The sequence below is a fragment of the Furipterus horrens genome, unplaced genomic scaffold, assembly GCF_987537825.1.
Source record: "Furipterus horrens unplaced genomic scaffold, mFurHor1.1.pri manual_scaffold_11, whole genome shotgun sequence".
NCBI classification, from domain to species: Eukaryota; Metazoa; Chordata; class Mammalia; order Chiroptera; family Furipteridae; genus Furipterus; species Furipterus horrens.
In genome coordinates this window covers 38,677,510-38,749,598 of record NW_028327181.1, presented here as the reverse complement: position 1 = coordinate 38,749,598, position 72,089 = coordinate 38,677,510, and positions in this window count along the sequence as shown.

The window sequence follows — 72,089 nt, the reverse complement described above, 5'->3', positions numbered from 1 at the left end:
TTCTAACAGAATGTGGACTCAGATTTTGTTCAAAAATTATTCAGCCTGTTTTCTAACAGAATGTGGATTCAGATCAATAATTACTAACTCAGTCTGTGTTCTAACAGAATGTGGGTTCAGATCAAAAATTACTAACTCAGTCTGTGTTCTAACAGAATATGAACTGAGATTTTGTTCAAAAATTACTCAGTCTGTGTTCTAACAGAATATGGACTAAGTCTATGTTTAAAGAATACTCACTCAGCTCAGTGTTCTAACATAACACTCACTTAGCCTGTGTTCTAACAGAATGTGGTTTCACATCAAAAATTACTAACTCAGTCTGTGTTATAACAGAATGTGGACTCAGATTTTGTTCAAAAATTACTCAGTCTGTGTTCTAACAGAATTTGGACGCAGTCTCTGTTTAAAAAATACTCACTCACCTCAGTGTTCTAACAGAACACTCACGTAGCCTGTGTTCTAACAGAACACTAACTCAGCCTGTTTTCTAACAAAATGTGGATTCAGATCAAAAATTACTAACGCAGTCTGTGTTCTAACAGAATATGGACTTAGATTTTGTTCAAAAATTACTCAGTCTGTGTTCTAACAGAATATGGACTCAGTCTATGTTTAAAGAATACTCACTCAGCCAGTATTTTACCAGAGTATGTACTCAGCCTGTGTTCTAACAGAATACTCACACAGCCTGTGTTCTAACAGAATATGGACTCAGTCTATATTTAAAGAATACTCACTCACCTCAGTATTCTAACAGAACACTCACGTAGCCTGTGTTCTAACAGAACACTAACTCAGCCTGTTTTCTAACAAAATGTGGATTCAGATCAAAAATTACTAACGCAGTCTGTGTTCTAACAGAATATGGACTTAGATTTTGTTCAAAAATTACTCAGTCTGTGTTCTAACAGAATATGGACTCAGTCTATGTTTAAAGAATACTCACTCAGCCAGTATTTTACCAGAGTATGTACTCAGCCTGTGTTCTAACAGAATACTCACACAGCCTGTGTTCTAACAGAATATGGACTCAGTCTATATTTAAAGAATACTCACTCACCTCAGTATTCTAACAGAACACTCACGTAGCCTGTGTTCTAACAGAACACTAACTCAGCCTACTTTCTAACAGAATGTGGATTCAGATCAAATATTACTAACGCAGTCTGTGTTCTAACAGAATATGGACTCAGTCTATGTTTAAAGAATACTCACTCAGCCAATATTTTACCAGAGTATGGACTCGGCCTGTGTTCTAACAGAATACTCACACAGCCTGTGTTCTAACAGAATATGGACTCAGTCTATATTTAAAGAATACTCACTCACCTCAGTATTCCTACAGAACACTCACGTAGCCAGTGTTCTAACAGAATACTAACTCAGCCTGTGTTCTAACAGAATGTGGATTCAGATCAAATATTACTAACTCAGTCAGTGTTCTAACAGAATGTGGACTCAGATATTGTTCAAAATTTACTCAGTCTGTGTTCTAACAGAATATGGACTAGTCTATGTTTAAAGAATACTCACTCAGCTCAGTGTTCTAACATAACACTCACTTAGCCTGTGTTATAACACAATGTGGTTTCAGATCAAAAATTACTAACTCAGTCTGTGTTCTAACAGAATGTGGACTCAGATTTTGTTCAGAAATTACTCAGTCTGTGTTCTAACAGAATATGGACTCAGTCTATGTTTAAAGAATACTCACTCAGCCAGTGTTCTACCAGAATATGGATTCAGACTATTTTCAAGAATACTCACTCAGCCTGTGTTCTAGCAGAACGCTCACTTATCCTGTGTTCTAACAGAATGTGGACTCAGATATTGTTCAAAAATTACTAACTCAGTCTGTGTTCTAACAGAATTTGGACGCAGTCTCTGTTTAAAAAATACTCACTCACCTCAGTGTTCTAACAGAACACTCACGTAGCCTGTGTTCTAACAGAACACTAACTCAGCCTGTTTTCTAACAAAATGTGGATTCAGATCAAAAATTACTAACGCAGTCTGTGTTCTAACAGAATATGGACTTAGATTTTGTTCAAAAATTACTCAGTCTGTGTTCCAACAGAATATGGACTCAGTCTATGTTTAAAGAATACTCACTCAGCCAGTATTTTACCAGAGTATGGACTCAGCCTGTGTTCTAACAGAATACTCACACAGCCTGTGTTCTAACAGAATATGTACTCAGTCTATATTTAAAGAATACTCACTCACCTCAGTATTCTAACAGAACACTCACGTAGCCAGTGTTCTAACAGAATACTAACTCAGCCTGTGTTCTAACAGAATGTGGACTCAGATTTTGTTCAAAAATTACTCATTCTGTTTCTAACAGAATATGGTCTCAGTCTATGTTTAAAGAATACTCACTCAGCCAGTATTTTACCAGAGTATGGACTCAGCCTGTGTTCTAACAGAATACTCACACAGCCTGTGTTCTAACAGTACATGGACTCAGTCTATATTTAAAGAATACTCACTCACCTCAGTATTCTAACAGAACACTAAGTCAGCCTGTTTTCTAAGAGAATGTGGATTCCGATCAAAAATTACTAACGCAGTCTGTGTTCTAACAGAATATGGACTTAGATTTTGTTCAAAAATTACTCAGCCTGTGTTCTAACAGAATATGGACTGTGTCTATATTTAAAGAATACTCACTCACCTCAGTATTCCAACAGAACACTCACGTAGCCAGTGTTCTAACAGAATACTAACTCAGCCTGTGTTCTAACAGAATGTGGATTCAGATCAAATATTACTAACCCAGTCTGTGTTCTAACAGAATATGGACTTAGATTTTGTTCAAAAATTACTCAGTCTGTGTTTTAACAGAATATGGACTCAGTCTATGTTTAAAGAATACTCACTCAGCCAATATTTTACCAGAGTATGGACTCAGCCTGTGTTCTAACAGAATACTCACACAGTCTGTGTTCTAACAGAATATGGACTCAGTCTATATTTAAAGAATACTGACTCACCTCAGTATTCCAACAGAACCCTCACGTAGCCAGTGTTCTAACAGAATACTAACTCAGCCTGTGTTCTAACAGAATGTGGATTCAGATCAAATATTACTAACTCAGTCTGTGTTCTAACAGAATGTGGACGCAGATATTGTTCAAAAATTACTAACTCAGTCTATGTTCTAACAGAATTTGGACGCAGTCTATGTTTAAAAAATACTCACTCACCTCAGTGTTCTAACAGAACACTCACGTAGCCTGTGTTCTAACAGAATACTCACACAGCCTGTGTTCTAACAGAATATGGACTCAGTCTATATTTAAAGAATACTCACTCGCCTCAGTATTCTAACAGAACACTCACGTAGCCAGTGTTCTAACAGAATACTAACTCAGCCTGTGTTCTAACAGAATGTGGATTCAGATCAAATATTACTAACTCAGTCTGTGTTCTAACAGAATGTGGACTCAGATTTTGTTCAAAAATTACTCAGTCTGTGTTCTAACAGAATATGGACTAAGTCTATGTTTAAAGAATACTTACTCAGCTCAGTGTTCTAACATAACACTCACTTAGCCTGTGTTCTAACAGAATGTGGTTTCAGATCAAAAATTACTAACTCAGTCTGTGTTCTAACAGAATATGAACTCAGATTTTGTTCAAAAATTACTCAGTCTGTGTTCTAACAGAATATGGACTCAGTCTATGTTTAAAGAATACACACTCAGCCAGTGTTCTACCAGAATATGGATTCAGACCATTTTCAAGAATACTCACTCAGCCTGTGTTCAGGCAGAACGCTCACTTAGCCTGTGTTCTAACAGAATGTGGACTCAGATATTGTTCAAAAATTACTAACTCAGTCTGTGTTCTAACAGAATTTGGACGCAGTCTATGTTTAAAAAATAATCACTCACCTCAGTGTTCTAACAGAACACTCACGTAGCCTGTGTTCTAACACAATACTCACACAGCCTGTGTTCTAACAGAATATGGACTCAGTCTATATTTAAAGAATACTCACTCACCTCAGTATTCTAACAGAACACTCACGTAGCCTGTGTTCTAACAGAACACTAACTCACCCTGTTTTCTAACAAAATGTGGATTCAGATCAAAAATTACTAACGCAGTCTGTGTTCTAACAGAATATGGACTTAGATTTTGTTCAAAAATTACTCAGTCTGTGTTTTAACAGAATATGGACTCAGTCTATGTTTAAAGAATACTCACTCAGCCAATATTTTACCAGAGTATAGACTCAGCCTGTGTTCTAACAGAATACTCACACAGCCTGTGTTCTAACAGAATATGGACTCAGTCTATATTTAAAGAATACTCACTCACCTCAGTATTCCAACAGAACACTCACGTAGCCAGTGTTCTAACAGAATACTAACTCAGCCTGTGTTCTAACAGAATGTGGATTCAGATCAAATATTACTAACCCAGTCTGTGTTCTAACAGAATGTGGACTCAGATTTTGTTCAAAAATTATTCAGCCTGTTTTCTAACAGAATGTGGATTCAGATCAATAATTACTAACTCAGTCTGTGTTCTAACAGAATGTGGGTTCAGATCAAAAATTACTAACTCAGTCTGTGTTCTAACAGAATATGAACTGAGATTTTGTTCAAAAATTACTCAGTCTGTGTTCTAACAGAATATGGACTAAGTCTATGTTTAAAGAATACTCACTCAGCTCAGTGTTCTAACATAACACTCACTTAGCCTGTGTTCTAACAGAATGTGGTTTCACATCAAAAATTACTAACTCAGTCTGTGTTATAACAGAATGTGGACTCAGATTTTGTTCAAAAATTACTCAGTCTGTGTTCTAACAGAATTTGGACGCAGTCTCTGTTTAAAAAATACTCACTCACCTCAGTGTTCTAACAGAACACTCACGTAGCCTGTGTTCTAACAGAACACTAACTCAGCCTGTTTTCTAACAAAATGTGGATTCAGATCAAAAATTACTAACGCAGTCTGTGTTCTAACAGAATATGGACTTAGATTTTGTTCAAAAATTACTCAGTCTGTGTTCTAACAGAATATGGACTCAGTCTATGTTTAAAGAATACTCACTCAGCCAGTATTTTACCAGAGTATGTACTCAGCCTGTGTTCTAACAGAATACTCACACAGCCTGTGTTCTAACAGAATATGTACTCAGTCTATATTTAAAGAATACTCACTCACCTCAGTATTCTAACAGAACACTCACGTAGCCAGTGTTCTAACAGAATACTAACTCAGCCTGTGTTCTAACAGAATGTGGATTCAGATCCAAAATTACTAACTCAGTCTGTGTTCTAACAGAATGTGGACTCAGATTTTGTTCAAAAATTACTCAGTCTGTTTCTAACAGAATATGGTCTCAGTCTATGTTTAAAGAATACTCACTCAGCCAGTATTTTACCAGAGTATGGACTCAGCCTGTGTTCTAACACAATACTCACACAGCCTGTGTTCTAACAGAATATGGACTCAGTCTATATTTAAGGAATACTCACTCACCTCAGTATTCTAACAGAACACTCACGTGGCCTGTGTTCTAACAGAACACTAACTCAAACTGTTTTCTAACAGAATGTGGATTCAGATCAAAAATTACTAACGCAGTCTGTGTTCTAACATAATATGGACTTAGATTTTGTTCAAAAATTACTCAGTCTGTGTTCTAACAGAATATGGACTAAGTCTATGTTTAAAGAATACTCACTCAGCCAATATTTTACCAGAGTATGGACTCAGCCTGTGTTCTAACAGAATACTCACACAGCCTGTGTTCTAACGGAATATGTACTCAGTCTATATTTAAAGAATACTCACTCACCGCAGTATTCCTACAGAACACTCACGTAGCCATTGTTCTAACAGAATACTAACTCAGCCTGTGTTCTAACAGAATGTGGATTCAGATCAAATATTACTAACTCAGTCTGTGTTCTAACAGAATGTGGACTCAGATTTTGTTCAAAAATTACTCAGTCTGTGTTCTAACAGAATATGGACTAAGTCTATGTTTAAAGAATACTCACTCAGCTCAGTGTTCTAACATAACACTCACTTAGCCTGTGTTCTAACAGAATGTGGTTTCAGATCAAAAATTACTAACTCAGTCTGTGTTCTAACAGAATATGAACTCAGAATTTGTTCAAAAATTACTCAGTCTGTGTTCTAACAGAATATGGACTCAGTCTATGTTTAAAGAATACTCACTCAGCCAGTGTTCTACCAGAATATTGATTCAGACTATTTTCAAGAATACTCACTCAGCCTGTGTTCTAGCAGAACGCTCACTTAGCCTGTGTTCTAACAGAATGTGGACTCAGATATTGTTCAAAAATTACTAACTCAGTCTATGTTCTAACAGAATTTGGACGCAGTCTATGTTTAAAAAATACTCACTCACCTCAGTGTTCTAACAGAACACTCACGTAGCCTGTGTTCTAACAGAATACTCACACAGCCTGTGTTCTAACAGAATATGGACTCAGTCTATATTTAAAGAATACTCACTCGCCTCAGTATTCTAACAGAACACTCACGTAGCCAGTGTTCTAACAGAATACTAACTCAGCCTGTGTTCTAACAGAATGTGGATTCAGATCAAATATTACTAACTCAGTCTGTGTTCTAACAGAATGTGGACTCAGATTTTGTTCAAAAATTACTCAGTCTGTGTTCTAACAGAATATGGACTAAGTCTATGTTTAAAGAATACTTACTCAGCTCAGTGTTCTAACATAACACTCACTTAGCCTGTGTTCTAACAGAATGTGGTTTCAGATCAAAAATTACTAACTCAGTCTGTGTTCTAACAGAATATGAACTCAGATTTTGTTCAAAAATTACTCAGTCTGTGTTCTAACAGAATATGGACTCAGTCTATGTTTAAAGAATACACACTCAGCCAGTGTTCTACCAGAATATGGATTCAGACCATTTTCAAGAATACTCACTCAGCCTGTGTTCAGGCAGAACGCTCACTTAGCCTGTGTTCTAACAGAATGTGGACTCAGATATTGTTCAAAAATTACTAACTCAGTCTGTGTTCTAACAGAATTTGGACGCAGTCTATGTTTAAAAAATAATCACTCACCTCAGTGTTCTAACAGAACACTCACGTAGCCTGTGTTCTAACACAATACTCACACAGCCTGTGTTCTAACAGAATATGGACTCAGTCTATATTTAAAGAATACTCACTCACCTCAGTATTCTAACAGAACACTCACGTAGCCTGTGTTCTAACAGAACACTAACTCACCCTGTTTTCTAACAAAATGTGGATTCAGATCAAAAATTACTAACGCAGTCTGTGTTCTAACAGAATATGGACTTAGATTTTGTTCAAAAATTACTCAGTCTGTGTTTTAACAGAATATGGACTCAGTCTATGTTTAAAGAATACTCACTCAGCCAATATTTTACCAGAGTATAGACTCAGCCTGTGTTCTAACAGAATACTCACACAGCCTGTGTTCTAACAGAATATGGACTCAGTCTATATTTAAAGAATACTGACTCACCTCAGTATTCCAACAGAACCCTCACGTAGCCAGTGTTCTAACAGAATACTAACTCAGCCTGTGTTCTAACAGAATGTGGATTCAGATCAAATATTACTAACTCAGTCTGTGTTCTAACAGAATGTGGACGCAGATTTTGTTCAAAAATTATTCAGCCTGTGTTCTAACAGAATGTGGATTCAGATCAAAAATTACTAACTCAGTCTGTGTTCTAACAGAATGTGGACTCAGATTTTGTTCAAAAATTACTCATTCTGTTTCTAACAGAATATGGTCTCAGTCTATGTTTAAAGAATACTCACTCAGCCAGTATTTAACCAGATAATGGACTCAGCCTGTGTTCTAACAGAATACTCACACAGCCTGTGTTCTAACAGTATATGGACTCAGTCTATATTTAAAGAATACTCACTCACCTCAGTATTCTAACAGAACACTCACGTAGCCTGTGTTCTAACAGAACACTAACTCAGCCTGTTTTCTAACAGAATGTGGATTCAGATCAAAAATTACTAACGCAGTCTGTGTTCTAACAGAATATGGACTTAGATTTTGTTCAAAAATTACTCAGTCTGTGTTCTAACAGAATATGGACTCAGTCTATGTTTAAAGAATACTCACTCAGCCAATATTTTACCAGAGTATGGACTCAGCCTGTGTTCTAACAGAATACTCACACAGCCTGTGTTCTAACAGAATATGGACTCAGTCTATATTTAAAGAATACTCACTCACCTCAGTATTCCAACAGAACACTCACGTAGCCAGTGTTCTAACAGAATACTAACTCAGCCTGTGTTCTAACAGAATGTGGATTCAGATCAAATATTACTAACCCAGTCTGTGTTCTAACAGAATGTGGACTCAGATTTTGTTCAAAAATTATTCAGCCTGTTTTCTAACAGAATGTTGATTCAGATCAATAATTACTAACTCAGTCTGTGTTCTAACAGAATGTGGGTTCAGATCAAAAATTACTAACTCAGTCTGTGTTCTAACAGAATATGGACTAAGTCTATGTTTAAAGAATACTCACTCAGCTCAGTGTTCTAACATAACACTCACTTAGCCTGTGTTCTAACAGAATGTGGGTTCAGATCAAAAATTACTAACTCAGTCTGTGTTCTAACAGAATGTGGACTCAGATTTTGTTCAAAAATTACTCAGTCTGTGTTCTAACAGAATATGGACTCAGTCTATGTTTAAAGAATACTCACTCAGCCAGTGTTCTACCAGAATATGGATTCAGACTATTTTCAAGAATACTCACTCAGCCTGTGTTCTAGCAGAACGCTCACTTAGCCTGTGTTCTAACAGAATGTGGACTCAGATATTGTTCAAAAATTACTAACTCAGTCTGTGTTCTAACAGAATTTGGACGCAGTCTATGTTTAAAAAATACTCACTCACCTCAGTGTTCTAACAGAACACTCACGTAGCCTGTGTTCTAACAGAATACTCACACAGCCTGTGTTCTAACAGAATATGGACTCAGTCTATATTTAAAGAATACTCACTCGCCTCAGTATTCTAACAGAACACTCACGTAGCCTGTGTTCTAACAGAACACTAACTCAGCCTGTTTTCTAACAGAATGTGGATTCAGGTCAAAAATTACTAACGCAGTCTGTGTTCTAACAGAATATGGACTTAGATTTTGTTCAAAAATTACTCAGTCTGTGTTCTAACAGAATATGGACTAAGTCTATGTTTAAAGAATACTCACTCAGCCAATATTTTACCAGAGTATGGACTCAGCCTGTGTTCTAACAGAATACTCACACAGCCTGTGTTGTAACAGTATATGGACTCAGTATATATTTAAAGAATACTCACTCACCTCAGTATTCCTACAGAACACTCACGTAGCCAGTGTTCTAACAGAATACTAACTCAGCCTGTGTTCTAACAGAATGTGGATTCAGATCAAATATTACTAACTCAGTCTGTGTTCTAACAGAATGTGGACTCAGATTTTGTTCAAAAATTACTCAGTCTGTGTTCTAACAGAATATGGACTAAGTCTATGTTTAAAGAATACTCACTCAGCTCAGTGTTCTAACATAACACTCACTTAGCCTGTGTTCTAACAGAATGTGGTTTCAGATCAAAAATTACTAACTCAGTCTGTGTTCTAACAGAATATGAACTCAGATTTTGTTCAAAAATTACTCAGTCTGTGTTCTAACAGAATATGGACTCAGTCTATGTTTAAAGAATACACACTCAGCCAGTGTTCTACCAGAATATGGATTCAGACCATTTTCAAGAATACTCACTCAGCCTGTGTTCTAGCAGAACGCTCACTTAGCCTGTGTTCTAACAGAATGTGGACTCAGATATTGTTCAAAAATTACTAACTCAGTCTGTGTTCTAACAGAATTTGGACGCAGTCTATGTTTAAAAAATACTCACTCACCTCAGTGTTCTAACAGAACACTCACGTAGCCTGTGTTCTAACAGAATACTCACACAGCCTGTGTTCTAACAGAATATGGACTCAGTCTATATTTAAAGAATACTCACTCACCTCAGTATTCTAACAGAACACTCACGTAGCCTGTGTTCTAACAGAACACTAACTCAGCCTGTTTTCTAACAAAATGTGGATTCAGATCAAAAATTACTAACGCAGTCTGTGTTCTAACAGAATATGGACTTAGATTTTGTTCAAAAATTACTCAGTCTGTGTTTTAACAGAATATGGACTCAGTCTATGTTTAAAGAATACTCACTCAACCAATATTTTACCAGAGTATAAACTCAGCCTGTGTTCTAACAGAATACTCACACAGCCTGTGTTCTAACAGAATAAGGACTCAGTCTATATTTAAAGAATACTGACTCACCTCAGTATTCCAACAGAACCCTCACGTAGCCAGTGTTCTAACAGAATACTAACTCAGCCTGTGTTCTAACAGAATGTGGATTCAGATCAAATATTACTAACTCAGTCTGTGTTCTAACAGAATGTGGACGCAGATTTTGTTCAAAAATTATTCAGCCTGTGTTCTAACAGAATGTGGATTCAGATCAAAAATTACTAACTCAGTCTGTGTTCTAACAGAATGTGGACTCAGATTTTGTTCAAAAATTACTCATTCTGTTTCTAACAGAATATGGTCTCAGTCTATGTTTAAAGAATACTCACTCAGCCAGTATTTTACCAGAGTATGGACTAAGCCTGTGTTCTAACAGAATACTCACACAGCCTGTGTTCTAACAGTATATGGACTCAGTCTATATTTAAAGAATACTCACTCACCTCAGTATTCTAACAGAACACTCACGTAGCCTGTGTTCTAACAGAACACTAACTCAGCCTGTTTTCTAACAGAATGTGGATTCAGATCAAAAATTACTAACGCAGTCTGTGTTCTAACAGAATATGGACTTAGATTTTGTTCAAAAATTACTCAGTCTGTGTTCTAACAGAATATGGACTCAGTCTATGTTTAAAGAATACTCACTCAGCCAATATTTTACCAGAGTATGGACTCAGCCTGTGTTCTAACAGAATACTCACACAGCCTGTGTTCTAACAGAATATGGACTCAGTCTATATTTAAAGAATACTCACTCGCCTGAGTATTCTAACAGAACACTCACGTAGCCTGTGTTCTAACAGAACACTAACTCAGCCTGTTTTCTAACAGAATGTGGATTCAGGTCAAAAATTACTAACGCAGTCTGTGTTCTAACAGAATATGGACTTAGATTTTGTTCAAAAATTACTCAGTCTGTGTTCTAACAGAATATGGACTAAGTCTATGTTTAAAGAATACTCACTCAGCCAATATTTTAACAGAGTATGGACTCCGCCTGTGTTCTAACAGAATACTCACACAGCCTGTGTTGTAACAGAATATGGACTCAGTATATATTTAAAGAATACTCACTCACCTCAGTATTCCTACAGAACACTCACGTAGCCAGTGTTCTAACACAATACTAACTCAGCCTGTGTTCTAACAGAATGTGGATTCAGATCAAATATTACTAACTCAGTCTGTGTTCTAACAGAATGTGGACTCAGATTTTGTTCAAAAATTACTCAGTCTGTGTTCTAACAGAATATGGACTAAGTCTATGTTTAAAGAATACTCACTCAGCTCAGTGTTCTAACATAACACTCACTTAGCCTGTGTTCTAACAGAATATGGTTTCAGATCAAAAATTACTAACTCAGTCTGTGTTCTAACAGAATATGAACTCAGATTTTGTTCAAAAATTACTCAGTCTGTGTTCTAAAAGAATATGGACTCAGTCTATGTTTAAAGAATACACACTCAGCCAGTGTTCTACCAGAATATGGATTCAGACCATTTTCAAGAATACTCACTCAGCCTGTGTTCTAGCAGAACGCTCACTTAGCCTGTGTTCTAACAGAATGTGGACTCAGATATTGTTCAAAAATTACTAACTCAGTCTGTGTTCTAACAGAATTTGGACGCAGTCTATGTTTAAAAAATACTCACTCACCTCAGTGTTCTAACAGAACACTCACGTAGCCTGTGTTCTAACAGAATACTCAAACAGCCTGTGTTCTAACAGAATATGGACTCAGTCTATATTTAAAGAATACTCACTCACCTCAGTATTCTAACAGAACACTCACGTAGCCAGTGTTCTAACAGAATACTAACTCAGCCTGTGTTCTAACAGAATGTGGATTCAGAACAAAAATTACTAACTCAGTCTGTGTTCTAACAAAATGTGGACTCAGATTTTGTTCAAAAATTACTCAGTCTGTTTCTAACAGAATATGGACTCAGTCTATGTTTAAAGAATACTCACTCAGCCAGTATTTTACCAGAGTATGGACTCAGCCTGTGTTCTAACAGAATACTCACACAGCCTGTGTTCTAACAGAATATGGACTCAGTCTATATTTAAAGAATACTCACTCACCTCAGTATTCCAACAGAACACTCACGTAGCCAGTGTTCTAACAGAATACTAACTCAGCCTGTGTTCTAACAGAATGTGGATTCAGATCAAATATTACTAACCCAGTCTGTGTTCTAACAGAATGTGGACTCAGATTTTGTTCAAAAATTATTCAGCCTGTTTTCTAACAGAATGTGGATTCAGATCAATAATTACTAACTCAGTCTGTGTTCTAACAGAATGTGGGTTCAGATCAAAAATTACTAACTCAGTCTGTGTTCTAACAGAATATGAACTGAGATTTTGTTCAAAAATTACTCAGTCTGTGTTCTAACAGAATATGGACTAAGTCTATGTTTAAAGAATACTCACTCAGCTCAGTGTTCTAACATAACACTCACTTAGCCTGTGTTCTAACAGAATGTGGTTTCAGATCAAAAATTACTAACTCAGTCTGTGTTCTAACAGAATGTGGACTCAGATTTTGTTCAAAAATTACTCAGTCTGTGTTCTAACAGAATATGGACTCAGTCTATGTTTAAAGAATACTCACTCAGCCAGTGTTCTACCAGAATATGGATTCAGACTATTTTCAAGAATACTCACTCAGCCTGTGTTCTAGCAGAACGCTCACTTAGCCTGTGTTCTAACAGAATGTGGACTCAGATATTGTTCAAAAATTACTAACTCAGTCTGTGTTCTAACAGAATTTGGACGCAGTCTCTGTTTAAAAAATACTCACTCACCTCAGTGTTCTAACAGAACACTCACGTAGCCTGTGTTCTAACAGAACACTAACTCAGCCTGTTTTCTAACAAAATGTGGATTCAGATCAAAAATTACTAACTCAGTCTGTGTTCTAACAGAATTTGGACGCAGTCTATGTTTAAAAAATACTCACTCACCTCAGTGTTCTAACAGAACACTCACGTAGCCTGTGTTCTAACAGAATACTCACACAGCCTGTGTTCTAACAGAATATGGACTCAGTCTATATTTAAAGAATACTCACTCACCTCAGTATTCTAACAGAACACTCACGTAGCCTGTGTTCTAACAGAACACTAACTCAGCCTGTTTTCTAACAAAATGTGGATTCAGATCAAAAATTACTAACGCAGTCTGTGTTCTAACAGAATATGGACTTAGATTTTGTTCAAAAATTACTCAGTCTGTGTTTTAACAGAATATGGACTCAGTCTATGTTTAAAGAATACTCACTCAACCAATATTTTACCAGAGTATGGACTCAGCCTGTGTTCTAACAGAATACTCACACAGCCTGTGTTCTAACAGAATAAGGACTCAGTCTATATTTAAAGAATACTGACTCACCTCAGTATTCCAACAGAACCCTCACGTAGCCAGTGTTCTAACAGAATACTAACTCAGCCTGTGTTCTAACAGAATGTGGATTCAGATCAAATATTACTAACTCAGTCTGTGTTCTAACAGAATGTGGACGCAGATTTTGTTCAAAAATTATTCAGCCTGTGTTCTAACAGAATGTGGATTCAGATCAAAAATTACTAACTCAGTCTGTGTTCTAACAGAATGTGGACTCAGATTTTGTTCAAAAATTACTCATTCTGTTTCTAACAGAATATGGTCTCAGTCTATGTTTAAAGAATACTCACTCAGCCAGTATTTTACCAGAGTATGGACTCAGCCTGTGTTCTAACAGAATACTCACACAGCCTGTGTTCTAACAGTATATGGACTCAGTCTATATTTAAAGAATACTCACTCACCTCAGTATTCTAACAGAACACTCACGTAGCCTGTGTTCTAACAGAACACTAACTCAGCCTGTTTTCTAACAGAATGTGGATTCAGATCAAAAATTACTAACGCAGTCTGTGTTCTAACAGAATATGGACTTAGATTTTGTTCAAAAATTACTCAGTCTGTGTTCTAACAGAATATGGACTCAGTCTATGTTTAAAGAATACTCACTCAGCCAATATTTTACCAGAGTATGGACTCAGCCTGTGTTCTAACAGAATACTCACACAGCCTGTGTTCTAACAGAATATGGACTCAGTCTATATTTAAAGAATACTCACTCGCCTCAGTATTCTAACAGAACACTCACGTAGCCTGTGTTCTAACAGAACACTAACTCAGCCTGTTTTCTAACAGAATGTGGATTCAGGTCAAAAATTACTAACGCAGTCTGTGTTCTAACAGAATATGGACTTAGATTTTGTTCAAAAATTACTCAGTCTGTGTTCTAACAGAATATGGACTAAGTCTATGTTTAAAGAATACTCACTCAGCCAATATTTTAACAGAGTATGGACTCCGCCTGTGTTCTAACAGAATACTCACACAGCCTGTGTTGTAACAGAATATGGACTCAGTATATATTTAAAGAATACTCACTCACCTCAGTATTCCTACAGAACACTCACGTAGCCAGTGTTCTAACACAATACTAACTCAGCCTGTGTTCTAACAGAATGTGGATTCAGATCAAATATTACTAACTCAGTCTGTGTTCTAACAGAATGTGGACTCAGATTTTGTTCAAAAATTACTCAGTCTGTGTTCTAACAGAATATGGACTAAGTCTATGTTTAAAGAATACTCACTCAGCTCAGTGTTCTAACATAACACTCACTTAGCCTGTGTTCTAACAGAATATGGTTTCAGATCAAAAATTACTAACTCAGTCTGTGTTCTAACAGAATATGAACTCAGATTTTGTTCAAAAATTACTCAGTCTGTGTTCTAAAAGAATATGGACTCATTCTATGTTTAAAGAATACACACTCAGCCAGTGTTCTACCAGAATATGGATTCAGACCATTTTCAAGAATACTCACTCAGCCTGTGTTCTAGCAGAACGCTCACTTAGCCTGTGTTCTAACAGAATGTGGACTCAGATATTGTTCAAAAATTACTAACTCAGTCTGTGTTCTAACAGAATTTGGACGCAGTCTATGTTTAAAAAATACTCACTCACCTCAGTGTTCTAACAGAACACTCACGTAGCCTGTGTTCTAACAGAATACTCAAACAGCCTGTGTTCTAACAGAATATGGACTCAGTCTATATTTAAAGAATACTCACTCACCTCAGTATTCTAACAGAACACTCACGTAGCCAGTGTTCTAACAGAATACTAACTCAGCCTGTGTTCTAACAGAATGTGGATTCAGAACAAAAATTACTAACTCAGTCTGTGTTCTAACAAAATGTGGACTCAGATTTTGTTCAAAAATTACTCAGTCTGTTTCTAACAGAATATGGACTCAGTCTATGTTTAAAGAATACTCACTCAGCCAGTATTTTACCAGAGTATGGACTCAGCCTGTGTTCTAACAGAATACTCACACAGCCTGTGTTCTAACAGAATATGGACTCAGTCTATATTTAAAGAATACTCACTCACCTCAGTATTCCTACAGAACACTCACGTAGCCAGTGTTCTAACACAATACTAACTCAGCCTGTGTTCTAACAGAATGTGGATTCAGATCAAATATTACTAACTCAGTCTGTGTTCTAACAGAATGTGGACTCAGATTTTGTTCAAAAATTACTCAGTCTGTGTTCTAACAGAATATGGACTAAGTCTATGTTTAAAGAATACTCACTCAGCTCAGTGTTCTAACATAACACTCACTTAGCCTGTGTTCTAACAGAATATGGTTTCAGATCAAAAATTACTAACTCAGTCTGTGTTCTAACAGAATATGAACTCAGATTTTGTTCAAAAATTACTCAGTCTGTGTTCTAAAAGAATATGGACTCAGTCTATGTTTAAAGAATACACACTCAGCCAGTGTTCTACCAGAATATGGATTCAGACCATTTTCAAGAATACTCACTCAGCCTGTGTTCTAGCAGAACGCTCACTTAGCCTGTGTTCTAACAGAATGTGGACTCAGATATTGTTCAAAAATTACTAACTCAGTCTGTGTTCTAACAGAATTTGGACGCAGTCTATGTTTAAAAAATACTCACTCACCTCAGTGTTCTAACAGAACACTCACGTAGCCTGTGTTCTAACAGAATACTCAAACAGCCTGTGTTCTAACAGAATATGGACTCAGTCTATATTTAAAGAATACTCACTCACCTCAGTATTCTAACAGAACACTCACGTAGCCAGTGTTCTAACAGAATACTAACTCAGCCTGTGTTCTAACAGAATGTGGATTCAGAACAAAAATTACTAACTCAGTCTGTGTTCTAACAAAATGTGGACTCAGATTTTGTTCAAAAATTACTCAGTCTGTTTCTAACAGAATATGGACTCAGTCTATGTTTAAAGAATACTCACTCAGCCAGTATTTTACCAGATTATGGACTCATCCTGTGTTCTAACAGAATACTCACACAGCCTGTGTTCTAACAGAATATGGACTCAGTCTATATTTAAAGAATACTCACTCACCTCAGTATTCCAACAGAACACTCACGTAGCCAGTGTTCTAACAGAATACTAACTCAGCCTGTGTTCTAACAGAATGTGGATTCAGATCAAATATTACTAACCCAGTCTGTGTTCTAACAGAATGTGGACTCAGATTTTGTTCAAAAATTATTCAGCCTGTTTTCTAACAGAATGTGGATTCAGATCAATAATTACTAACTCAGTCTGTGTTCTAACAGAATGTGGGTTCAGATCAAAAATTACTAACTCAGTCTGTGTTCTAACAGAATATGAACTGAGATTTTGTTCAAAAATTACTCAGTCTGTGTTCTAACAGAATATGGACTAAGTCTATGTTTAAAGAATACTCACTCAGCTCAGTGTTCTAACATAACACTCACTTAGCCTGTGTTCTAACAGAATGTGGTTTCAGATCAAAAATTACTAACTCAGTCTGTGTTCTAACAGAATGTGGACTCAGATTTTGTTCAAAAATTACTCAGTCTGTGTTCTAACAGAATATGGACTCAGTCTATGTTTAAAGAATACTCACTCAGCCAGTGTTCTACCAGAATATGGATTCAGACTATTTTCAAGAATACTCACTCAGCCTGTGTTCTAGCAGAACGCTCACTTAGCCTGTGTTCTAACAGAATGTGGACTCAGATATTGTTCAAAAATTACTAACTCAGTCTGTGTTCTAACAGAATTTGGACGCAGTCTCTGTTTAAAAAATACTCACTCACCTCAGTGTTCTAACAGAACACTCACGTAGCCTGTGTTCTAACAGAACACTAACTCAGCCTGTTTTCTAACAAAATGTGGATTCAGATCAAAAATTACTAACTCAGTCTGTGTTCTAACAAAATGTGGACTCAGATTTTGTTCAAAAATTACTCAGTCTGTTTCTAACAGAATATGGACTCAGTCTATGTTTAAAGAATACTCACTCAGCCAGTATTTTACCAGAGTATGGACTCAGCCTGTGTTCTAACAGAATACTCACACAGCCTGTGTTCTAACAGAATATGGACTCAGTCTATATTTAAAGAATACTCACTCACCTCAGTATTCTAACAGAACACTCACGTAGCCTGTGTTCTAACAGAACACTAACTCAGCCTGTTTTCTAACAGAATGTGGATTCAGATCAAAAATTACTAACTCAGTCTGTGTTCTAACAGAATATGAACTCAGATTTTGTTCAAAAATTACTCAGTCTGTGTTCTAACAGAATATGAACTCAGTCTATGTTTAAAGAATACTCACTCAGCCAGTGTTCTACCAGAATATGGATTCAGACTATTTTCAAGAATACTCACTCAGCCTGTGTTCTAGCAGAACGCTCACTTAGCCTGTGTTCTAACACAATGTGGACTCAGATATTGTTCAAAAATTACTAACTCAGTCTATGTTCTAACAGAATTTGGACGCAGTCTATGTTTAAAAAATACTCACTCACCTCAGTGTTCTAACAGAACACTCACGTAGCCTGTGTTCTAACAGAATATTCACACAGCCTGTGTTCTAACAGAATATGGACTCAGTCTATATTTAAAGAATACTCACTCGCCTCAGTATTCTAACAGAACACTCACGTAGCCTGTGTTCTAACAGAACACTAACTCAGCCTGTTTTCTAACAGAATGTGGATTCAGGTCAAAAATTACTAACGCAGTCTGTGTTCTAACAGAATATGGACTTAGATTTTGTTCAAAAATTACTCAGTCTGTGTTCTAACAGAATATGGACTAAGTCTATGTTTAAAGAATACTCACTCAGCCAATATTTTAACAGAGTATGGACTCCGCCTGTGTTCTAACAGAATACTCACACAGCCTGTGTTGTAACAGAATATGGACTCAGTATATATTTAAAGAATACTCACTCACCTCAGTATTCCTACAGAACACTCACGTAGCCAGTGTTCTAACACAATACTAACTCAGCCTGTGTTCTAACAGAATGTGTATTCAGATCAAATATTACTAACTCAGTCTGTGTTCTAACAGAATGTGGACTCAGATTTTGTTCAAAAATTACTCAGTCTGTGTTCTAACAGAATATGGACTAAGTCTATGTTTAAAGAATACTCACTCAGCTCAGTGTTCTAACATAACACTCACTTAGCCTGTGTTCTAACAGAATATGGTTTCAGATCAAAAATTACTAACTCAGTCTGTGTTCTAACAGAATATGAACTCAGATTTTGTTCAAAAATTACTCAGTCTGTGTTCTAAAAGAATATGGACTCAGTCTATGTTTAAAGAATACACACTCAGCCAGTGTTCTACCAGAATATGGATTCAGACCATTTTCAAGAATACTCACTCAGCCTGTGTTCTAGCAGAACGCTCACTTAGCCTGTGTTCTAACAGAATGTGGACTCAGATATTGTTCAAAAATTACTAACTCAGTCTGTGTTCTAACAGAATTTGGACGCAGTCTATGTTTAAAAAATACTCACTCACCTCAGTGTTCTAACAGAACACTCACGTAGCCTGTGTTCTAACAGAATACTCAAACAGCCTGTGTTCTAACAGAATATGGACTCAGTCTATATTTAAAGAATACTCACTCACCTCAGTATTCTAACAGAACACTCACGTAGCCAGTGTTCTAACAGAATACTAACTCAGCCTGTGTTCTAACAGAATGTGGATTCAGAACAAAAATTACTAACTCAGTCTGTGTTCTAACAAAATGTGGACTCAGATTTTGTTCAAAAATTACTCAGTCTGTTTCTAACAGAATATGGACTCAGTCTATGTTTAAAGAATACTCACTCAGCCAGTATTTTACCAGAGTATGGACTCAGCCTGTGTTCTAACAGAATACTCACACAGCCTGTGTTCTAACAGAATATGGACTCAGTCTATATTTAAAGAATACTCACTCACCTCAGTATTCTAACAGAACACTCACGTAGCCTGTGTTCTAACAGAACACTAACTCAGCCTGTTTTCTAACAGAATGTGGATTCAGATCAAAAATTACTAACGCAGTCTGTGTTCTAACAGAATATGGATTCAGACCATTTTCAAGAATACTCACTCAGCCAGTATTCTAGCAGAACGCTCACTTAGCCTGTGTTCTAACAGAATGTGGACTCAGATATTGTTCAAAAATTACTAACTCAGTCTGTGTTCTAACAGAATTTGGACGCAGTCTATGTTTAAAAAATACTCACTCACCTCAGTGTTCTAACAGAACACTCACGTAGCCTGTGTTCTAACAGAATACTCACACAGCCTGTGTTCTAACAGAATATGGACTCAGTCTATATTTAAAGAATACTCACTCACCTCAGTATTCTAACAGAACACTCACGTAGCCTGTGTTCTAACAGAACACTAACTCAGCCTGTTTTCTAACAAAATGTGGATTCAGATCAAAAATTACTAACGCAGTCTGTGTTCTAACAGAATATGGACTTAGATTTTGTTCAAAAATTACTCAGTCTGTGTTTTAACAGAATATGGACTCAGTCTATGTTTAAAGAATACTCACTCAGCCAATATTTTACCAGAGTATGGACTCAGCCTGTGTTCTAACAGAATACTCACACAGCCTGTGTTCTAACAGAATATGGACTCAGTCTATATTTAAAGAATACTGACTCACCTCAGTATTCCAACAGAACCCTCACGTAGCCAGTGTTCTAACAGAATACTAACTCAGCCTGTGTTCTAACAGAATGTGGATTCAGATCAAATATTACTAACTCAGTCTGTGTTCTAACAGAATGTGGACGCAGATTTTGTTCAAAAATTATTCAGCCTGTGTTCTAACAGAATGTGGATTCAGATCAAAAATTACTAACTCAGTCTGTGTTCTAACAGAATGTGGACTCAGATTTTGTTCAAAAATTACTCATTCTGTTTCTAACAGAATATGGTCTCAGTCTATGTTTAAAGAATACTCACTCAGCCAGTATTTTACCAGAGTATGGACTCAGCCTGTGTTCTAACAGAATACTCACACAGCCTGTGTTCTAACAGTATATGGACTCAGTCTATATTTAAAGAATACTCACTCACCTCAGTATTCTAACAGAACACTCACGTAGCCTGTGTTCTAACAGAACACTAACTCAGCCTGTTTTCTAACAGAATGTGGATTCAGATCAAAAATTACTAACGCAGTCTGTGTTCTAACAGAATATGGACTTAGATTTTGTTCAAAAATTACTCAGTCTGTGTTCTAACAGAATATGGACTCAGTCTATGTTTAAAGAATACTCACTCAGCCAATATTTTACCAGAGTATGGACTCAGCCTGTGTTCTAACAGAATACTCACACAGCCTGTGTTCTAACAGAATATGGACTCAGTCTATATTTAAAGAATACTCACTCACCTCAGTATTCCAACAGAACACTCACGTAGCCAGTGTTCTAACAGAATACTAACTCAGCCTGTGTTCTAACAGAATGTGGATTCAGATCAAATATTACTAACCCAGTCTGTGTTCTAACAGAATGTGGACTCAGATTTTGTTCAAAAATTATTCAGCCTGTTTTCTAACAGAATGTGGATTCAGATCAATAATTACTAACTCAGTCTGTGTTCTAACAGAATGTGGGTTCAGACTATTTTCAAGAATACTCACTCAGCCTGTGTTCTAGCAGAACGCTCACTTAGCCTGTGTTCTAACAGAATGTGGACTCAGATATTGTTCAAAAATTACTAACTCAGTCTATGTTCTAACAGAATTTGGACGCAGTCTATGTTTAAAAAATACTCACTCACCTCAGTGTTCTAACAGAACACTCACGTAGCCTGTGTTCTAACACAATACTCACACAGCCTGTGTTCTAACAGAATATGGACTCAGTCTATATTTAAAGAATACTCACTCGCCTCAGTATTCTAACAGAACACTCACGTAGCCTGTGTTCTAACAGAACACTAACTCAGCCTGTTTTCTAACAGAATGTGGATTCAGGTCAAAAATTACTAACGCAGTCTGTGTTCTAACAGAATATGGACTTAGATTTTGTTCAAAAATTACTCAGTCTGTGTTCTAACAGAATATGGACTCAGTCTATGTTTAAAGAATACTCTCTCAGCCAGTGTTCTACCAGAATATGGATTCAGACTATTTTCAAGAATACTCACTCAGCCTGTGTTCTAGAAGAACGCTCACTTAGCCTGTGTTCTAACAGAATGTGGACTCAGATATTGTTCAAAAATTATTAACTCAGTCTGTGTTCTAACAGAATTTGGACGCAGTCTCTGTTTAAAAAATACTCACTCACCTCAGTGTTCTAACAGAACACTCACGTAGCCTGTGTTCTAACAGAACACTAACTCAGCCTGTTCTCTAACAAAATGTGGATTCAGATCAAAAATTACTAACGCAGTCTGTGTTCTAACAGAATATGGACTTAGATTTTGTTCAAAAATTACTCAGTCTGTGTTCTAACAGAATATGGACTCAGTCTATGTTTAAAGAATACTCACTCAGCCAGTATTTTACCAGAGTATGGACTCAGCCTGTGTTCTAACAGAATACTCACACAGCCTGTGTTCTAACAGAATATGTACTCAGTCTATATTTAAAGAATACTCACTCACCGCAGTATTCCTACAGAACACTCACGTAGCCATTGTTCTAACAGAATACTAACTCAGCCTGTGTTCTAACAGAATGTGGATTCAGATCAAATATTACTAACTCAGTCTGTGTTCTAACAGAATGTGGACTCAGATTTTGTTCAAAAATTACTCAGTCTGTGTTCTAACAGAATATGGACTAAGTCTATGTTTAAAGAATACTCACTCAGCTCAGTGTTCTAACATAACACTCACTTAGCCTTTGTTCTAACAGAATGTGGTTTCAGATCAAAAATTACTAACTCAGTCTGTGTTCTAACAGAATATGAACTCAGATTTTGTTCAAAAATTACTCAGTCTGTGTTCTAACAGAATATGGACTCAGTCTATGTTTAAAGAATACTCACTCAGCCAGTGTTCTACCAGAATATGGATTCAGACTATTTTCAAGAATACTCACTCAGCCTGTGTTCTAGCAGAACGCTCACTTAGCCTGTGTTCTAACAGAATGTGGACTCAGATATTGTTCAAAAATTACTAACTCAGTCTATGTTCTAACAGAATTTGGACGCAGTCTATGTTTAAAAAATACTCACTCACCTCAGTGTTCTAACAGAACACTCACGTAGCCTGTGTTCTAACACAATACTCACACAGCCTGTGTTCTAACAGAATATGGACTCAGTCTATATTTAAAGAATACTCACTCGCCTCAGTATTCTAACAGAACACTCACGTAGCCTGTGTTCTAACAGAACACTAACTCAGCCTGTTTTCTAACAGAATGTGGATTCAGGTCAAAAATTACTAACGCAGTCTGTGTTCTAACAGAATATGAACTCAGATTTTGTTCAAAAATTATTCAGCCTGTGTTCTAACAGAATGTGGATTCAGATCAAAAATTACTAACTCAGTCTGTGTTCTAACAGAATGTGGACTCAGATTTTGTTCAAAAATTACTCATTCTGTTTCTAACAGAATATGGTCTCAGTCTATGTTTAAAGAATACTCACTCAGCCAGTATTTTACCAGAGTATGGACTCAGCCTGTGTTCTAACAGAATACTCACACAGCCTGTGTTCTAACAGTATATGGACTCAGTCTATATTTAAAGAATACTCACTCACCTCAGTATTCTAACAGAACACTCACGTAGCCTGTGTTCTAACAGAACACTAACTCAGCCTGTTTTCTAACAGAATGTGGATTCAGATCAAAAATTACTAACGCAGTCTGTGTTCTAACAGAATATGGACTTAGATTTTGTTCAAAAATTACTCAGTCTGTGTTCTAACAGAATATGGACTCAGTCTATGTTTAAAGAATACTCACTCAGCCAATATTTTACCAGAGTATGGACTCAGCCTGTGTTCTAACAGAATACTCACACAGCCTGTGTTCTAACAGAATATGGACTCAGTCTATATTTAAAGAATACTCACTCACCTCAGTATTCCAACAGAACACTCACGTAGCCAGTGTTCTAACAGAATACTAACTCAGCCTGTGTTCTAACAGAATGTGGATTCAGATCAAATATTACTAACCCAGTCTGTGTTCTAACAGAATGTGGACTCAGATTTTGTTCAAAAATTATTCAGCCTGTTTTCTAACAGAATGTGGATTCAGATCAATAATTACTAACTCAGTCTGTGTTCTAACAGAATGTGGGTTCAGACTATTTTCAAGAATACTCACTCAGCCTGTGTTCTAGCAGAACGCTCACTTAGCCTGTGTTCTAACAGAATGTGGACTCAGATATTGTTCAAAAATTACTAACTCAGTCTATGTTCTAACAGAATTTGGACGCAGTCTATGTTTAAAAAATACTCACTCACCTCAGTGTTCTAACAGAACACTCACGTAGCCTGTGTTCTAACACAATACTCACACAGCCTGTGTTCTAACAGAATATGGACTCAGTCTATATTTAAAGAATACTCACTCGCCTCAGTATTCTAACAGAACACTCACGTAGCCTGTGTTCTAACAGAACACTAACTCAGCCTGTTTTCTAACAGAATGTGGATTCAGGTCAAAAATTACTAACGCAGTCTGTGTTCTAACAGAATATGGACTTAGATTTTGTTCAAAAATTACTCAGTCTGTGTTCTAACAGAATATGGACTCAGTCTATGTTTAAAGAATACTCTCTCAGCCAGTGTTCTACCAGAATATGGATTCAGACTATTTTCAAGAATACTCACTCAGCCTGTGTTCTAGAAGAACGCTCACTTAGCCTGTGTTCTAACAGAATGTGGACTCAGATATTGTTCAAAAATTATTAACTCAGTCTGTGTTCTAACAGAATTTGGACGCAGTCTCTGTTTAAAAAATACTCACTCACCTCAGTGTTCTAACAGAACACTCACGTAGCCTGTGTTCTAACAGAACACTAACTCAGCCTGTTCTCTAACAAAATGTGGATTCAGATCAAAAATTACTAACGCAGTCTGTGTTCTAACAGAATATGGACTTAGATTTTGTTCAAAAATTACTCAGTCTGTGTTCTAACAGAATATGGACTCAGTCTATGTTTAAAGAATACTCACTCAGCCAGTATTTTACCAGAGTATGGACTCAGCCTGTGTTCTAACAGAATACTCACACAGCCTGTGTTCTAACAGAATATGTACTCAGTCTATATTTAAAGAATACTCACTCACCGCAGTATTCCTACAGAACACTCACGTAGCCATTGTTCTAACAGAATACTAACTCAGCCTGTGTTCTAACAGAATGTGGATTCAGATCAAATATTACTAACTCAGTCTGTGTTCTAACAGAATGTGGACTCAGATTTTGTTCAAAAATTACTCAGTCTGTGTTCTAACAGAATATGGACTAAGTCTATGTTTAAAGAATACTCACTCAGCTCAGTGTTCTAACATAACACTCACTTAGCCTTTGTTCTAACAGAATGTGGTTTCAGATCAAAAATTACTAACTCAGTCTGTGTTCTAACAGAATATGAACTCAGATTTTGTTCAAAAATTACTCAGTCTGTGTTCTAACAGAATATGGACTCAGTCTATGTTTAAAGAATACTCACTCAGCCAGTGTTCTACCAGAATATGGATTCAGACTATTTTCAAGAATACTCACTCAGCCTGTGTTCTAGCAGAACGCTCACTTAGCCTGTGTTCTAACAGAATGTGGACTCAGATATTGTTCAAAAATTACTAACTCAGTCTATGTTCTAACAGAATTTGGACGCAGTCTATGTTTAAAAAATACTCACTCACCTCAGTGTTCTAACAGAACACTCACGTAGCCTGTGTTCTAACACAATACTCACACAGCCTGTGTTCTAACAGAATATGGACTCAGTCTATATTTAAAGAATACTCACTCGCCTCAGTATTCTAACAGAACACTCACGTAGCCTGTGTTCTAACAGAACACTAACTCAGCCTGTTTTCTAACAGAATGTGGATTCAGGTCAAAAATTACTAACGCAGTCTGTGTTCTAACAGAATATGAACTCAGATTTTGTTCAAAAATTACTCAGTCTGTGTTCTAACAGAATATGGACTCAGTCTATGTTTAAAGAATACACACTCAGCCAGTGTTCTACCAGAATATGGATTCAGACCATTTTCAAGAATACTCACTCAGCCTGTGTTCTAGCAGAACGCTCACTTAGCCTGTGTTCTAACAGAATGTGGACTCAGATATTGTTCAAAAATTACTAACTCAGTCTGTGTTCTAACAGAATTTGGACGCAGTCTATGTTTAAAAAATACTCACTCACCTCAGTGTTCTAACAGAACACTCACGTAGCCTGTGTTCTAACAGAATACTCACACAGCCTGTGTTCTAACAGAATATGGACTCAGTCTATATTTAAAGAATACTCACTCACCTCAGTATTCTAACAGAACACTCACGTAGCCAGTGTTCTAACAGAATACTAACTCAGCCTGTGTTCTAACAGAATGTGGATTCAGAACAAAAATTACTAACTCAGTCTGTGTTCTAACAAAATGTGGACTCAGATTTTGTTCAAAAATTACTCAGTCTGTTTCTAACAGAATATTGACTCAGTCTATGTTTAAAGAATACTCACTCAGCCAGTATTTTACCAGAGTATGGACTCAGCCTGTGTTCTAACAGAATACTCACACAGCCTGTGTTCTAACAGAATATGGACTAAGTCTATGTTTAAAGAATACTCACTCAGCTCAGTGTTCTAACATAACACTCACTTAGCCTGTGTTCTAACAGAATGTGGTTTCAGATCAAATATTACTAACTCAGTCTGTGTTCTAACAGAATGTGGACGCAGATTTTGTTCAAAAATTATTCAGCCTGTGTTCTAACAGAATGTGGATTCAGATCAAAAATTACTAACTCAGTCTGTGTTCTAACAGAATGTGGGTTCAGATCAAAAATTAATAACTCAGTCTGTGTTCTAACAGAATATGAATTGAGATTTTGTTCAAAAATTACTCAGTCTGTGTTCTAACAGAATATGGACTAAGTCTATGTTTAAAGAATACTCACTCAGCTCAGTGTTCTAACATAACACTCACTTAGCCTGTGTTCTAACAGAATGTGGTTTCAGATCAAAAATTACTAACTCAGTCTGTGTTCTAACAGAATGTGGACTCAGATTTTGTTCAAAAATTACTCAGTCTGTGTTCTAACAGAATATGGACTCAGTCTATGTTTAAAGAATACTCACTCAGCCAGTGTTCTACCAGAATATGGATTCAGACTATTTTCAAGAATACTCACTCAGCCTGTGTTCTAGCAGAACGCTCACTTAGCCTGTGTTCTAACAGAATGTGGACTCAGATATTGTTCAAAAATTACTAACTCAGTCTGTGTTCTAACAGAATTTGGACGCAGTCTCTGTTTAAAAAATACTCACTCACCTCAGTGTTCTAACAGAACACTCACGTAGCCTGTGTTCTAACAGAACACTAACTCAGCCTGTTTTCTAACAAAATGTGGATTCAGATCAAAAATTACTAACGCAGTCTGTGTTCTAACAGAATATGGACTTAGATTTTGTTCAAAAATTACTCAGTCTGTGTTCTAACAGAATATGGACTCAGTCTATGTTTAAAGAATACTCACTCAGCCAGTATTTTACCAGAGTATGGACTCAGCCTGTGTTCTAACAGAATACTCACACAGCCTGTGTTCTAACAGAATATGTACTCAGTCTATATTTAAAAATACTCACTCACCGCAGTATTCCTACAGAACACTCACGTAGCCATTGTTCTAACAGAATACTAACTCAGCCTGTGTTCTAACAGAATGTGGATTCAGATCAAATATTACTAACTCAGTCTGTGTTCTAACGGAATGTGGACTCAGATTTTGTTCAAAAATTACTCAGTCTGTGTTCTAACAGAATATGGACTAAGTCTATGTTTAAAGAATACTCACTCAGCTCAGTGTTCTAACATAACACTCACTTAGCCTGTGTTCTAACAGAATGTGGTTTCAGATCAAAAATTACTAACTCAGTCTGTGTTCTAACAGAATATGAACTCAGATTTTGTTCAAAAATTACTCAGTCTGTGTTCTAACAGAATATGGACTCAGTCTATGTTTAAAGAATACTCACTTAGCCAGTGTTCTACCAGAATATGGATTCAGACTATTTTCAAGAATACTCACTCAGCCTGTGTTCTAGCAGAACGCTCACTTAGCCTGTGTTCTAACAGAATGTGGACTCAGATATTGTTCAAAAATTACTAACTCAGTCTATGTTCTAACAGAATTTGGACGCAGTCTATGTTTAAAAAATACTCACTCACCTCAGTGTTCTAACAGAACACTCACGTAGCCTGTGTTCTAACAGAATACTCACACAGCCTGTTTTCTAACAGAATATGGACTCGGTCTATATTTAAAGAATACTCACTCGCCTCAGTATTCTAACAGAACACTCACGTAGCCTGTGTTCTAACAGAACACTAACTCAGCCTGTTTTCTAACAGAATGTGGATTCAGGTCAAAAATTACTAACGCAGTCTGTGTTCTAACAGAATATGGACTTAGATTTTGTTCAAAAATTACTCAGTCTGTGTTCTAACAGAATATGGACTAAGTCTATGTTTAAAGAATACTCACTCAGCCAATATTTTACCAGAGTATGGACTCAGCCTGTGTTCTAACAGAATACTCACACAGCCTGTGTTGTAACAGAATATGGACTCAGTATATATTTAAAGAATACTCACTCACCTCAGTATTCCTACAGAACACTCACGTAGCCAGTGTTCTAACAGAATTCTAACTCAGCCTGTGTTCTAACAGAATGTGGATTCAGATCAAATATTACTAACTCAGTCTGTGTTCTAACAGAATGTGGACTCAGATTTTGTTCAAAAATTACTCAGTCTGTGTTCTAACAGAATATGGACTAAGTCTATGTTTAAAGAATACTCACTCAGCTCAGTGTTCTAACATAACACTAACTTAGACTGTGTTCTAACAGAATGTGGTTTCAGATCAAAAATTACTAACTCAGTCTGTGTTCTAACAGAATATGAACTCAGATTTTGTTCAAAAATTACTCAGTCTGTGTTCTAACAGAATATGGACTCAGTCTATGTTTAAAGAATACACACTCAGCCAGTGTTCTACCAGAATATGGATTCAGACCATTTTCAAGAATACTCACTCAGCCTGTGTTCTAGCAGAACGCTCACTTAGCCTGTGTTCTAACAGAATGTGGACTCAGATATTGTTCAAAAATTACTAACTCAGTCTGTGTTCTAACAGAATGTGGACGCAGATTTTGTTCAAAAATTATTCAGCCTGTGTTCTAACAGAATGTGGATTCAGATCAAAAATTACTAACTCAGTCTGTGTTCTAACAGAATGTGGACTCAGATTTTGTTCAAAAATTACTCATTCTGTTTCTAACAGAATATGGTCTCAGTCTATGTTTGAAGAATACTCACTCAGCCAGTATTTTACCAGAGTATGGACTCAGCCTGTGTTCTAACAGAATACTCACACAGCCTGTGTTCTAACAGTATATGGACTCAGTCTATATTTAAAGAATACTCACTCACCTCAGTATTCTAACAGAACACTCACGTAGCCTGTGTTCTAACAGAACACTAACTCAGCCTGTTTTCTAACAGAATGTGGATTCAGATCAAAAATTACTAACGCAGTCTGTGTTCTAACAGAATATGGACTTAGATTTTGTTCAAAAATTACTCAGTCTGTGTTCTAACAGAATATGGACTCAGTCTATGTTTAAAGAATACTCACTCAGCCAATATTTTACCAGAGTATGGACTCAGCCTGTGTTCTAACAGAATACTCACACAGCCTGTGTTCTAACAGAATATGGACTCAGTCTATATTTAAAGAATACTCACTCACCTCAGTATTCCAACAGAACACTCACGTAGCCAGTGTTCTAACAGAATACTAACTCAGCCTGTGTTCTAACAGAATGTGGATTCAGATCAAATATTACTAACCCAGTCTGTGTTCTAACAGAATGTGGACTCAGATTTTGTTCAAAAATTATTCAGCCTGTTTTCTAACAGAATGTGGATTCAGATCAATAATTACTAACTCAGTCTGTGTTCTAACAGAATGTGGGTTAAGATCAAAAATTACTAACTCAGTCTGTGTTCTAACAGAATATGAACTGAGATTTTGTTCAAAAATTACTCAGTCTGTGTTCTAACAGAATATGGACTCAGTCTATGTTTAAAGAATACTCACTCAGCCAGTGTTCTACCAGAATATGGATTCAGACTATTTTCAAGAATACTCACTCAGCCTGTGTTCTAGCAGAACGCTCACTTAGCCTGTGTTCTAACAGAATGTGGACTCAGATATTGTTCAAAAATTACTAACTCAGTCTGTGTTCTAACAGAATTTGGACGCAGTCTCTGTTTAAAAAATACTCACTCACCTCAGTGTTCTAACAGAACACTCACGTAGCCTGTGTTCTAACAGAACACTAACTCAGCCTGTTTTCTAACAAAATGTGGATTCAGATCAAAAATTACTAACGCAGTCTGTGTTCTAACAGAATATGGACTTAGATTTTGTTCAAAAATTACTCAGTCTGTGTTCTAACAGAATATGGACTCAGTCTATGTTTAAAGAATACTCACTCAGCCAGTATTTTACCAGAGTATGGACTCAGCCTGTGTTCTAACAGAATACTCACACAACCTGTGTTCTAACAGAATATGTACTCAGTCTATATTTAAAGAATACTCACTCACCGCAGTATTCCTACAGAACACTCACGTAGCCATTGTTCTAACAGAATACTAACTCAGCCTGTGTTCTAACAGAATGTGGATTCAGATCAAATATTACTAACTCAGTCTGTGTTCTAACAGAATGTGGACTCAGATTTTGTTCAAAAATTACTCAGTCTGTGTTCTAACAGAATGTGGACTAAGTCTATGTTTAAAGAATACTCACTCAGCTCAGTGTTCTAACATAACACTCACTTAGCCTGTTTTCTAACAGAATGTGGTTTCAGATCAAAAATTACTAACTCAGTCTGTGTTCTAACAGAATATGAACTCAGATTTTGTTCAAAAATTACTCAGTCTGTGTTCTAACAGAATATGGACTCAGTCTATGTTTAAAGAATACACACTCAGCCAGTGTTCTACCAGAATATGGATTCAGACCATTTTCAAGAATACTCACTCAGCCTGTGTTCTAGCAGAACGCTCACTTAGCCTGTGTTCTAACAGAATGTGGACTCAGATATTGTTCAAAAATTACTAACTCAGTCTGTGTTCTAACAGAATTTGGACGCAGTCTATGTTTAAAAAATACTCACTCACCTCAGTGTTCTAACAGAACACTCACGTAGCCTGTGTTCTAACAGAATACTCACACAGCCTGTGTTCTAACAGAATATGGACTCAGTCTATATTTAAAGAATACTCACTCACCTCAGTATTCTAACAGAACACTCACGTAGCCTGTGTTCTAACAGAACACTAACTCAGCCTGTTTTCTAACAGAATGTGGATTCAGATCAAAAATTACTAACCCAGTCTGTGTTCTAACAGAATATGGACTTAGATTTTGTTCAAAAATTACTCAGTCTGTGTTTTAACAGAATATGGACTCAGTCTATGTTTAAAGAATACTCACTCAGCCAATATTTTACCAGAGTATGGACTCAGCCTGTGTTCTAACAGAATACTCACACAGCCTGTGTTGTAACAGAATATGGACTCAGTCTATATTTAAAGAATACTGACTCACCTCAGTATTCCAACAGAACCCTCACGTAGCCAGTGTTCTAACAGAATACTAACTCAGCCTGTGTTCTAACAGAATGTGGATTCAGATCAAATATTACTAACTCAGTCTGTGTTCTAACAGAATGTGGACGCAGATTTTGTTCAAAAATTATTCAGCCTGTGTTCTAACAGAATGTGGATTCAGATCAAAAATTACTAACTCAGTCTGTGTTCTAACAGAATGTGGACTCAGATTTTGTTCAAAAATTACTCATTCTGTTTCTAACAGAATATGGTCTCAGTCTATGTTTAAAGAATACTCACTCAGCCAGTATTTTACCAGAGTATGGACTCAGCCTGTGTTCTAACAGAATACTCACACAGCCTGTGTTCTAACAGTATATGGACTCAGTCTATATTTAAAGAATACTCACTCACCTCAGTATTCTAACAGAACACTCACGTAGCCTGTGTTCTAACAGAACACTAACTCAGCCTGTTTTCTAACAGAATGTGGATTCAGATCAAAAATTACTAACGCAGTCTGTGTTCTAACAGAATATGGACTTAGATTTTGTTCAAAAATTACTCAGTCTGTGTTCTAACAGAATATGGACTCAGTCTATGTTTAAAGAATACTCACTCAGCCAATATTTTACCAGAGTATGGACTCAGCCTGTGTTCTAACAGAATACTCACACAGCCTGTGTTCTAACAGAATATGGACTCAGTCTATATTTAAAGAATACTCACTCACCTCAGTATTCCAACAGAACACTCACGTAGCCAGTGTTCTAACAGAATACTAACTCAGCCTGTGTTCTAACAGAATGTGGATTCAGATCAAATATTACTAACCCAGTCTGTGTTCTAACAGAATGTGGACTCAGATTTTGTTCAAAAATTATTCAGCCTGTTTTCTAACAGAATGTGGATTCAGATCAATAATTACTAACTCAGTCTGTGTTCTAACAGAATGTGGGTTCAGATCAAAAATTACTAACTCAGTCTGTGTTCTAACAGAATATGAACTGAGATTTTGTTCAAAAATTACTCAGTCTGTGTTCTAACAGAATATGGACTAAGTCTATGTTTAAAGAATACTCACTCAGCTCAGTGTTCTAACATAACACTCACTTAGCCTGTGTTCTAACAGAATGTGGGTTCTGATCAAAAATTACTAACTCAGTCTGTGTTCTAACAGAATGTGGACTCAGATTTTGTTCAAAAATTACTCAGTCTGTGTTCTAACAGAATATGGACTCAGTCTATGTTTAAAGAATACTCACTCAGCCAGTGTTCTACCAGAATATGGATTCAGACTATTTTCAAGAATACTCACTCAGCCTGTGTTCTAGCAGAACGCTCACTTAGCCTGTGTTCTAACAGAATGTGGACTCAGATATTGTTCAAAAATTACTAACTCAGTCTGTGTTCTAACAGAATTTGGACGCAGTCTCTGTTTAAAAAATACTCACTCACCTCAGTGTTCTAACAGAACACTCACGTAGCCTGTGTTCTAACAGAACACTAACTCAGCCTGTTTTCTAACAAAATATGGATTCAGATCAAAAATTACTAACGCAGTCTGTGTTCTAACAGAATATGGACTTAGATTTTGTTCAAAAATTACTCAGTCTGTGTTCTAACAGAATATGGACTCAGTCTATGTTTAAAGAATACTCACTCAGCCAGTATTTTACCAGAGTATGGACTCAGCCTGTGTTCTAACAGAATACTCACACAGCCTGTGTTCTAACAGAATATGTACTCAGTCTATATTTAAAGAATACTCACTCACCGCAGTATTCCTACAGAACACTCACGTAGCCATTGTTCTAACAGAATACTAAATCAGCCTGTGTTCTAACAGAATGTGGATTCAGATCAAATATTACTAACTCAGTCTGTGTTCTAACAGAATGTGGACTCAGATTTTGTTCAAAAATTACTCAGTCTGTGTTCTAACAGAATGTGGACTAAGTCTATGTTTAAAGAATACTCACTCAGCTCAGTGTTCTAACATAACACTCACTTAGCCTGTGTTCTAACAGAATGTGGTTTCAGATCAAAAATTACTAACTCAGTCTGTGTTCTAACAGAATATGAACTCAGATTTTGTTCAAAAATTACTCAGTCTGTGTTCTAACAGAATATGGACTCAGTCTATGTTTAAAGAATACTCACTCAGCCAGTGTTCTACCAGAATATGGATTCAGACTATTTTCAAGAATACTCACTCAGCCTGTGTTCTAGCAGAACGCTCACTTAGCCTGTGTTCTAACAGAATGTGGACTCAGATATTGTTCAAAAATTACTAACTCAGTCTATGTTCTAACAGAATTTGGACGCAGTCTATGTTTAAAAAATACTCACTCACCTCAGTGTTCTAACAGAACACTCACGTAGCCTGTGTTCTAACAGAATACTCACACAGCCTGTGTTCTAACAGAATATGGACTCAGTCTATATTTAAAGAATACTCACTCGCCTCAGTATTCTAACAGAACACTCACATAGCCTGTGTTCTAACAGAACACTAACTCAGCCTGTTTTCTAACAGAATGTGGATTCAGGTCAAAAATTACTAACGCAGTCTGTGTTCTAACAGAATATGGACTTAGATTTTGTTCAAAAATTACTCAGTCTGTGTTCTAACAGAATATGGACTAAGTCTATGTTTAAAGAATACTCACTCAGCCAATATTTTAACAGAGTATGGACTCCGCCTGTGTTCTAACAGAATACTCACACAGCCTGTGTTGTAACAGAATATGGACTCAGTATATATTTAAAGAATACTCACTCACCTCAGTATTCCTACAGAACACTCACGTAGCCAGTGTTCTAACAGAATACTAACTCAGCCTGTGTTCTAACAGAATGTGGATTCAGATCAAATATTACTAACTCAGTCTGTGTTCTAACAGAATGTGGACTCAGATTTTGTTCAAAAATTACTCAGTCTGTGTTCTAACAGAATATGGACTAAGTCTATGTTTAAAGAATACTCACTCAGCTCAGTGTTCTAACATAACACTCACTTAGCCTGTGTTCTAACAGAATGTGGTTTCAGATCAAAAATTACTAACTCAGTCTGTGTTGTAACAGAATATGAACTCATATTTTGTTCAAAAATTACTCAGTCTGTGTTCTAAGAGAATATGGACTCAGTCTATGTTTAAAGAATACACACTCAGCCAGTGTTCTACCAGAATATGGATTCAGACTATTTTCAAGAATACTCACTCAGCCTGTGTTCTAGCAGAACGCTCACTTAGCCTGTGTTCTAACAGAATGTGGACTCAGATATTGTTCAAAAATTACTAACTCAGTCTGTGTTCTAACAGAATTTGGACGCAGTCTATGTTTAAAAAATACTCACTCACCTCAGTGTTCTAACAGAACACTCACGTAGCCTGTGTTCTAACAGAATACTCACACAGCCTGTGTTCTAACAGAATATGGACTCAGTCTATATTTAAAGAATACTCACTCACCTCAGTATTCTAACAGAACACTCACATAGCCAGTGTTCTAACAGAATACTAACTCAGCCTGTGTTCTAACAGAATGTGGATTCAGAACAAAAATTACTAACTCAGTCTGTGTTCTAACAAAATGTGGACTCAGATTTTGTTCAAAAATTACTCAGTCTGTTTCTAACAGAATATGGACTCAGTCTATGTTTAAAGAATACTCACTCAGCCAGTATTTTACCAGAGTATGGACTCAGCCTGTGTTCTAACAGAATACTCACACAGCCTGTGTTCTAACAGAATATGGACTCAGTCTATATTTAAAGAATACTCACTCACCTCAGTATTCTAACAGAACACTCACGTAGCCTGTGTTCTAACAGAACACTAACTCAGCCTGTTTTCTAACAGAATGTGGATTCAGATCAAAAATTACTAACCCAGTCTGTGTTCTAACAGAATATGGATTCAGACCATTTTCAAGAATACTCACTCAGCCTGTATTCTAGCAGAACGCTCACTTAGCTGGTGTTCTAACAGAATGTGGACTCAGATATTGTTCAAAAATTACTAACTCAGTCTGTGTTCTAACAGAATTTGGACGCAGTCTATGTTTAAAAAATACTCACTCACCTCAGTGTTCTAACAGAAAACTCACGTAGCCTGTGTTCTAACAGAATACTCACACAGCCTGTGTTCTAACAGAATATGGACTCAGTCTATATTTAAAGAATACTGACTCACCTCAGTATTCCAACAGAACCCTCACGTAGCCAGTGTTCTAACAGAATACTAACTCAGCCTGTGTTCTAACAGAATGTGGATTCAGATCAAATATTACTAACTCAGTCTGTGTTCTAACAGAATGTGGACGCAGATTTTGTTCAAAAATTATTCAGCCTGTGTTCTAACAGAATGTGGATTCAGATCAAAAATTACTAACTCAGTCTGTGTTCTAACAGAATGTGGACTCAGATTTTGTTCAAAAATTACTCATTCTGTTTCTAACAGAATATGGTCTCAGTCTATGTTTAAAGAATACTCACTCAGCCAGTATTTTACCAGAGTATGGACTCAGCCTGTGTTCTAACAGAATACTCACACAGCCTGTGTTCTAACAGTATATGGACTCAGTCTATATTTAAAGAATACTCACTCACCTCAGTATTCTAACAGAAAACTCACCTAGCCTGTGTTCTAACAGAACACTAACTCAGCCTGTTTTCTAACAGAATGTGGATTCAGATCAAAAATTACTAACGCAGTCTGTGTTCTAACAGAATATGGACTTAGATTTTGTTCAAAAATTACTCAGTCTGTGTTCTAACAGAATATGGACTCAGTCTATGTTTAAAGAATACTCACTCAGCCAATATTTTACCAGAGTATGGACTCAGCCTGTGTTCTAACAGAATACTCACACAGCCTGTGTTCTAACAGAATATGGACTCAGTCTATATTTAAAGAATACTCACTCACCTCAGTATTCCAACAGAACACTCACGTAGCCAGTGTTCTAACAGAATACTAACTCAGCCTGTGTTCTAACAGAATGTGGATTCAGATCAAATATTACTAACCCAGTCTGTGTTCTAACAGAATGTGGACTCAGATTTTGTTCAAAAATTATTCAGCCTGTTTTCTAACAGAATGTGGATTCAGATCAAATATTACTAACTCAGTCTGTGTTCTAACAGAATGTGGACTCAGATTTTGTTCAAAAATTACTCAGTCTGTGTTCTAACAGAATGTGGACTAAGTCTATGTTTAAAGAATACTCACTCAGCTCAGTGTTCTAACATAACACTCACTTAGCCTGTGTTCTAACAGAATGTGGTTTCAGATCAAAAATTACTAACTCAGTCTGTGTTCTAACAGAATATGAACTCAGATTTTGTTCAAAAATTACTCAGTCTGTGTTCTAACAGAATATGGACTCAGTCTATGTTTAAAGAATACTCACTCAGCCAGTGTTCTACCAGAATATGGATTCAGACTATTTTCAAGAATACTCACTCAGCCTGTGTTCTAGCAGAACGCTCACTTAGCCTGTGTTCTAACAGAATGTGGACTCAGATATTGTTCAAAAATTACTAACTCAGTCTATGTTCTAACAGAATTTGGACGCAGTCTATGTTTAAAAAATACTCACTCACCTCAGTGTTCTAACAGAACACTCACGTAGCCTGTGTTCTAACAGAATACTCACACAGCCTGTGTTCTAACAGAATATGGACTCAGTCTATATTTAAAGAATACTCACTCGCCTCAGTATTCTAACAGAACACTCACATAGCCTGTGTTCTAACAGAACACTAACTCAGCCTGTTTTCTAACAGAATGTGGATTCAGGTCAAAAATTACTAACCCAGTCTGTGTTCTAACAGAATATGGACTTAGATTTTGTTCAAAAATTACTCAGTCTGTGTTCTAACAGAATATGGACTCAGTCTATGTTTAAAGAATACTCACTCAGCCAGTGTTCTACCAGAATATGGATTCAGACTATTTTCAAGAATACTCACTCAGCCTGTGTTCTAGCAGAACGCTCACTTAGCCTGTGTTCTAACAGAATGTGGACTCAGATATTGTTCAAAAATTACTAACTCAGTCTGTGTTCTAACAGAATTTGGACGCAGTCTCTGTTTAAAAAATACTCACTCACCTCAGTGTTCTAACAGAACACTCACGTAGCCTGTGTTCTAACAGAACACTAACTCAGCCTGTTTTCTAACAAAATGTGGATTCAGATCAAAAATTACTAACGCAGTCTGTGTTCTAACAGAATATGGACTTAGATTTTGTTCAAAAATTACTCAGTCTGTGTTCTAACAGAATATGGACTCAGTCTATGTTTAAAGAATACTCACTCAGCCAGTATTTTACCAGAGTATGGACTCAGCCTGTGTTCTAACAGAATACTCACACAGCCTGTGTTCTAACAGAATATGTACTCAGTCTATATTTAAAGAATACTCACTCACCGCAGTATTCCTACAGAACACTCACGTAGCCATTGTTCTAACAGAATACTAACTCAGCCTGTGTTCTAACAGAATGTGGATTCAGATCAAATATTACTAACTCAGTCTGTGTTCTAACAGAATGTGGACTCAGATTTTGTTCAAAAATTACTCAGTCTGTGTTCTAACAGAATGTGGACTAAGTCTATGTTTAAAGAATACTCACTCAGCTCAGTGTTCTAACATAACACTCACTTAGCCTGTGTTCTAACAGAATGTGGTTTCAGATCAAAAATTACTAACTCAGTCTGTGTTCTAACAGAATATGAACTCAGATTTTGTTCAAAAATTACTCAGTCTGTGTTCTAACAGAATATGGACTCAGTCTATGTTTAAAGAATACTCACTCAGCCAGTGTTCTACCAGAATATGGATTCAGACTATTTTCAAGAATACTCACTCAGCCTGTGTTCTAGCAGAACGCTCACTTAGCCTGTGTTCTAACAGAATGTGGACTCAGATATTGTTCAAAAATTACTAACTCAGTCTATGTTCTAACAGAATTTGGACGCAGTCTATGTTTAAAAAATACTCACTCTCCTCAGTGTTCTAACAGAACACTCACGTAGCCTGTGTTCTAACAGAATACTCACACAGCCTGTGTTCTAACAGAATATGGACTCAGTCTATATTTAAAGAATACTCACTCGCCTCAGTATTCTAACAGAACACTCACATAGCCTGTGTTCTAACAGAACACTAACTCAGCCTGTTTTCTAACAGAATGTGGATTCAGGTCAAAAATTACTAACCCAGTCTGTGTTCTAACAGAATATGGACTTAGATTTTGTTCAAAAATTACTCAGTCTGTGTTCTAACAGAATATGGACTCAGTCTATGTTTAAAGAATACTCACTCAGCCAGTATTTTACCAGAGTATGGACTCAGCCTGTGTTCTAACAGAATACTCACACAGCCTGTGTTCTAACAGAATATGTACTCAGTCTATATTTAAAGAATACTCACTCACCACAGTATTCCTACAGAACACTCACGTAGCCATTGTTCTAACAGAATACTAACTCAGCCTGTGTTCTAACAGAATGTGGATTCAGATCAAATATTACTAACTCAGTCTGTGTTCTAACAGAATGTGGACTCAGATTTTGTTCAAAAATTACTCAGTCTGTGTTCTAACAGAATGTGGACTAAGTCTATGTTTAAAGAACACTCACTCAGCTCAGTGTTCTAACATAACACTCACTTAGCCTGTGTTCTAACAGAATGTGGTTTCAGATCAAAAATTACTAACTCAGTCTGTGTTCTAACAGAATATGAACTCAGATTTTGTTCAAAAATTACTCAGTCTGTGTTCTAACAGAATATGGACTCAGTCTATGTTTAAAGAATACTCACTCAGCCAGTGTTCTACCAGAATATGGATTCAGACTATTTTCAAGAATACTCACTCAGCCTGTGTTCTAGCAGAACGCTCACTTAGCCTGTGTTCTAACAGAATGTGGACTCAGATATTGTTCAAAAATTACTAACTCAGTCTATGTTCTAACAGAATTTGGACGCAGTCTATGTTTAAAAAATACTCACTCACCTCAGTGTTCTAACAGAACACTCACGTAGCCTGTGTTCTAACAGAATACTCACACAGCCTGTGTTCTAACAGAATATGGACTCAGTCTATATTTAAAGAATACTCACTCGCCTCAGTATTCTAACAGAACACTCACATAGCCTGTGTTCTAACAGAACACTAACTCAGCCTGTTTTCTAACAGAATGTGGATTCAGGTCAAAAATTACTAACGCAGTCTGTGTTCTAACAGAATATGGACTTAGATTTTGTTCAAAAATTACTCAGTCTGTGTTCTAACAGAATATGGACTAAGTCTATGTTTAAAGAATACTCACTCAGCCAATATTTTAACAGAGTATGGACTCCGCCTGTGTTGTAACAGAATACTCACACAGCCTTTGTTGTAACAGAATATGGACTCAGTATATATTTAAAGAATACTCACTCACCTCAGTATTCCTACAGAACACTCACGTAGCCAGTGTTCTAACAGAATACTAACTCAGCCTGTGTTCTAACAGAATGTGGATTCAGATCAAATATTACTAACTCAGTCTGTGTTCTAACAGAATGTGGACTCAGATTTTGTTCAAAAATTACTCAGTCTGTGTTCTAACAGAATATGGACTAAGTCTATGTTTAAAGAATACTCACTCAGCTCAGTGTTCTAACATAACACTCACTTAGCCTGTGTTCTAACAGAATGTGGTTTCAGATCAAAAATTACTAACTCAGTCTGTGTTCTAACAGAATATGAACTCATATTTTGTTCAAAAATTACTCAGTCTGTGTTCTAACAGAATATGGACTCAGTCTATGTTTAAAGAATACACACTCAGCCAGTGTTCTACCAGAATATGGATTCAGACCATTTTCAAGAATACTCACTCAGCCTGTGTTCTAGCAGAACGCTCACTTAGCCTGTGTTCTAACAGAATGTGGACTCAGATATTGTTCAAAAATTACTAACTCAGTCTGTGTTCTAACAGAATTTGGACGCAGTCTATGTTTAAAAAATACTCACTCACCTCAGTGTTCTAACAGAACACTCACGTAGCCTGTGTTCTAACAGAATACTCACACAGCCTGTGTTCTAACAGAATATGGACTCAGTCTATATTTAAAGAATACTCACTCACCTCAGTATTCTAACAGAACACTCACATAGCCAGTGTTCTAACAGAATACTAACTCAGCCTGTGTTCTAACAGAATGTGGATTCAGAACAAAAATTACTAACTCAGTCTGTGTTCTAACAAAATGTGGACTCAGATTTTGTTCAAAAATTATTCAGTCTGTTTCTAACAGAATATGGACTCAGTCTATGTTTAAAGAATACTCACTCAGCCAGTATTTTACCAGAGTATGGACTCAGCCTGTGTTCTAACAGAATACTCACACAGCATGTGTTCTAACAGAATATGGACTCAGTCTATATTTAAAGAACACTCACTCACCTCAGTATTCTAACAGAACACTCACGTAGCCTGTGTTCTAACAGAACACTAACTCAGCCTGTTTTCTAACAGAATGTGGATTCAGATCAAAAATTACTAACCCAGTCTGTGTTCTAACAGAATATGGATTAAGACCATTTTCAAGAATACTCACTCAGCCTGTATTCTAGCAGAACGCTCACTTAGCCTGTGTTCTAAAAGAATGTGGACTCAGATATTGTTCAAAAATTACTAACTCAGTCTGTGTTCTAACAGAATTTGGACGCAGTCTATGTTTAAAAAATACTCACTCACCTCAGTGTTCTAACAGAAAACTCACGTAGCCTGTGTTCTAACAGAATACTCACACAGCCTGTGTTCTAACAGAATATGGACTCAGTCTATATTTAAAGAATACTGACTCACCTCAGTATTCCAACAGAACCCTCACGTAGCCAGTGTTCTAACAGAATACTAACTCAGCCTGTGTTCTAACAGAATGTGGATTCAGATCAAATATTACTAACTCAGTCTGTGTTCTAACAGAATGTGGACGCAGATTTTGTTCAAAAATTATTCAGCCTGTGTTCTAACAGAATGTGGATTCAGAACAAAAATTACTAACGCAGTCTGTGTTCTAACAGAATATGGACTTAGATTTTGTTCAAAAATTACTCAGTCTGTGTTCTAACAGAATATGGACTCAGTCTATGTTTAAAGAATACTCACTCAGCCAATATTTTACCAGAGTATGGACTCAGCCTGTGTTCTAACAGAATACTCACACAGCCTGTGCTCTAACAGAATATGGACTCAGTCTATATTTAAAGAATACTCACTCACCTCAGTATTCCAACAGAACACTCACGTAGCCAGTGTTCTAACAGAATACTAACTCAGCCTGTGTTCTAACAGAATGTGGATTCAGATCAAATATTACTAACCCAGTCTGTGTTCTAACAGAATGTGGACTCAGATTTTGTTCAAAAATTATTCAGCCTGTTTTCTAACAGAATGTGGATTCAGATCAATAATTACTAACTCAGTCTGTGTTCTAACAGAATGTGGGTTCAGATCAAAAATTACTAACTCAGTCTGTGTTCTAACAGAATATGAACTGATATTTTGTTCAAAGATTACTCAGTCTGTGTTCTAACAGAATATGGACTAAGTCTATGTTTAAAGAATACTCACTCAGCTCAGTGTTCTAACATAACACTCACTTAGCCTGTGTTCTAACAGAATGTGGTTTCTGATCAAAAATTACTAACTCAGTCTGTGTTCTAACAGAATGTGGACTCAGATTTTGTTCAAAAATTACTCAGTCTGTGTTCTAACAGAATATGGACTCAGTCTATGTTTAAAGAATACTCACTCAGCCAGTGTTCTACCAGAATATGGATTCAGACTATTTTCAAGAATACTCACTCAGCCTGTGTTCTAGCAGAACGCTCACTTAGCCTGTGTTCTAACAGAATGTGGACTCAGATATTGTTCAAAAATTACTAACTCAGTCTGTGTTCTAACAGAATTTGGACGCAGTCTCTGTTTAAAAAATACTCACTCACCTCAGTGTTCTAACAGAACACTCACGTAGCCTGTGTTCTAACAGAACACTAACTCAGCCTGTTTTCTAACAAAATGTGGATTCAGATCAAAAATTACTAACGCAGTCTGTGTTCTAACAGAATATGGACTTAGATTTTGTTCAAAAATTACTCAGTCTGTGTTCTAACAGAATATGGACTCAGTCTATGTTTAAAGAATACTCACTCAGCCAGTATTTTACCAGAGTATGGACTCAGCCTGTGTTCTAACAGAATACTCACACAGCCTGTGTTCTAACAGAATATGTACTCAGTCTATATTTAAAGAATACTCACTCACCGCAGTATTCCTACAGAACACTCACGTAGCCATTGTTCTAACAGAATACTAACTCAGCCTGTGTTCTAACAGAATGTGGATTCAGATCAAATATTACTAACTCAGTCTGTGTTCTAACAGAATGTGGACTCAGATTTTGTTCAAAAATTACTCAGTCTGTGTTCTAACAGAATGTGGACTAAGTCTATGTTTAAAGAATACTCACTCAGCTCAGTGTTCTAACATAACACTCACTTAGCCTGTGTTCTAACAGAATGTGGTTTCAGATCAAAAATTACTAACTCAGTCTGTGTTCTAACAGAATATGAACTCAGATTTTGTTCAAAAATTACTCAGTCTGTGTTCTAACAGAATATGGACTCAGTCTATGTTTAAAGAATACTCACTCAGCCAGTGTTCTACCAGAATATGGATTCAGACTATTTTCAAGAATACTCACTCAGCCTGTGTTCTAGCAGAACGCTCACTTAGCCTGTGTTCTAACAGAATGTGGACTCAGATATTGTTCAAAAATTACTAACTCAGTCTATGTTCTAACAGAATTTGGACGCAGTCTATGTTTAAAAAATACTCACTCTCCTCAGTGTTCTAACAGAACACTCACGTAGCCTGTGTTCTAACAGAATACTCACACAGCCTGTGTTCTAACAGAATATGGACTCAGTCTATATTTAAAGAATACTCACTCGCCTCAGTATTCTAACAGAACACTCACATAGCCTGTGTTCTAACAGAACACTAACTCAGCCTGTTTTCTAACAGAATGTGGATTCAGGTCAAAAATTACTAACCCAGTCTGTGTTCTAACAGAATATGGACTTAGATTTTGTTCAAAAATTACTCAGTCTGTGTTCTAACAGAATATGGACTCAGTCTATGTTTAAAGAATACTCACTCAGCCAGTATTTTACCAGAGTATGGACTCAGCCTGTGTTCTAACAGAATACTCACACAGCCTGTGTTCTAACAGAATATGTACTCAGTCTATATTTAAAGAATACTCACTCACCACAGTATTCCTACAGAACACTCACGTAGCCATTGTTCTAACAGAATACTAACTCAGCCTGTGTTCTAACAGAATGTGGATTCAGATCAAATATTACTAACTCAGTCTGTGTTCTAACAGAATGTGGACTCAGATTTTGTTCAAAAATTACTCAGTCTGTGTTCTAACAGAATGTGGACTAAGTCTATGTTTAAAGAACACTCACTCAGCTCAGTGTTCTAACATAACACTCACTTAGCCTGTGTTCTAACAGAATGTGGTTTCAGATCAAAAATTACTAACTCAGTCTGTGTTCTAACAGAATATGAACTCAGATTTTGTTCAAAAATTACTCAGTCTGTGTTCTAACAGAATATGGACTCAGTCTATGTTTAAAGAATACTCACTCAGCCAGTGTTCTACCAGAATATGGATTCAGACTATTTTCAAGAATACTCACTCAGCCTGTGTTCTAGCAGAACGCTCACTTAGCCTGTGTTCTAACAGAATGTGGACTCAGATATTGTTCAAAAATTACTAACTCAGTCTATGTTCTAACAGAATTTGGACGCAGTCTATGTTTAAAAAATACTCACTCACCTCAGTGTTCTAACAGAACACTCACGTAGCCTGTGTTCTAACAGAATACTCACACAGCCTGTGTTCTAACAGAATATGGACTCAGTCTATATTTAAAGAATACTCACTCGCCTCAGTATTCTAACAGAACACTCACATAGCCTGTGTTCTAACAGAACACTAACTCAGCCTGTTTTCTAACAGAATGTGGATTCAGGTCAAAAATTACTAACGCAGTCTGTGTTCTAACAGAATATGGACTTAGATTTTGTTCAAAAATTACTCAGTCTGTGTTCTAACAGAATATGGACTAAGTCTATGTTTAAAGAATACTCACTCAGCCAATATTTTAACAGAGTATGGACTCCGCCTGTGTTGTAACAGAATACTCACACAGCCTTTGTTGTAACAGAATATGGACTCAGTATATATTTAAAGAATACTCACTCACCTCAGTATTCCTACAGAACACTCACGTAGCCAGTGTTCTAACAGAATACTAACTCAGCCTGTGTTCTAACAGAATGTGGATTCAGATCAAATATTACTAACTCAGTCTGTGTTCTAACAGAATGTGGACTCAGATTTTGTTCAAAAATTACTCAGTCTGTGTTCTAACAGAATATGGACTAAGTCTATGTTTAAAGAATACTCACTCAGCTCAGTGTTCTAACATAACACTCACTTAGCCTGTGTTCTAACAGAATGTGGTTTCAGATCAAAAATTACTAACTCAGTCTGTGTTCTAACAGAATATGAACTCATATTTTGTTCAAAAATTACTCAGTCTGTGTTCTAACAGAATATGGACTCAGTCTATGTTTAAAGAATACACACTCAGCCAGTGTTCTACCAGAATATGGATTCAGACCATTTTCAAGAATACTCACTCAGCCTGTGTTCTAGCAGAACGCTCACTTAGCCTGTGTTCTAACAGAATGTGGACTCAGATATTGTTCAAAAATTACTAACTCAGTCTGTGTTCTAACAGAATTTGGACGCAGTCTATGTTTAAAAAATACTCACTCACCTCAGTGTTCTAACAGAACACTCACGTAGCCTGTGTTCTAACAGAATACTCACACAGCCTGTGTTCTAACAGAATATGGACTCAGTCTATATTTAAAGAATACTCACTCACCTCAGTATTCTAACAGAACACTCACATAGCCAGTGTTCTAACAGAATACTAACTCAGCCTGTGTTCTAACAGAATGTGGATTCAGAACAAAAATTACTAACTCAGTCTGTGTTCTAACAAAATGTGGACTCAGATTTTGTTCAAAAATTATTCAGTCTGTTTCTAACAGAATATGGACTCAGTCTATGTTTAAAGAATACTCACTCAGCCAGTATTTTACCAGAGTATGGACTCAGCCTGTGTTCTAACAGAATACTCACACAGCATGTGTTCTAACAGAATATGGACTCAGTCTATATTTAAAGAACACTCACTCACCTCAGTATTCTAACAGAACACTCACGTAGCCTGTGTTCTAACAGAACACTAACTCAGCCTGTTTTCTAACAGAATGTGGATTCAGATCAAAAATTACTAACCCAGTCTGTGTTCTAACAGAATATGGATTAAGACCATTTTCAAGAATACTCACTCAGCCTGTATTCTAGCAGAACGCTCACTTAGCCTGTGTTCTAAAAGAATGTGGACTCAGATATTGTTCAAAAATTACTAACTCAGTCTGTGTTCTAACAGAATTTGGACGCAGTCTATGTTTAAAAAATACTCACTCACCTCAGTGTTCTAACAGAAAACTCACGTAGCCTGTGTTCTAACAGAATACTCACACAGCCTGTGTTCTAACAGAATATGGACTCAGTCTATATTTAAAGAATACTGACTCACCTCAGTATTCCAACAGAACCCTCACGTAGCCAGTGTTCTAACAGAATACTAACTCAGCCTGTGTTCTAACAGAATGTGGATTCAGATCAAATATTACTAACTCAGTCTGTGTTCTAACAGAATGTGGACGCAGATTTTGTTCAAAAATTATTCAGCCTGTGTTCTAACAGAATGTGGATTCAGAACAAAAATTACTAACGCAGTCTGTGTTCTAACAGAATATGGACTTAGATTTTGTTCAAAAATTACTCAGTCTGTGTTCTAACAGAATATGGACTCAGTCTATGTTTAAAGAATACTCACTCAGCCAATATTTTACCAGAGTATGGACTCAGCCTGTGTTCTAACAGAATACTCACACAGCCTGTGCTCTAACAGAATATGGACTCAGTCTATATTTAAAGAATACTCACTCACCTCAGTATTCCAACAGAACACTCACGTAGCCAGTGTTCTAACAGAATACTAACTCAGCCTGTGTTCTAACAGAATGTGGATTCAGATCAAATATTACTAACCCAGTCTGTGTTCTAACAGAATGTGGACTCAGATTTTGTTCAAAAATTATTCAGCCTGTTTTCTAACAGAATGTGGATTCAGATCAATAATTACTAACTCAGTCTGTGTTCTAACAGAATGTGGGTTCAGATCAAAAATTACTAACTCAGTCTGTGTTCTAACAGAATATGAACTGATATTTTGTTCAAAGATTACTCAGTCTGTGTTCTAACAGAATATGGACTAAGTCTATGTTTAAAGAATACTCACTCAGCTCAGTGTTCTAACATAACACTCACTTAGCCTGTGTTCTAACAGAATGTGGTTTCTGATCAAAAATTACTAACTCAGTCTGTGTTCTAACAGAATGTGGACTCAGATTTTGTTCAAAAATTACTCAGTCTGTGTTCTAACAGAATATGGACTCAGTCTATGTTTAAAGAATACTCACTCAGCCAGTGTTCTACCAGAATATGGATTCAGACTATTTTCAAGAATACTCACTCAGCCTGTGTTCTAGCAGAACGCTCACTTAGCCTGTGTTCTAACAGAATGTGGACTCAGATATTGTTCAAAAATTACTAACTCAGTCTGTGTTCTAACAGAATTTGGACGCAGTCTCTGTTTAAAAAATACTCACTCACCTCAGTGTTCTAACAGAACACTCACGTAGCCTGTGTTCTAACAGAACACTAACTCAGCCTGTTTTCTAACAAAATGTGGATTCAGATCAAAAATTACTAACGCAGTCTGTGTTCTAACAGAATATGGACTTAGATTTTGTTCAAAAATTACTCAGTCTGTGTTCTAACAGAATATAGACTCAGTCTATGTTTAAAGAATACTCACTCAGCCAGTATTTTACCAGAGTATGGACTCAGCCTGTGTTCTAACAGAATACTCACACAGCCTGTGTTCTAACAGAATATGTACTCAGTCTATATTTAAAGAATACTCACTCACCGCAGTATTCCTACAGAACACTCACGTAGCCATTGTTCTAACAGAATACTAACTCAGCCTGTGTTCTAACAGAATGTGGATTCAGATCAAATATTACTAACTCAGTCTGTGTTCTAACAGAATGTGGACTCAGATTTTGTTCAAAAATTACTCAGTCTGTGTTCTAACAGAATGTGGACTAAGTCTATGTTTAAAGAATACTCACTCAGCTCAGTGTTCTAACATAACACTCACTTAGCCTGTGTTCTAACAGAATGTGGTTTCAGATCAAAAATTACTAACTCAGTCTGTGTTCTAACAGAATATGAACTCAGATTTTGTTCAAAAATTACTCAGTCTGTGTTCTAACAGAATATGGACTCAGTCTATGTTTAAAGAATACTCACTCAGCCAGTGTTCTACCAGAATATGGATTCAGACTATTTTCAAGAATACTCACTCAGCCTGTGTTCTAGCAGAACGCTCACTTAGCCTGTGTTCTAACAGAATGTGGACTCAGATATTGTTCAAAAATTACTAACTCAGTCTATGTTCTAACAGAATTTGGACGCAGTCTATGTTTAAAAAATACTCACTCACCTCAGTGTTCTAACAGAACACTCACGTAGCCTGTGTTCTAACAGAATACTCACACAGCCTGTGTTCTAACAGAATATGGACTCAGTCTATATTTAAAGAATACTCACTCGCCTCAGTATTCTAACAGAACACTCACATAGCCTGTGTTCTAACAGAACACTAACTCAGCCTGTTTTCTAACAGAATGTGGATTCAGGTCAAAAATTACTAACGCAGTCTGTGTTCTAACAGAATATGGACTTAGATTTTGTTCAAAAATTACTCAGTCTGTGTTCTAACAGAATATGGACTAAGTCTATGTTTAAAGAATACTCACTCAGCCAATATTTTAACAGAGTATGGACTCCGCCTGTGTTCTAACAGAATACTCACACAGCCTGTGTTGTAACAGAATATGGACTCAGTATATATTTAAAGAATACTCACTCACCTCAGTATTCCTACAGAACACTCACGTAGGCAGTGTTCTAACAGAATACTAACTCAGCCTGTGTTCTAACAGAATGTGGATTCAGATCAAATATTACTAACTCAGTCTGTGTTCTAACAGAATGTGGACTCAGATTTTGTTCAAAAATTACTCAGTCTGTGTTCTAACAGAATATGGACTAAGTCTATGTTTAAAGAATACTCACTCAGCTCAGTGTTCTAACATAACACTCACTTAGCCTGTGTTCTAACAGAATGTGGTTTCAGATCAAAAATTACTAACTCAGTCTGTGTTCTAACAGAATATGAACTCATATTTTGTTCAAAAATTACTCAGTCTGTGTTCTAACAGAATATGGACTCAGTCTATGTTTAAAGAATACACACTCAGCCAGTGTTCTACCAGAATATGGATTCAGACCATTTTCAAGAATACTCACTCAGCCTGTGTTCTAGCAGAACGCTCACTTAGCCTGTGTTCTAACAGAATGTGGACTCAGATATTGTTCAAAAATTACTAACTCAGTCTGTGTTCTAACAGAATTTGGACGCAGTCTATGTTTAAAAAATACTCACTCACCTCAGTGTTCTAACAGAACACTCACGTAGCCTGTGTTCTAACAGAATACTCACACAGCCTGTGTTCTAACAGAATATGGACTCAGTCTATATTTAAAGAATACTCACTCACCTCAGTATTCTAACAGAACACTCACGTAGCCTGTGTTCTTACAGAACACTAACTCAGCCTGTTTTCTAACAGAATGTGGATTCAGATCAAAAATTACTAACGCAGTCTGTGTTCTAACAGAATATGGATTCAGACCATTTTCAAGAATACTCACTCAGCCTGTATTCTAGCAGAACGCTCACTTAGCCTGTGTTCTAACAGAATGTGGACTCAGATATTGTTCAAAAATTACTAACTCAGTCTGTGTTCTAACAGAATTTGGACGCAGTCTATGTTTAAAAAATACTCACTCACCTCAGTGTTCTAACAGAACACTCACGTAGCCTGTGTTCTAACAGAATACTCACACAGCCTGTGTTCTAACAGAATATGGACTCAGTCTATGTTTAAAGAATACTCACTCAGCCAATATTTTACCAGAGTATGGACTCAGCCTGTGTTCTAACAGAATACTCACACAGCCTGTGTTCTAACAGAATATGGACTCAGTCTATATTTAAAGAATACTGACTCACCTCAGTATTCCAACAGAACCCTCACGTAGCCAGTGTTCTAACAGAATACTAACTCAGCCTGTGTTCTAACAGAATGTGGATTCAGATCAAATATTACTAACTCAGTCTGTGTTCTAACAGAATGTGGACGCAGATTTTGTTCAAAAATTATTCAGCCTGTGTTCTAACAGAATGTGGATTCAGATCAAAAATTACTAACTCAGTCTGTGTTCTAACAGAATGTGGACTCAGATTTTGTTCAAAAATTACTCATTCTGTTTCTAACAGAATATGGTCTCAGTCTATGTTTAAAGAATACTCACTCAGCCAGTATTTTACCAGAGTATGGACTCAGCCTGTGTTCTAACAGAATACTCACACAGCCTGTGTTCTAAAAGTATATGGACTCAGTCTATATTTAAAGAATACTCACTCACCTCAGTATTCTAACAGAACACTCACGTAGCCTGTGTTCTAACAGAACACTAACTCAGCCTGTTTTCTAACAGAATGTGGATTCAGATCAAAAATTACTAACGCAGTCTGTGTTCTAACAGAATATGGACTTAGATTTTGTTCAAAAATTACTCAGTCTGTGTTCTAACAGAATATGGACTCAGTCTATGTTTAAAGAATACTCACTCAGCCAATATTTTACCAGAGTATGGACTCAGCCTGTGTTCTAACAGAATACTCACACAGCCAGTGTTCTAACAGAATATGGACTCAGTCTATATTTAAAGAATACTCACTCACCTCAGTATTCCAACAGAACACTCACGTAGCCAGTGTTCTAACAGAATACTAACTCAGCCTGTGTTCTAACAGAATGTGGATTCAGATCAAATATTACTAACCCAGTCTGTGTTCTAACAGAATGTGGACTCAGATTTTGTTCAAAAATTATTCAGCCTGTTTTCTAACAGAATGTGGATTCAGATCAATAATTACTAACTCAGTCTGTGTTCTAACAGAATGTGGGTTCAGATCAAAAATTACTAACTCAGTCTGTGTTCTAACAGAATATGAACTGAGATTTTGTTCAAAAATTACTCAGTCTGTGTTCTAACAGAATATGGACTAAGTCTATGTTTAAAGAATACTGACTCAGTTCAGTGTTCTAACATAACACTCACTTAGCCTGTGTTCTAACAGAATGTGGGTTCAGATCAAAAATTACTAACTCAGTCTGTGTTCTAACAGAATATGGACTCAGTCTATGTTTAAAGAATACTCACTCAGCCAGTATTTTACCAGAGTATGGACTCAGCCTGTGTTCTAACAGAATACTCACACAGCCTGTGTTCTAACAGAATATGGACTCAGTCTATATTTAAAGAATACTCACTCACCTCAGTATTCTAACAGAACACTCACGTAGCCAGTGTTCTAACAGTATACTAACTCAGCCTGTGTTCTAACAGAATGTGGGTTCAGATCAAAAATTACTAACTCAGTCTGTGTTCTAACAGAATATGGACTCAGTCTATGTTTAAAGAATACTCACTCAACCAGTATTTTACCAGAGTATGGACTCAGCCTGTGTTCTACCAGAATACTCACACAGCCTGTGTTCTAACAGAATATGGACTCAGTCTATATTTAAAGAATACTAACTGACCTCAGTATTCTAACAGAACACTCACGTACCCTGTGTTCTAACAGAACACTAACTCAGCCTGTTTTCTAACAGAATGTGGATTCAGATCAAAAATTACTAACGCAGTCTGTGTTCTAACAGAATGTGGACTCAGATTTTGTTCAAAAATTACTCAGTCTGTTTCTAACAGAATATGGACTCAGTCTATGTTTAAAGAATACTCACTCAGCCAGTATTTTACCAGAGTATGGACTCAGCCTGTGTTCTAACAGAATACTCACACAGCCTGGTTCTAACAGAATACGGACTCAGTCTATGTTTAAAGAATACTCACTCAGCCAATATTTTACCAGAGTATGGACTCAGCCTGTGTTCTAACAGAATACTCACACAGCCTGTGTTCTAACAGAATATGGACTCAGTCTATATTTAAAGAATACTCACTCACCTTAGTATTCCAACAGAACACTCACGTAGCCAGTGTTCTAACAGAATACTAACTCAGCCTGTGTTCTAACAGAATGTGGATTCAGATCAAAAATTACTCAGTCTGTGTTCTAACAGAATGTGGACTCAGATTTTGTTCAAAAATTACTCAGTCTGTTTCTAACAGAATATGGACTCAGTCTATGTTTAAAGAATACTCACTCAGCCAGTATTTTACCAGAGTATGGACTCAGCCTGTGTTCTAACAGAATACTCACACAGCCTGTGTTCTAACAGAATATGGACTCAGTCTATATTTAAAGAATACTGACTCACCTCAGTATTCCAACAGAACACTCACGTAGCCAGTGTTCTAACAGAATACTAACTCAGCCTGTGTTCTAACAGAATGTGCATTCAGATCAAATATTAATAACTCAGTCTGTGTTCTAACAGAATGTGGACTCAGATTTTGTTCAAAAATTCCTCAGTCTTTGTTCTAACAGAATATGGACTAAGTCTATGTTTAAAGAATACTCACTCAGTTCAGTGTTCTAACATAACACTCACTTAGCCTGTGTTCTAACAGAATGTGGGTTCAGATCAAAAATTACTAACTCAATCTGTGTTCTAACAGAATATGGACTCAGTCTATGTTTAAAGAATACTCACTCAGCCAGTATTTTACCAGAGTATGGACTCAGCCTGTGTTCTAACAGAATACTCACACAGCCTGTGTTCTAACAGAATATGTACTCAGTCTATATTTAAAGAATACTCACTCACCTCAGTATTCTAACAGAACACTCACGTAGCCAGTGCTCTAACAGTATACTAACTCAGCCTGTGTTCTAACAGAATGTGGATTCAGATAAAAAATTACTAACTCAGTCTGTGTTCTAACAGAATGTGGACTCAGATTTTGTTCAAAAATTACTCAGTCTGTTTCTAACAGAATATGGTCTCAGTCTATGTTTAAAGAATACTCACTCAGCCAGTATTTTACCAGAGTATGGACTCAGCCTGTGTTCTAACAGAATACTCACACAGCCTGGTTCTAACAGAATACGGACTCAGTCTATGTTTAAAGAATACTCACTCAGCCAATATTTTACCAGAGCATGGACTCAGCCTGTGTTCTAACAGAATACTCACACAGCCTGTGTTCTAACAGAATATGGACTCAGTCTATATTTAAAGAATACTCACTCACCTCAGTATTCCAACAGAACACTCACGTAGCCAGTGTTCTAACAGAATACTAACTCAGCCTGTGTTCTAACAGAATGTGGATTCAGATCAAATATTACTAACTCAGTCTGTGTTCTAACAGAATATGGACTCAGTCTATGTTTAAAGAATACTCACTCAGCCAGTGTTCTACCAGAATATGGATTCAGACTATTTTCAAGAATACTCACTCAGCCTGTGTTCTAACAGAACGCTCACTTAGCCTGTGTTCTAACAGAATGTGGACTCATATATTGTTCAAAAATTACTAACTCAGCCTGTGTTCTAACAGAATGTGCATTCAGATCAAATATTAATAACTCAGTCTGTGTTCTAACAGAATGTGGACTCAGATTTTGTTCAAAAATTACTCAGTCTTTGTTCTAACAGAATATGGACTAAGTCTATGTTTAAAGAATACTCACTCAGTTCAGTGTTCTAACATAACACTCACTTAGCCTGTGTTCTAACAGAATGTGGACTCAGATATTGTTCAAAAATTACTAACTCAGTCCGTGTTCTAACAGAATTTGGACGCAGTCTATGTTTAAAAAATACTCACTCACCTCAGTGTTCTAACAGAACACGCACGTAGCCTGTGTTCTAACAGAACACTAACTCAGCCTGTTTTCTAACAAAATGTGGATTCAGATCAAAAATTACTGACGCAGTCTGTGTTCTAACAGAATATGGACTTAGATTTTGTTCAAAAATTACTCAGTCTGTCTTCTAACAGAATATGGATTCAGTCTATGTTTAAAGAATACTCACTCAGCCAGTATTTAACCAGAGTATGGACTCAGCCTGTGTTCTAACAGAATACTGACACAGCCTGTGTTCTAACAGAATATGTACTCAGTCTATATTTAAAGAATACTCACTCACCTCAGTATTCTAACAGAACACTCACGTAGCCTGTGTTCTAACAGAACACTAACTCAGCCTGTTTTCTAACAGAATGTGGATTCAGATCAAAAATTACTAACGCAGTCTGTGTTCTAACAGAATATGGATTTAGATTTTGTTCAAAAATTACTCAGTCTGTGTTCTAACAGAATATGGACTCAGTCTATGTTTAAAGAATACTCACTCAGCCAATATTTTACCAGAGCATGGACTCAGCCTGTGTTCTAACAGAATACTCACACAGCCTGTGTTCTAACAGAATATGGACTCAGTCTATATTTAAAGAATACTCACTCACCTCAGTATTCCAACAGAACACTCACGTAGTCAGTGTTCTAACAGAACGCTCACTTAGCCTGTGTTTTAACAGAATGTGGACTCAGATATTGTTCAAAAATTACTAACTCAGTCTGTGTTCTAACAGAATTTGGATGCAGTCTATGTTTAAAAAATACTCACTCACCTAAGTGTTCTAACAGAACACTCACGTAGCCTGTGTTCTAACAGAACACTAACTCAGCCTGTTTTCTAACAAAATGTGGATTCAGATCAAAAATTACTAACGCAGTCTGTGTTCTAACAGAATATGGACTTAGATTTTGTTCAAAAATTACTCAGTCTGTGTTCTAACAGAATGAGGACTCAGATTTTGTTCAAAAATTACTCAGTCTGTTTCTAACAGAATATGGACTCAGTCTATGTTTAAAGAATACGCACTCAGCCAGTATTTTACCAGAGTATGGACTCAGCCTGTGTTCTAACAGAATACTCACACAGCCTGTGTTCTAACAGAATATGGACTCAGTCTATATTTAAAAAATACTCACTCACCTCAGTATTCTAACAGAACACTCACGTAGCCTGTGTTCTAACAGAACACTAACTCAGCCTGTTTTCTAACAGAATGTGGATTCAGATCAAAAATTACTAACGCAGTCTGTGTTCTAACAGAATATGGACTTATATTTTGTTCAAAAATTACTCAGTCTGTGTTCTAACAGAATATGGACTCAGTCTATGTTTAAAGAATACTCGCTCAGCCAATATTTTACCAGAGTATGGACTCAGCCTGTGTTCTAACAGAATACTCACACAGCCTGTGTTCTAACAGAATATGGACTCAGTCTATATTTAAAGAATACTCACTCACCTCAGTATTACAACAGAACACTCACGTAGCCAGTGTTCTAACAGAATACTAACTCAGCCTGTGTTCTAACAGAATGTGGATTCAGATCAAAAATTACTAACTCAGTCTGTGTTCTAACAGAATGTGGACTCAGATTTTGTTCAAAACTTACTCAGTCTGTTTCTAACAGTATATGGACTCAGTCTATGTTTAAAGAATACTCACTCAGCCAGTATTTTACCAGAGTATGGACTCAGCCTGTGTTCTAACAGAATACTCACACAGCCTGTGTTCTAACAGAATATGGACTCAGTCTATATTTAAAGAATACTGACTCACCTCAGTATTCCAACAGAACACTCACGTAGCCAGTGTTCTAACAGAATACTAACTCAGCCTGTGTTCTAACAGAATGTGCATTCAGATCAAATATTAATAACTCACTCTGAGTTCTAACAGAATGTGGACTCAGATTTTGTTCAAAAGTTACTCACTCTGTGTTCTAACAGAATATGGACTAAGTCTATGTTTAAAGAATACTCACTCAGCTCAGTGTTCTAACATAACACTCACTTAGCCTGTGTTGTAACAGAATGTGGGTTCAGATCAAAAATTACTAACTCAGTCTGTGTTCTAACAGAATATGAACTCAGATTTTGTTCAAAAATTACTCAGTCTGTGTTCTAACAGAATATGGACTCAGTCTATGTTTAAAGAATACTCACTCAGCCAGTGTTCTACCAGAATATGGATTCAGACTATTTTCAAGAATACTCACTCAGCCTGTGTTCTAACAGAACGCTCACTTAGCCTGTGTTCTAACAGAATGTGGACTCAGATATTGTTCAAAAATTACTAACTCAGTCTGTGTTCTAACAGAATTTGGACGCAGTCTATGTTTAAAAAATACTCACTCACCTAAGTGTTCTAACAGAACACTCACGTAGCCTGTGTTCTAACAGAATACTAACTCAGCCTGTGTTCTAACAGAATGTGCATTCAGATCAAATATTAATAACTCAGTCTGAGTTCTAACAGAATGTGGACTCAGATTTTGTTCAAAAATTACTCACTCTGTGTTCTAACAGAATATGGACTAAGTCTATGTTTAAAGAATACTCACTCAGCTCAGTGTTCTAACATAACATTCACTTAGCCTGTGTTCTAACAGAATGTGGGTTCAGATCAAAAATTACTAACTCAGTCTGTGTTCTAACAGAATATGAACTCAGATTTTGTTCAAAAATTACTCAGTCTGTGTTCTAACAGAATATGGACTCAGTCTATATTTAAAGAATACTCACTCAGCCAGTGTTCTACCAGAATATGGATTCAGACTATTTTCAAGAATACTCACTCAGCCTGTTTTCTAGCAGAACGCTCACTTAGCCTGTGTTCTAACAGAATGTGGACTCAGATATTGTTCAAAAATTACTAACTCAGTCTGTGTTCTAACAGAATTTGGACGCAGTCTATATTTAAAAAATACTCACTCACCTCAGTGTTCTAACAGAACACTCACGTAGCCTGTGTTCTAACAGAACTCTAACTCAGCCTGTTTTCTAACAAAATGTGGATTCAGATCAAAAATTACTAACGCAGCCTGTGTTCTAACAGAATATGGACTTAGATTTTGTTCAAAAATTACTCAGTCTGTGTTCTAACAGAATATGGACTCAGTCTATGTTTAAAGAATACTCACTCAGCCAGTATTTTACCAGAGTATGGACTCAGCCTGTGTTCTAACAGAATACTCACACAGCCTGTGTTCTAACAGAATATGGACTCAGTCTATATTTAAAGAATACTCACTCACCTCAGTATTCTAACAGAACACTCACGTAGCCAGTGTTCTAACAGAATACTAACTCAGCCTGTGTTCTAACACAATGTGGATTCAGATCAAATATTACTAACTCAGTCTGTGTTCTAACAGAATGTGGACTCAGATTTTGTTCAAAAATTATTCAGCCTGTGTTCCAACAGAATGTGGATTCAGATCAAATATTACTAACTCAGTCTGTGTTCTAACAGAATGTGGGTTCAGATCAAAAATTACTAACTCAGTCTGTTTTCTAACAGAATATGAACTCAGATTTTGTTCAAAAATTACTCAGTCTGTGTTCTAACAGAATATGGACTCAGTCTATATTTAAGGAATACTCATTCACCTCAGTATTCTAACAGAACACTCACGTAGCCAGTGTTCTAACAGAATACTAACTCAGCCAGTGTTCTAACAGAATGTGGATTCAGATCAAAAATTACTAACTCAGTCTGTGTTCTAACAGAATGTGGACTCAGATTTTGTTCAAAACTTACTCAGTCTGTTTATAACAGTATATGGACTCAGTCTATGTTTAAAGAATACTCACTCAGCCAGTATTTTACCAGAGTATGGACTCAGCCTGTGTTCTAACAGAATACTCACACAGCCTGTGTTCTAACAGAATATGGACTCAGTCTATATTTAAAGAATACTGACTCACCTCAGTATTCCAACAGAAAACTCACGTAGCCAGTGTTCTAACAAAATACTAACTCAGCCTGTGTTCTAACAGAATGTGCATTCAGATCAAATATTAATAACTCAGTCTGTGTTCTAACAGAATGTGGACTCAGATTTTGTTCAAAAATTACTCAGTCTGTGTTCTAACAGAATATGGACTAAGTCTATGTTTAAAGAATACTCCCTCAGCTCAGTTTTCTAACATAACACTCACTTAGCCTGTGTTCTAACAGAATGTGGGTTCAGATCAAAAATTACTAACTCAGTCTGTGTTCTAACAGAATATGAACTCAGATTTTGTTCAAAAATTACTCAGTCTGTGTTCTAACCGAATATGGACTCAGTCTATGATTAAAGAATACTCACTCAGCCAGTGTTCTACCAGAATATGGATTCAGACTATTTTCAAGAATACTCACTCAGCCTGTGTTCTAGCAGAACGCTCACTTAGCCTGTGTTCTAACAGAATGTGGACTCAGATATTGTTCAAAAATTACTAACTCAGTCTGTGTTCTAACAGAATTTGGACGCAGTCTATGTTTAAAAAATACTCACTCAACTCAGTGTTCTAACAGAACACTCACGTAGCCTCTGTTCTAACAGAACACTAACTCAGCCTGTTTTCTAACAAAATGTGGATTCAGATAAAAAATTACTAACGCAGTCTGTGTTCTAACAGAATATGGACTTAGATTTTGTTCAAAAATTACTCAGTCTGTGTTCTAACAGAATATGGACTCAGTCTATGTTTAAAGAATACTCACTCAGCCAGTATTTTACCAGAGTATGGACTCAGCCTGTGTTCTAACAGAATACTCACACGGCCTGTGTTCTAACAGAATATGTACTCAGTCTATATTTAAAGAATACTCACTCACCTCAGTATTCTAACAGAACACTCACGTAGCCAGTGTTCTAACAGAATACTAACTCAGCCTGTGTTCTAACAGAATGTGGATTCAGATCAAAAATTACTAACTCAGTCTGTGTTCTAACAGAATGTGGACTCAGATTTTGTTCAAAAATTACTCAGTCTGTTTCTAACAGAATATGGACTCAGTCTATGTTTAAAGAATACTCACTCAGCCAGTGTTCTACCAGAATATGGATTCAGACTATTTTCAAGAATACTCACTCAGCCTGTGTTCTAGCAGAACGCTCACTTAGCCTGTGTTCTAACAGAATGTGGACTCAGATATTGTTCAAAAATTACTAACTCAGTCTGTGTTCTAACAGAATTTGGACGCAGTCTATGTTTAAAAAATACTCACTCACCTCAGTGTTCTAACAGAACACTCACGTAGCCTGTGTTCTAACAGAATACTCACACAGCCTGTGTTCTAACAGAATATGGACTCAGTCTATATTTAAAGAATACTCACTCACCTCAGTATTCTAACAGAACACTCACGTAGCCAGTGTTCTAACAGAATACTAACTCAGCCTGTGTTCTAACAGAATGTGGATTCAGATCAAAAATTACTAACTCAGTCTGTGTTCTAACAAAATGTGGACTCAGATTTTGTTCAAAAATTACTCAGTCTGTTTCTAACAGAATATGGACTCAGTCTATGTTTAAAGAATACTCACTCAGCCAGTATTTTACCAGAGTATGGACTCAGCCTGTGTTCTAACAGAATACTCACACAGCCTGTGTTCTAACAGAATATGGACTCAGTCTATATTTAAAGAATACTCACTCACCTCAGTATTCTAACAGAACACTCACGTAGCCTGTTTTCTAACAGAACACTAACTCAGCCTGTTTTCTAACAGAATGTGAATTCAGATCAAAAATTACTAACGCAGTCTGTGTTCTAACAGAATGTGGACTCAGATTTTATTCAAAAATTATTCAGCCTGTGTTCTAACAGAATGTGGATTCAGATCAAATATTACTAACTCAGTCTGTGTTCTAACAGAATGTGGACTCAGATTTTGTTCAAAAATTATTCAGCCTGTGTTCTAACAGAATGTGGATTCAGATCAAAAATTACTAACTCAGTCTGTGTTCTAACAGAATGTGGACTCAGATTTTGTTCAAATATTACTAAGTCTATTTCTAACAGAATATGGTCTCAGTCTATGTTTAAAGAATACTCACTCAGCCAATATTTTACCAGAGTATGGACTCAGCCTGTGTTCTAACAGAATACTCACACAGCCTGTGTTCTAACAGAATATGGACTCAGTCTATATTTAAAGAATACTCACTCACCTCAGTATTCCTACAGAACACTCACGTAGCCAGTGTTCTAACAGAATACTAACTCAGCCTGTGTTCTAACAGAATGTGGATTCAGATCAAATATTACTAACTCAGTCTGTGTTCTAACAGAATGTGGACTCAGATTTTGTTCAAAAATTACTCAGTCTGTGTTCTAACAGAATATGGACTAAGTCTATGTTTAAAGAATACTCACTCAGCTCAGTGTTCTAACATAACACTCACTTAGCCTGTGTTCTAACAGAATGTGGTTTCAGATCAAAAATTTCTAACTCAGTCTGTGTTCTAACAGAATATGAACTCAGATTTTGTTCAAAAATTACTCAGTCTGTGTTCTAACAGAATATGGACTCAGTCTATGTTTAAAGAATACTCACTCAGCCAGTGTTCTACCAGAATATGGATTCAGACTATTTTCAAGAATACTCACTCAGCCTGTGTTCTAGCAGAACGCTCACTTAGCCTGTGTTCTAACAGAATGTGGACTCAGATATTGTTCAAAAATTACTAACTCACTCTGTGTTCTAACAGAATTTGGACGCCGTCTATGTTTAAAAAATACTCACTCACCTCAGTGTTCTAACAGAACACTCACGTAGCCTGTGTTCTAACAGAACACTAACTCAGCCTGTTTTCTAACAAAATGTGGATTCAGATCAAAAATTACTAACGCAGTCTGTGTTCTAACAGAATATGGACTTAGATTTTGTTCAAAAATTACTCAGTCTGTGTTCTAACAGAATATGGACTCAGTCTATGTTTAAAGAATACTCACTCAGTCAGTATTTTACCAGAGTATGTACTCAGCCTGTGTTCTAACAGAATACTCACACAGCCTGTGTTCTAACAGAATATGGACTCAGTCTATATTTAAAGAATACTCACTCACCTCAGTATTCTAACAGAACACTCACGTAGCCAGTGTTCTAACAGAATATTAACTCAGCCTGTGTTCTAACAGAATGTGGACTCAGATTTTGTTCAAAAATTACTCAGTCTGTTTCTAACAGAATATGGACTCAGTCTATGTTTAAAGAATACTCACTCAGCCAGTATTTTACCAGAGTATGGACTCAGCCTGTGTTCTAACAGAATACTCACACAGCCTGTGTTCTAACAGAATATGGACTCAGTCTATATTTAAAGAATACTCACTCACCTCAGTATTCCAACAGAACACTCATGTAGCCAGTGTTCTAACAGAATACTAACTCAGCCTGTGTTCTAACAGAATGTGGATTCAGATCAAATATTACTAACTCAGTCTGTGTTCTAACAGAATGTGGACTCAGATTTTGTTCAAAAATTATTCAGCCTGTGTTCTAACAGAATGTGGGTTCAGATCAAAAATTAGTAACTCAGTCTGTGTTCTAACAGAATGTGGGTTCAGATCAAAAATTACTAACTCAGTCTGTGTTCTAACAGAATATGAACTCAGATTTTGTTCAAAAATTACTCAGTCTGTGTTCTAACAGAATATGGACTCAGTCTATATTTAAGGAATACTCACTCACCTCAGTATTCTAACAGAACACTCACGTAGCCAGTGTTCTAACAGAATACTAACTCAGCCAGTGTTCTAACAGAATGTGGATTCAGATCAAAAATTACTAACTCAGTCTGTGTTCTAACAGAATGTGGACTCAGATTTTGTTCAAAACTTACTCAGTCTGTTTCTAAAAGTATATGGACTCAGTCTATGTTTAAAGAATACTCACTCAGCCAGTATTTTACCAGAGTATGGACTCAGCCTGTGTTCTAACAGAATACTCACACAGCCTGTGTTCTAACAGAATATGGACTCAGTCTATATTTAAAGAATACTCACTCACCTCAGTATTCTAACAGAACACTCATGTAGCCAGTGTTCTAACAGAATACTAACTCAGCCTGTGTTCTAACAGAATGTGGATTCAGATCAAATATTACTAACTCAGTCTGTGTTCTAACAGAATGTGGACTCAGATTTTGTTCATAAATTATTCAGCCTGTGTTCTAACAGAATGCGGATTCAGATCAAAAATTACTAACTCAGTCTGTGTTCTAACAGAATGTGGGTTCAGATCAAAAATTACTAACTCAGTCTGTGTTCTAACAGAATATGAACTCAGATTTTGTTCAAAAATTACTCAGTCTGTGTTCTAACAGAATATGGACTCAGTCTATGTTTAAAGAATACTCACTCAGCCAGTGTTCTACCCGAATATGGATTCAGACTATTTTAAAGAATACTCACTCAGCCTGTGTTCTAGCAGAACGCCCACTTAGCCTGTGTTCTAACAGAATGTGGACTCAGATATTGTTCAAAAATTACTAACTCAGTCTGTGTTCTAACAGAATTTGGACGCAGTCTATGTTTAAAAAATACTCACTCACCTCAGTGTTCTAACAGAACACTCACGTAGCCTGTGTTCTAACAGAACACTAACTCAGCCTGTTTTCTAACAAAATGTGGATTCAGATAAAAAATTACTAACGCAGTCTGTGTTCTAACAGAATATGGACTTAGATTTTGTTCAAAAATTACTCAGTCTGTGTTCTAACAGAATATGGACTCAGTCTATGTTTAAAGAATACTCACTCAGCCAGTATTTTACCAGAGTATGGACTCAGCCTGTGTTCTAACAGAATACTCACACAGCCTGTGTTCTAACAGAATATGTACTCAGTCTATATTTAAAGAGTACTCACTCACCTCAGTATTCTAACAGAACACTCACGTAGCCAGTGTTCTAACAGAATACTAACTCAGCCTGTGTTCTAACAGAATGTGGATTCAGATCAAAAATTACTAACTCAGTCTCTGTTCTAACAGAATGTGGACTCAGATTTTGTTCAAAAATTATTCAGCCTGTGTTCTAACAGAATGTGGATTCAGATCAAAAATTACTAACTCAGTCTGTGTTCTAACAGAATGTGGGTTCAGATCAAAAATTACTAACTCAGTCTGTGTTCTAACAGAATATGAACTCAGATTTTGTTCAAAAATTACTCAGTCTGTTTCTAACAGAATATGGACTCAGTCTATGTTTAAAGAATACTCACTCAGCCAGTATTTTACCAGAGTATGGACTCAGCCTGTGTTCTAACAGAATACTCACACAGCCTGTGTTCTAACAGAATATGGACTCAGTCTATATTTAAAGAATACTCACTCACCTCAGTATTCCAACAGAACACTCATGTAGCCAGTGTTCTAACAGAATACTAACTCAGCCTGTGTTCTAACAGAATGTGGATTCAGATCAAATATTACTAACTCAGTCTGTGTTCTAACAGAATGTGGACTCAGATTTTGTTCAAAAATTATTCAGCCTGTGTTCTAACAGAATGTGGGTTCAGATCAAAAATTAGTAACTCAGTCTGTGTTCTAACAGAATGTGGGTTCAGATCAAAAATTACTAACTCAGTCTGTGTTCTAACAGAATATGAACTCAGATTTTGTTCAAAAATTACTCAGTCTGTGTTCTAACAGAATATGGACTCAGTCTATATTTAAGGAATACTCACTCACCTCAGTATTCTAACAGAACACTCACGTAGCCAGTGTTCTAACAGAATACTAACTCAGCCAGTGTTCTAACAGAATGTGGATTCAGATCAAAAATTACTAACTCAGTCTGTGTTCTAACAGAATGTGGACTCAGATTTTGTTCAAAACTTACTCAGTCTGTTTCTAAAAGTATATGGACTCAGTCTATGTTTAAAGAATACTCACTCAGCCAGTATTTTACCAGAGTATGGACTCAGCCTGTGTTCTAACAGAATACTCACACAGCCTGTGTTCTAACAGAATATGGACTCAGTCTATATTTAAAGAATACTCACTCACCTCAGTATTCTAACAGAACACTCATGTAGCCAGTGTTCTAACAGAATACTAACTCAGCCTGTGTTCTAACAGAATGTGGATTCAGATCAAATATTACTAACTCAGTCTGTGTTCTAACAGAATGTGGACTCAGATTTTGTTCATAAATTATTCAGCCTGTGTTCTAACAGAATGCGGATTCAGATCAAAAATTACTAACTCAGTCTGTGTTCTAACAGAATGTGGGTTCAGATCAAAAATTACTAACTCAGTCTGTGTTCTAACAGAATATGAACTCAGATTTTGTTCAAAAATTACTCAGTCTGTGTTCTAACAGAATATGGACTCAGTCTATGTTTAAAGAATACTCACTCAGCCAGTGTTCTACCCGAATATGGATTCAGACTATTTTAAAGAATACTCACTCAGCCTGTGTTCTAGCAGAACGCCCACTTAGCCTGTGTTCTAACAGAATGTGGACTCAGATATTGTTCAAAAATTACTAACTCAGTCTGTGTTCTAACAGAATTTGGACGCAGTCTATGTTTAAAAAATACTCACTCACCTCAGTGTTCTAACAGAACACTCACGTAGCCTGTGTTCTAACAGAACACTAACTCAGCCTGTTTTCTAACAAAATGTGGATTCAGATAAAAAATTACTAACGCAGTCTGTGTTCTAACAGAATATGGACTTAGATTTTGTTCAAAAATTACTCAGTCTGTGTTCTAACAGAATATGGACTCAGTCTATGTTTAAAGAATACTCACTCAGCCAGTATTTTACCAGAGTATGGACTCAGCCTGTGTTCTAACAGAATACTCACACAGCCTGTGTTCTAACAGAATATGTACTCAGTCTATATTTAAAGAGTACTCACTCACCTCAGTATTCTAACAGAACACTCACGTAGCCAGTGTTCTAACAGAATACTAACTCAGCCTGTGTTCTAACAGAATGTGGATTCAGATCAAAAATTACTAACTCAGTCTCTGTTCTAACAGAATGTGGACTCAGATTTTGTTCAAAAATTATTCAGCCTGTGTTCTAACAGAATGTGGATTCAGATCAAAAATTACTAACTCAGTCTGTGTTCTAACAGAATGTGGGTTCAGATCAAAAATTACTAACTCAGTCTGTGTTCTAACAGAATATGAACTCAGATTTTGTTCAAAAATTACTCAGTCTGTGTTCTAACAGAATATGGACTCAGTCTATATTTAAAGAATACTCACTCACCTCAGTATTCTAACAGAACACTCACGTAACCTGTGTTCTAACAGAACACTAACTCAGCCTGTTTTCTAACAAAATGTGGATTCAGATAAAAAATTACTAACGCAGTCTGTGTTCTAACAGAATATGGACTTAGATTTTGTTCAAAAATTACTCAGTCTCTGTTCTAACAGAATATGGACTCAGTCTATGTTTAAAGAATACTCACTCAGCCAGTATTTTACCAGAGTATGGACTCAGCCTGTGTTCTAACAGAATACTCACACAGCCTGTGTTCTAACAGAATATGGACTCAGTCTATATTTAAAGAATACTAACTCACCTCAGTATTCCAACAGAACACTCACGTAGCCAGTGTTCTAACAGAATACTAACTCAGCCTGTGTTCTAACAGAATGTGGATTCAGATCAAAAATTACTAACTCAGTCTGTGTTCTAACAGAATGTGGGTTCAGATCAAAAATTACTAACTCAGTCTGTGTTCTAACAGAATATGAACTCAGATTTTGTTCAAAAATTACTCAGTCTGTTTCTAACAGAATATGGACTCAGTCTATGTTTAAAGAATACTCACTCAGCCAGTATTTTACCAGAGTATGGACTCAGCCTGTGTTCTAACAGAATACTCACACAGCCTGTGTTCTAACAGAATATGGACTCAGTCTATATTTAAAGAATACTCACTCACCTCAGTATTCCAACAGAACACTCATGTAGCCAGTGTTCTAACAGAATACTAACTCAGCCTGTGTTCTAACAGAATGTGGATTCAGATCAAATATTACTAACTCAGTCTGTGTTCTAACAGAATGTGGACTCAGATTTTGTTCAAAAATTATTCAGCCTGTGTTCTAACAGAATGTGGGTTCAGATCAAAAATTAGTAACTCAGTCTGTGTTCTAACAGAATGTGGGTTCAGATCAAAAATTACTAACTCAGTCTGTGTTCTAACAGAATATGAACTCAGATTTTGTTCAAAAATTACTCAGTCTGTGTTCTAACAGAATATGGACTCAGTCTATATTTAAGGAATACTCACTCACCTCAGTATTCTAACAGAACACTCACGTAGCCAGTGTTCTAACAGAATACTAACTCAGCCAGTGTTCTAACAGAATGTGGATTCAGATCAAAAATTACTAACTCAGTCTGTGTTCTAACAGAATGTGGACTCAGATTTTGTTCAAAACTTACTCAGTCTGTTTCTAAAAGTATATGGACTCAGTCTATGTTTAAAGAATACTCACTCAGCCAGTATTTTACCAGAGTATGGACTCAGCCTGTGTTCTAACAGAATACTCACACAGCCTGTGTTCTAACAGAATATGGACTCAGTCTATGTTTAAAGAATACTCACTCAGCCAGTGTTCTACCCGAATATGGATTCAGACTATTTTAAAGAATACTCACTCAGCCTGTGTTCTAGCAGAACGCCCACTTAGCCTGTGTTCTAACAGAATGTGGACTCAGATATTGTTCAAAAATTACTAACTCAGTCTGTGTTCTAACAGAATTTGGACGCAGTCTATGTTTAAAAAATACTCACTCACCTCAGTGTTCTAACAGAACACTCACGTAGCCTGTGTTCTAACAGAACACTAACTCAGCCTGTTTTCTAACAAAATGTGGATTCAGATAAAAAATTACTAACGCAGTCTGTGTTCTAACAGAATATGGACTTAGATTTTGTTCAAAAATTACTCAGTCTGTGTTCTAACAGAATATGGACTCAGTCTATGTTTAAAGAATACTCACTCAGCCAGTATTTTACCAGAGTATGGACTCAGCCTGTGTTCTAACAGAATACTCACACAGCCTGTGTTCTAACAGAATATGTACTCAGTCTATATTTAAAGAGTACTCACTCACCTCAGTATTCTAACAGAACACTCACGTAGCCAGTGTTCTAACAGAATACTAACTCAGCCTGTGTTCTAACAGAATGTGGATTCAGATCAAAAATTACTAACTCAGTCTCTGTTCTAACAGAATGTGGACTCAGATTTTGTTCAAAAATTATTCAGCCTGTGTTCTAACAGAATGTGGATTCAGATCAAAAATTACTAACTCAGTCTGTGTTCTAACAGAATGTGGGTTCAGATCAAAAATTACTAACTCAGTCTGTGTTCTAACAGAATATGAACTCAGATTTTGTTCAAAAATTACTCAGTCTGTGTTCTAACAGAATATGGACTCAGTCTATATTTAAAGAATACTCACTCACCTCAGTATTCTAACAGAACACTCACGTAACCTGTGTTCTAACAGAACACTAACTCAGCCTGTTTTCTAACAAAATGTGGATTCAGATAAAAAATTACTAACGCAGTCTGTGTTCTAACAGAATATGGACTTAGATTTTGTTCAAAAATTACTCAGTCTCTGTTCTAACAGAATATGGACTCAGTCTATGTTTAAAGAATACTCACTCAGCCAGTATTTTACCAGAGTATGGACTCAGCCTGTGTTCTAACAGAATACTCACACAGCCTGTGTTCTAACAGAATATGGACTCAGTCTATATTTAAAGAATACTAACTCACCTCAGTATTCCAACAGAACACTCACGTAGCCAGTGTTCTAACAGAATACTAACTCAGCCTGTATTCTAACAGAATGTGGATTCAGATCAAAAATTACTAACTCAGTCTGTGTTCTAACAGAATGTGGGTTCAGATCAAAAATTACTAACTCAGTCTGTGTTCTAACAGAATATGAACTCAGATTTTGTTCAAAAATTACTCAGTCTGTTTCTAACAGAATATGGACTCAGTCTATGTTTAAAGAATACTCACTCAGCCAGTATTTTACCAGAGTATGGACTCAGCCTGTGTTCTAACAGAATACTCACACAGCCTGTGTTCTAACAGAATATGGACTCAGTCTATATTTAAAGAATACTCACTCACCTCAGTATTCCAACAGAACACTCATGTAGCCAGTGTTCTAACAGAATACTAACTCAGCCTGTGTTCTAACAGAATGTGGATTCAGATCAAATATTACTAACTCAGTCTGTGTTCTAACAGAATGTGGACTCAGATTTTGTTCAAAAATTATTCAGCCTGTGTTCTAACAGAATGTGGGTTCAGATCAAAAATTAGTAACTCAGTCTGTGTTCTAACAGAATGTGGGTTCAGATCAAAAATTACTAACTCAGTCTGTGTTCTAACAGAATATGAACTCAGATTTTGTTCAAAAATTACTCAGTCTGTGTTCTAACAGAATATGGACTCAGTCTATATTTAAGGAATACTCACTCACCTCAGTATTCTAACAGAACACTCACGTAGCCAGTGTTCTAACAGAATACTAACTCAGCCAGTGTTCTAACAGAATGTGGATTCAGATCAAAAATTACTAACTCAGTCTGTGTTCTAACAGAATGTGGACTCAGATTTTGTTCAAAACTTACTCAGTCTGTTTCTAAAAGTATATGGACTCAGTCTATGTTTAAAGAATACTCACTCAGCCAGTATTTTACCAGAGTATGGACTCAGCCTGTGTTCTAACAGAATACTCACACAGCCTGTGTTCTAACAGAATATGGACTCAGTCTATATTTAAAGAATACTCACTCACCTCAGTATTCTAACAGAACACTCATGTAGCCAGTGTTCTAACAGAATACTAACTCAGCCTGTGTTCTAACAGAATGTGGATTCAGATCAAATATTACTAACTCAGTCTGTGTTCTAACAGAATGTGGACTCAGATTTTGTTCATAAATTATTCAGCCTGTGTTCTAACAGAATGCGGATTCAGATCAAAAATTACTAACTCAGTCTGTGTTCTAACAGAATGTGGGTTCAGATCAAAAATTACTAACTCAGTCTGTGTTCTAACAGAATATGAACTCAGATTTTGTTCAAAAATTACTCAGTCTGTGTTCTAACAGAATATGGACTCAGTCTATGTTTAAAGAATACTCACTCAGCCAGTGTTCTACCCGAATATGGATTCAGACTATTTTAAAGAATACTCACTCAGCCTGTGTTCTAGCAGAACGCCCACTTAGCCTGTGTTCTAACAGAATGTGGACTCAGATATTGTTCAAAAATTACTAACTCAGTCTGTGTTCTAACAGAATTTGGACGCAGTCTATGTTTAAAAAATACTCACTCACCTCAGTGTTCTAACAGAACACTCACGTAGCCTGTGTTCTAACAGAACACTAACTCAGCCTGTTTTCTAACAAAATGTGGATTCAGATAAAAAATTACTAACGCAGTCTGTGTTCTAACAGAATATGGACTTAGATTTTGTTCAAAAATTACTCAGTCTGTGTTCTAACAGAATATGGACTCAGTCTATGTTTAAAGAATACTCACTCAGCCAGTATTTTACCAGAGTATGGACTCAGCCTGTGTTCTAACAGAATACTCACACAGCCTGTGTTCTAACAGAATATGTACTCAGTCTATATTTAAAGAGTACTCACTCACCTCAGTATTCTAACAGAACACTCACGTAGCCAGTGTTCTAACAGAATACTAACTCAGCCTGTGTTCTAACAGAATGTGGATTCAGATCAAAAATTACTAACTCAGTCTCTGTTCTAACAGAATGTGGACTCAGATTTTGTTCAAAAATTATTCAGCCTGTGTTCTAACAGAATGTGGATTCAGATCAAAAATTACTAACTCAGTCTGTGTTCTAACAGAATGTGGGTTCAGATCAAAAATTACTAACTCAGTCTGTGTTCTAACAGAATATGAACTCAGATTTTGTTCAAAAATTACTCAGTCTGTGTTCTAACAGAATATGGACTCAGTCTATATTTAAAGAATACTCACTCACCTCAGTATTCTAACAGAACACTCACGTAACCTGTGTTCTAACAGAACACTAACTCAGCCTGTTTTCTAACAAAATGTGGATTCAGATAAAAAATTACTAACGCAGTCTGTGTTCTAACAGAATATGGACTTAGATTTTGTTCAAAAATTACTCAGTCTCTGTTCTAACAGAATATGGACTCAGTCTATGTTTAAAGAATACTCACTCAGCCAGTATTTTACCAGAGTATGGACTCAGCCTGTGTTCTAACAGAATACTCACACAGCCTGTGTTCTAACAGAATATGGACTCAGTCTATATTTAAAGAATACTAACTCACCTCAGTATTCCAACAGAACACTCACGTAGCCAGTGTTCTAACAGAATACTAACTCAGCCTGTGTTCTAACAGAATGTGCATTCAGATCAAATATTAATAACTCAGTCTGAGTTCTAACAGAATGTGGACTCAGATTTTGTTCAAAAATTACTCAGTCTGTGTTCTAACAGAATATGGACTAAGTCTATGTTTAAAGAATACTCACTCAGCTCAGTGTTCTAACATAACACTCACTTAGCCTGTGTTCTAACAGAATGTGGGTTCAGATCAAAAATTACTAACTCAGTCTGTGTTCTAACAGAATATGAACTCAGATTTTGTTCAAAAATTACTCAGTCTGTGTTCTAACAGAATATGGACTCAGTCTATGTTTAAAGAATACTCACTCAGCCAGTGTTCTACCAGAATATGGATTCAGACTATTTTCAAGAATACTCACTCAGCCTATGTTCTAGCAGAACGCTCACTTAGCCTGTGTTCTAACAGAATGTGGACTCAGATATTGTTCAAAAATTACTAACTCAGTCTGTGTTCTAACAGAATTTGGACGCAGTCTATGTTTAAAAAATACTCACTCACCTCAGTGTTCTAACAGAACACTCACGTAGCCTGTGTTCTAACAGAACACTAACTCAGCCTGTTTTCTAACAAAATGTGGATTCAGATAAAAAATTACTAACGCAGTCTGTGTTCTAACAGAATATGGACTTAGATTTTGTTCAAAAATTACTCAGTCTGTGTTCTAACAGAATATGGACTCAGTCTATGTTTAAAGAATACTCACTCAGCCAGTATTTTACCAGAGTATGGACTCAGCCTGTGTTCTAACAGAATACTCACACAGCCTGTGTTCTAACAGAATATGTACTCAGTCTATATTTAAAGAGTACTCACTCACCTCAGTATTCTAACAGAACACTCACGTAGCCAGTGTTCTAACAGAATACTAACTCAGCCTGTGTTCTAACAGAATGTGGATTCAGATCAAAAATTACTAACTCAGTCTCTGTTCTAACAGAATGTGGACTCAGATTTTGTTCAAAAATTATTCAGCCTGTGTTCTAACAGAATGTGGATTCAGATCAAAAATTACTAACTCAGTCTGTGTTCTAACAGAATGTGGGTTCAGATCAAAAATTACTAACTCAGTCTGTGTTCTAACAGAATATGAACTCAGATTTTGTTCAAAAATTACTCAGTCTGTGTTCTAACAGAATATGGACTCAGTCTATATTTAAAGAATACTCACTCACCTCAGTATTCTAACAGAACACTCACGTAACCTGTGTTCTAACAGAACACTAACTCAGCCTGTTTTCTAACAAAATGTGGATTCAGATAAAAAATTACTAACGCAGTCTGTGTTCTAACAGAATATGGACTTAGATTTTGTTCAAAAATTACTCAGTCTCTGTTCTAACAGAATATGGACTCAGTCTATGTTTAAAGAATACTCACTCAGCCAGTATTTTACCAGAGTATGGACTCAGCCTGTGTTCTAACAGAATACTCACACAGCCTGTGTTCTAACAGAATATGGACTCAGTCTATATTTAAAGAATACTAACTCACCTCAGTATTCCAACAGAACACTCACGTAGCCAGTGTTCTAACAGAATACTAACTCAGCCTGTGTTCTAACAGAATGTGCATTCAGATCAAATATTAATAACTCAGTCTGAGTTCTAACAGAATGTGGACTCAGATTTTGTTCAAAAATTACTCAGTCTGTGTTCTAACAGAATATGGACTAAGTCTATGTTTAAAGAATACTCACTCAGCTCAGTGTTCTAACATAACACTCACTTAGCCTGTGTTCTAACAGAATGTGGGTTCAGATCAAAAATTACTAACTCAGTCTGTGTTCTAACAGAATATGAACTCAGATT